The 72,089-nt window shown below is 47.3% G+C and overlaps 2 protein-coding genes across 2 annotated transcripts; both read left to right on the top strand.

The window, feature by feature from the left end:
* Positions 1–363: 363 nt before the first annotated feature.
* LOC139835786 (uncharacterized) lies at positions 364–2,215 on the top strand. The gene is made up of 3 exons (XM_071825651.1): positions 364–1,420; positions 1,865–2,102; positions 2,191–2,215. Exons 1-3 carry the CDS (start codon positions 364–366, stop codon positions 2,213–2,215), a joined length of 1,320 nt encoding a protein of 439 aa, XP_071681752.1.
* A 45,356-nt stretch (positions 2,216–47,571) lies between these two features.
* Positions 47,572–48,819, top strand: LOC127335603 (uncharacterized). Its single transcript, XM_051362311.1, has 2 exons — positions 47,572–48,065; positions 48,142–48,819. The coding sequence occupies exons 1-2, from the start codon at positions 47,727–47,729 to the stop codon at positions 48,574–48,576; spliced, it is 774 nt and encodes a 257-aa protein (XP_051218271.1). The 5' UTR covers positions 47,572–47,726; the 3' UTR covers positions 48,577–48,819.
* The last annotated feature ends 23,270 nt before the right edge of the window (positions 48,820–72,089 follow it).

Raw genomic sequence — 72,089 nt, 5'->3', positions numbered from 1 at the left:
TACGTATGTTAGGGGATTTTGCTTGAGTATTGACTACATCTGTTTGGTTATTTCATGTAGTCATACTAAACCATGTTTTACAAAGTAATTTGATTGAAGTTTATTTGGATATTCCATGTTTGGTTACAGATTTGGTTATGGGTTAGTTTCTTTTTCCCTCTTATCTATCCTAACTTGGGACAACGACACAGGATGAATGCAAATCGGGGTCGTGGTCGCGGAGGACGCGGACGCGGACGTGGTCGCGCACCAGCGTTTCAGGAGGACTTCGTTGAGGGTGAAGTTCACGACACGGACACTGACACCGAGAATGAGGGACCAGAGCAGCCGCCACCGCCGCCACCGGTTAACATTGCGCAAGTGATGCTGATGCAGACACAGCTACTGCAGCAGATGGCTGCCACTCTGGCGAACCAGAATCAGAACCAAAACCAAAACCAGAATCAGAATCCTCCTCCACCGCAGTCCAAACTCGCAGATTTCATGAGGACGAAGCCACCCACCTTTGCGGGATCAGCGGATCCTATTGAGGCGGATGATTGGCTGAAGGATATTCGACGGAAACTCAACCTGGTGAGTGTTAACGCTCAAGACCGTGTGAAGTATGCTGCGCACCAACTCCAGGGTGTGGCCGCGGATTGGTGGGAGAACTATTGTGAGGCACATGATGATGGCGAGGGGATCACGTGGAATGAGTTTGCTGAATCATTTCGCACTGCACACATTCCAGCTGGTCTCATGGAGCTGAAGAGGGATGAATTTCGAGCTCTGGTTCAGGGGAAGATGTCAGTCTCTGAGTACTGGGACCGTTTCACCCAGTTATCTCGCTATGGAAGGGCGGATATTCCCACTGAGGCTGATAAGATTTCTAAGTTTCTGAGGGGCGTCAACCTAGGTCTGAAGGATAGGTTGGTGTCTCATGATTTTGCCAACTTCCAGAGTTTGGTCAACAAGGCTATTCTTCAGGAGAATTCAAAGAACGAACTTGAGGAACACCGCAAGCGCAAGGCACCGCAAGGTCAGTATGGGACAGGGAGTTCACGCCATAAGAACAATAACAACCCAGGATACCGTGGATCAGGTGCAAAGCCGGCGAAGCCTAATCACAATGCTTCGTATGGTGCCTATCGTACTCCGAGAGCTGAAGTCAGAGGGAATCATGCCAACACCGCTGGGAGGACATGCTACAACTGTGGCGAAGAGGGCCACTTTGTTGCTGCATGCCCGGGAAAGAATAACACCGGGGCGACACCAGTGAAGTTCAACTTGGGGTCCGCCGCCAAGACGCCAGCAGCGGGACGTGGAAGAGGCATACTGCCTACCCCGGGAGGCGCACCTCATGCCTCAGGGCAGCAAGGACGTGGCCAAGTCAACCATGTCACGGCGGAACAGGCGCATGAAGCTTCAGATGTTGTCCTTGGTATGTTTCCAATCAACTCATGTTATGGTTCAGTACTTTTCGATTCTGGAGCGTCCCATTCGTTTGTTTCCAAGCAATTTGTTGAAAAACACCATTTGAAAACCGAGGGTATGAGTCGGGAGATGGCAGTACAATCACCTGGGGGAATACTTACTACGGGTTTAAAATGTCCTAAGGTGATCATAACGATCGAAGGAGTAGAGTTTCTAGCAGATCTCATAGTGTTAGACTCTAAAGGGTTAGATGTTATTCTGGGCATGAACTGGTTAGTAAAACAAAAAGCTATGATAGACTGTAGCCTTGGAGCAGTATCGCTGACTAGTAAGAATGGAACTGTGGTGGATTACAAACCCAAGTCAGCACCTCATACCGCAGTGGACAGTATTCTGAACAGCTTGAAGGAGATGGTTGTATCAGACGTTAGAGTAGTTAAGTAATACCCAGATGTTTTCCCGGATGAGTTACCTGGTCTGCCACCAGACCGTGAGATAGAGTTTGCCATCGAGTTAGTCCCAGGCACTGCTCCTATTGCAAAGAGACCATATAGGATGCCGGCAGATGAACTAGCTGAAATGAAGAAGCAAATTGAGGAGCTCTTAGAGAAGGGATATGTTAGACCGAGCACCTCACCTTGGGGAGCACCGGTGTTGTTTGTTAAGAAGAAAGATGGTACCATGCGAATGTGCGTGGATTACCGTGCCTTGAATGAAGTGACCATCAAGAATAAATACCCTTTGCCTAGGATTGATGATCTGTTTGATCAATTGAAGGGAGCTTCTGTCTTCTCTAAGATAGACCTCAGGTCGGGATACCATCATTTGAAGATCCGACCCGAAGACATACCTAAGACAGCCTTTGTCACTCGGTATGGTCTCTACGAATTTCTGGTGATGTACTTTGGACTCACGGATGCACCGGCCTACTTCGTGAATCTCATGAATAAAGTGTTCATGGATTGCTTGGATAAGTTTGTCGTAGTGTTCATTGATGATGTGTTGATTTACTCTCGTAATGAGGAGGATCATGAAAAGCACCTTAGGATTGTTCTGGAAAGGCTTAGAGAACATCAACTTTATGCCAAGTTCAGCAAGTGTGAGTGTTGTGGGTATACTTCATGGGTGTACCATCGACAGTGCCTGGATCCGGCAAGCCCGGGTGGCCCATAGACGGTGATGTGGCATGTGGCCCATCGGGCGGCCCAGTTGCTGTTGATCATGAAGGATGAAGTCCAGCCCAGGATCAGTAAGCCGGATCCTAACCGACCTTCGGAGGAACCCGGATCCGTGGAGGCCCATGAGGAACCCGGATCCAGTACGACGTAGATGGAAGGCAGATCCTTGACGTACACGGCAAGACATTGTACCGTAGTTAGGCAATCTGTAATCCGGCTAGGACTCTCCATGTAAACCCTAGATCCGTGCGCCTATATAAGCCGGATCCCGGGAGCCCTAGAGGCACAACCACAACTCATTGTAACAACGCGAAAGCGCCCAGATAATTCCAGACAAGCAGCAGTAGGCCCTGTCCTCGTGCAGGTGTTCCGAAGCTAGGTAAATCGCGTACCACCGTCCCGAGTGCACTCCGCCCTATGGCCCCTACTTCTTCTCCCCCTCGTGAGGATCCCTCCTCCGAGGTACCGTCGAATAGGCAACAACAGTTGGCGCCCACCGTGGGGCCTGCGGCGTCTGGAGGCCGGAATCGGGAGGGTTCTACCTTCGGAGGCATCGGCGACACCATCGCCGTGGGGCGCGTCAAGTACGCCGGAAATTTCCCGATCGTCCCTGAGGATGAGTGCTGGATTCCGGCTAAGACAAACCCCGTCAAGCTCTCCATCATCCCGATCGGCGGGATACACATCTTCATCGGCGAGACCGTCGATTCCGACGGGAACGCACTGGTAAGTAACGCTGAGGCGACCGCCGCTGAGCAGGACGCAGTCGCGAAGATCCGATCTGAGTCGCAGGAACTTCCTAAGGAAGATTCCGCCTTAGATCTGAAAAAATCAAAGCTCACCCAATCCGCCCCTGAGCAGGAAATAACGGTGGAAGACCAATGCAGATCCGCCTGGGTCTCCCAGGTGTTAGAGAAGCAAAGGTGTCACTTCGTGCACTTCATAGCCCATACCGCAGCGGCCGCCCCTCAAGAAGTCGGAGCAGGCCCCATGCAGGTAGAGGCACCGGAAAACGGCGACGCTCCGGATCAGCAGGAGGCTGTCAGAGAAAGCGACGCTCCGGGTGAAGAATTGATCCTGGGCAACCTCAGCCCAACCTCCGACGACACCTCCTCCATGGATACTGAAGAGTACGATCGCAAGTTGAAGGAACTCGGAGGTGGTGAGCAAATCGAGGTAGATTCCGCCCAGCCTAAGCAGGTTCTCGCAACCTTAGCAGCGCTGGATCAGCAGGAATCGGCAGATGAGCACACCACTTCCGACCCACAGCCATCCTATGCAGGTACTCCGCTATCGCGGGAACGACCGTGTCAGGAAATCCTGTCCCCAGAAGAACTGGTTGAGCAGGCAGGCATGGACGCAATAGCATACTCGGCGATCCTCAACAAACCAATAACTCCTAAGGAAGCTGCAGACCCGGAGGCTCTAGAGGCCAAGAGGCAGGAGATGTTGGCAACGGCTCAGAAATTCGCCAGAACCACAGCCGCAATGCTGGATGAAAGGAAAGAAGCCGCGCAATTCGTGGAAGGTTTCCAACAGCGAGAACTCGAGGTTGACCAACAACTCGTAAAAGTCAAGGAGCTCCAACAGCACTGGAGAGACAAGGTGACCGAGCTTCAGCAGGAGGTCGATCAAATCAGGCGGGAGGCTATACCCCCTCGCAAGATCACTTTCGCGACCCCCACTGAGCAAGAGCCACTTGCAACCCTAAAGGACAACATGAAAAAGGTTGCGGAGATCTTGAAAAAGAAGGACGAGGAGATTGACATCGACTATGTTCGTACGCTCGTTGCCTCAGCAATGAAGCAGCAGAGTAAGGCAGATACTTCGCGCAGGTTGGAATCCAATCCGGATCACTGTGTCTCTACCGCGCAGAAGGACGCCCGCGTCAATCGCCATCCCGATGATGAATCGCGCACTGGATCCACGGAGCGCAGAAGAAAAACAAGGGAGCACCCGAATCCAATCCCCGTACCGTCAAAGACGCCTCCGTCAGATCCGAAGAAGGGAAAGGATGCAATGTACGCTGGTAGGAACAAGTACCGGAACCCATCACCTCCGCCTAACGGGTACCCGCGTCCCCCGCCTCCTCGCCGCCGCAGTCCAGTCGGAAACACCAGGCCCCATGGGGCCGGTGGAATCAACATCCGCGACATGCCGCCGCCGAGAACCAGGGAGCGTACGCCGGAACCACGTCGGAGCCAGAACAACGATCGTGAACCCGAGCCCAGAAGGAGACGGAACAATGATCGCGAGTCTGAGCCCAGGAGGGGACGGAATGCTGAGCGTGAGCCGGAACCCCGTCGAAGCCGGAACGACGGAGGAGACTATCACCAAGGTGAAGGTAGCCACCGGAGCCGGAGCGAACCACGGGAAGACCGCCGGGAATCTGAAGGCGGAAGCAAAAAATCCCACAGGCCCCCTCGCAGGTCCCCTTCACCACGACCAAGTGGCGGAGGCGGAGGCGGAGGCGGTGGCCGGAGATCTCGTTCCCGCTCAAAAAGCCCGGATGGCAGCCCACGCGATGCACGAGAACGCCTCAATGAGTACAGATCTGATTACATTGGCCCAAAGTGCTTTGGCAGGATGATTCGAGAGGAACCAAAGCCAAGGATGAACCTCAAGCTACCCGGAAACCTGAAGAATTATGATGGCACGGAACGGCCGGATACCTGGATTGAGGATTACTATAATGCAGTAACCTTTGCCGGAGGAACCCCTAATATTGCCTGTCGCATGCTTCAGTTGTAGCTTGTAGGTCTAGCCCGGATCTGGCTCAGTGACCTCGAGAAGAACTCCATCTTTTGCTGGTTTGACCTGAAGAACGCCTTCGAAAAACACTTCAGGGGCACCTACAAGAGACCTGCCACTACAAGCGACCTTCAGGCATGTATCCAAAAGAAGGGTGAAACATCAAGGAGCTTCCTCACCCGATGGTTGCAAACCAGGAACGAGTGCGAGAACGTTGATAACCGCACAACAATGCACGCCTTTATTGGTGGCTTGCAGAGAGGAGGATTGCTGCGGCACAAGCTGACCTGTTTGGTCAATGCAAACAAACTGACTTTGGATGACATGATCACCATTGCCAGCGATCATACTGCCGCCGATGACGACGCAGGCGGAGATCTAGCAGCTACAGCAATTCCCATGCATCAGCAAAAGAAGAACCGTGATAACGGTAGCAGCAGCGGCACCAAGCGGAAAAATCCCCCTGATGACCAAAGAAGTGGCGGATCCGACTTGATCGCCATGGCCTTCCAGCGCGGAGGCCAAGGAGGCGGAAGAGGCCGCGGCCGCGGAGGCGGAGCCGGAAGGGGCCAGCAGCGTGGTGACGAGGTCACTGCTGCCGGAACCCGCGCCCCCCAAACTTATGAAGAGTACAGAGACATGCCCTGCTTGGCCCATCTGGATCCGGCTACAGGAAAGTCCACTCACACAAACCGCAACTGCAAGTGGGTCAACGATCTCAAATATGACCCGGAAGCAGGATACAAGCGAGCCCGGAAGCACCGCCCACGCGGCAAAGGAGGCAAGGGCAAGAACAAGGACAAGGAGGAAGACAGTTCCGAGGCGATGGACGAGGATGACGCTTCGCCGGATCCCAAAGCCGGATCCGCAGCTAAACCCAACCCCTTCGATAAAAAGAGTGCGGGCGCATACCACACCTTCCTTGGAACTCCAACAGTCCGTGCAAGAAAATCTGCTCTCCGGATCCTGAACGCCACAGTTCCCGCTGTGCCGCAGTATGTCAGGTGGTCGGAAACTCCGTGTACGTTTGATAGGAAGGATCATCCTACTGTCATTCCGAAAGAGTGCTACGCCTTGGTCATAAGTCCCCGCATAGACGGGTATGACTTCTCCAAGTGCCTCATGGACGGCGGCGCCAGCCTGAACATCATGTACCTGGAAACTCTGGAGCGGATGAACCTTACCAAGGAACAGCTAAAACACAGCACCACTGAATTTCATGGTGTGGTTCCGGGTAAAAAGGCAAATTCCTTGGGCAGCATCAGACTTCCCGTGGCCTTCGGCGATGCAAATAACTTCCGCCAAGAGATGATCACGTTTGAGGTCGTGCCCTTCAAGAGCTCCTACCACGTCATTTTCGGCAGGCCCACCTACCACAAGTTTCACGCAAGAGCGTGCTACATCTACAACAAGCTCAAAATTCTGGGTCCAAAAGGTATGATTACCGTATCCGGAGACTACAAGAAGGCTCATGAATGCGAGTTAGGCGAAGCCGCCTTCGCAGAGTCTGTGATATCTGGAGAGGAGCTGCAAGGCTACATAGCCGCGGTGGATCCGACTGAGATGCAGACCACCAAGAAGCAGATCTCCGGACAGAAGACCTCCTTCAAGGCCGCGATAGAAACCAAGAAGCACGACCTCATCGTAGGAGACGGCTCCAAGCAGGTTTCAGTCGGAGCCAACATGGACCCCAAATAGGAAGACGCGCTCGTCGAGTTCCTCCGCGCTAACATGGATATCTTCGCATGGCAACCTTCTGACATGTCCGGAGTACCTAGGAAACTCGTCGAGCACTACCTCAACATAAATCCGGGGGCTAAACCGGTGAAGCAAGCTATGCGACGCTTTGGAGATAAGAAGCGCCGCGCCATAGGAATGGAACTAGCTAAGTTACTAGAGGCAGGTTTTGTAGTAGAAGTTATCCATACTGATTGGGTCACAAATCCCGTCCTTGTACCCAAAAAGAACACTGAAATACTAAGAATGTGCATCGATTACTCCGGCTTGAACAAGCATTGTCCGAAGGATCCGTTCCCCTTGCCGCGCATTGACCAAGTCATTGATTCGACGGCAGGGGCGGAACTTCTGTGTTTTCTTGACACATATTCCGGGTATCATCAGATCCGGATGAAGGAGTCCGACCAAAAGGCGACTTCGTTCATCACCCCTTTCGGCACTTACTGCTATGTCACCATGCCCTTTGGTTTGAAAAATGCAGCGGTGCCTGAAGGACCAAATTGGCTGGAACGTGCACGCTTACGTCGACGACATCGCGGTCATGACCCGGAAAGGATCCGACTTGATCAGCGACCTCACAGAAACCTTCGAGAATCTCCGTCGGTACAAGATGATGTTGAATCCGCTGAAGTGCGTCTTTGGCATTCCAGCCGGAAAACTCCTTGGCTTCATCGTCTCTCACAGAGGCATTGAGGTTAACCCAGAAAAAATCAAGGCAATGATGTGTATCAAAAGGCCAACTTGTCTCAAAGATGTGCAACGACTAACTGGTTGTGTCGCAGCAATCAGTAGGTTTGTTAACCGTCTTGGCGAGAAGGCGCTACCTTTGTACAAGCTGCTGAAGAAAACAGAAAAATTCGTCTGGGACGATGCAGCAGACACAACACTTCAGGGGTTGAAGGAAATACTCACCTCCCCACCCATCTTGGCGGCGCCTGTAGAGTCAGAGCCCATGCTCCTTTATCTGGCAGCTACCAACAGAGTCATCAGTCTCGTCATCGTGGTGGAGCGAAAGGAAGAAGGTCACGAATATGATGTCCAAAGACCAGTCTATTACATTAGCGAGGTACTGACGGAATCAAAGCAACGATACCCTCACTTTCAGAAGCTAGCCTATGGTGTGTTCCTAGGCAGCCGAAAGCTGAGACACTACTTCCAAGAGCACCCAGTAACAGTCGTGAGCAAGGCTCCGCTGTCGACGATTCTCAGCAACGCTGACGCAACAGGACGCACAGCAAAATGGGGCATCGAGTTATCCGCCTTCGACATCGCTTACAAGCTCAGGACTGCGGTCAAATCCCAAGTCTTGGCAGATTTCGTCGCAGATTGGACAGAGGCTCCGGATGCAAATCTGGAGCCGGAACCAGAAACATGGGTCATGCACTTCGATGGATCCAAGCAGCATCAAGGCTCAGGAGCCGGAGTCACCCTGAAGTCCCCTACCGGAGAAGAACTGCAGTACGTTTTGCAGATTCACTTTGAAGCTACAAACAACATGGCGGAATACGAGGCTCTACTACACGGTCTGCGCATCGCTAAGGAAATTGGGATCAAGCACATCATATGCTGCGGAGATTCCGACCTGGTGGCACAACAAGTAGCCGGAACCTGGAACGCCAGAAACTCCGTCATGGCGGCTTACAGAGATGAAGTTGAAGAGATTGCCAAATGCTTCCTCGGATATGAAGTCAAGTACGTCAGGAGAGACGATAACGCAGCGGCAGACATGCTATCCAAGCTTGGATCCGGCAGGAAACCAATTCCGCCTGGTATTTTCCTGGAGCATCTACGGATACCCTCGGTGAAGGGCGCTAACCCGGAAAATCCAGAAGTGGCAGTATCTCCGGTAAAGGAAGTGATGGTCATCATTTCGGCCTGGACGCAGCCTTTCCTGGACTACCTCATTGATCAGAAGTTGCCAAAGGACGAGGTCCTCACACGACAGATCATCAGACAAGCAAGGTCCTATACAATCATTGACGGACAGCTCTACAAACGAAGTGCAACTGGAGTATTTCTCAAATGCGTCTCCAATCAAGATGGCATTAAAATCCTCAGAGAGATCCACGCAGGGGATTGCGGGCATCACGCCGCTCCCAGGTCCCTCGTTGCCAAAGCTTTCCGGCTTGGATTTTACTGGCTCACAGCTAAAGAAGATGCTGACAAGTTGGTAAAAACCTGCCGAGGTTGCCAGTACTACGCTACCCAACCAAATGCTCCAGCCCAAGAGCTGAAGACCATCCCTATCACCTGGCCGTTTGCGGTCTGGGGGCTTGATATGGTTGGTAAGTTAAAGAAATCATCTCCTGGCGGTTTTGAGTACCTCCTGGTCGCTATTGATAAATTCAGTAAATGGATCGAGGCAAAGCCAGTGAGAAAAGCCGATGGTGCTACGGCACTTAAATTTGTCTGCAGCCTCGTGATGAGATTCGGCATCTCGCACAGCATAATCACAGATAATGGCACAAACTTCACCCAAGGAGAATTGAAGGATTATTGCCGTGACGTTGGGATCCGACTAGACCTGGCATCAGTGGCTCATCCACAGTCCAATGGTCAGATCGAAAGAGCCAACAGACTCCTCTTATCCAGAATAAAACCACGCCTTGAAGAACCGCTGCGACGCGCAGCCGGAGCTTGGGCTGAGGAGTTAGACTCCGTCCCGTGGAGTTTACGAACTACCCCTAACAGGTCAACAGGATTCACTCAGTTCTTCCTGGTATACGGATCCGAAGCTGTGCTCCCCTCCGACATCATCCACGATTCACCTCGAGTCTCCGCCTATAATAAAGAAACTGCTGACGAGGCCAGACAGCTATCTGTGGACCTGATCGAAGAAGCTCGGAACTTAGCATACCAACGTTCCACCATTTACCAGCAGAAGCTCCGACGCTACCATAGTCGTCGAGTTCGGAATCGCTTGTTCATGGCCGGGGACTTGGTCCTCCGCCTTCGCCAGGTGAAAGATCACAAGTTGCAATCTCCATGGGAAGGACCCTTCGTCGTTAGCAAAGTGCTTCACAACGGATCGTACTACCTTGTCGATTTCCGAGAGCTAAATGATAGACCTGCTAATTGGCACCAGAAACGCAAGAGGGAGGATCCGGATGACATCTACGATGAAACAGAACGTCCTTGGAACATTGCACAGCTACGTCCTTTCCACACTTAGCATAGAATTACATACTTTGTAACAGTTATACATGATCAATGAAATAAAGCTTTTGGTTCACTCTTTGAGTCTTTTACCTCCTTTACTTGTTCATTTTTAGATCATGTATGTTTTCCGACTAAAACCGCAGAGCTGGATATTTCCGCCTAGGCGTGTATGAAAGTTGTCATTTTTAAAATCGTCCTTTAGGACGTAAGCTTAAGTTTTCTGGTGGAAGTATCTTCTGTTGCAAACTCATGGATTCCTGGTAGCGACTTCCGGCACTTGGGCTGGGGGCTTGTTTCCGCGGTTATTGACGGATTGCCATTGGGCTTCATCGCCGCTGGCGAGCGTTTCCGGCTACAGGTTTTCCGGCTCACGGAAGGTCAAGTGGGCAAGCCGAAACATATAACATCAGCACTTGCTTTCAATAAACGAAACATGCAAATAATATTAACGGATAGCAGGATAAGTTTCTTCCGCCCATGCATAACTGTTTCGTCCCTAGCTACTTAAAAATTTAAGTTATATTACAAACCCACTCCGGGGCCAAAATGATGCATCAGTTTGACTGTTTCACAGGTTCTACTCGGAGGATTGATTCTAGGCGGAACCATCGCCAGAGTCATCGCCGGAGCCCTCCTCCTCATGATCCGCGCTTGACCCGGAGCCCCCCTCAACAAAATCTTCAGAGCAGTCCTCTTCATCTTCATCCTCCGCGTCAGTGAATCCCGCGGGAAGATCATGCTTGTTGTACCAGAACGAGTGGTTAACTCGTCCGACAAACAGCCGGTCATACCCTCGGGTCTCTACGAGAAGGATCCTCATGTTGGTACCCTTGGGGGCTCCGCGTGCGACATCAGCAAAGTTCATGGTTAGGAAGTGCGCCTTGCACGTTGCCAACACAAGGGAAGCGACTCCGCGGGCGGAAGACTCCTGCCAGTCCTTGATGAGTTCCGGCACCTGCTTGATCAGCTTGGTCATGGTGTCAATCACCGCGGTTCCGGCTCTCTTCAGGGACAGCGATTTGGCGACCCCACGACATGCCTCGAAGAGGTTATCAATGGAGCTCTGCGCTTCTTCATACGCTTCAGTCCTCTTGAGGGTGGCTGATACGTCTCAAACGTATCTATAATTTCTTATGTTCCATGCTTGTTTTATGAAAATACCTACATGTTTTGTTCACACTTTATATCGTTTTGATGCGTTTTCCAAAACTAACCTATTGACGAGATGTCGAAGTGCCAGTTCCTGTTTTCTGCTGTTTTTGGTTTCAGAAATCCTAGTAAGGAAATATTCTCGGAATTGGACGAAATCAACGCCCAGCTTCTTAGAACTCCACGAAGCTTCCAGAACACCGGAGAGGGACCAGAGGGGAGACCTGGGGGGCCCACACGCCAGGGCGGCGCGGCCCAAGGGGGGGGGCGCCCCCTATTGTTTGGCGGCTCCGTAACCCCTCTGACTCCGCCTCTTCGCCTATTTAAAGGTCCCTGACCTAAATCTTCGATACGGAAAAACCACGGTACGAGAAACCTTCCAGAGCCGCCGCCATCGCGAAGCCAAGATCTGGGGGACAGGAGTCTCTGTTCCGGCACGCCGCCGGGACGGGGAAGTGCCCCCGGAATGCATCTCCATCGACACCACCGCCATCTTCATCACCACTGCTGTCTCCCATGAGGAGGGAGTAGTTCTCCATCGAGGCTAAGGGCTGTACCGGTAGCTATGTGGTTAATCTCTCTCCTATGTACTTCAATACAATGATCTCATGAGCTGCCTTACATGATTGAGATTCATATGAGCTTTGTATCACTATTAGTCTATGTGCTACTCTTGTGATGTTATTAAAGTAGTCTATTCCGCCTTCACGGTGTAATGGTGACAGTGTGTGCATCGTGTAGTTCTTGGCGTAGGTTATGATCATAATCTCTTGTAGGTTATGGAGTTAATTATTACTATGATAGTATTGATGTGATTTATTCCCCCTTCATAGTGTAAAGGTGACAGTGTGTATGCTATGTTAGTACTCGGTTTAAATTACAAAGATCTATTATGCTCTAAAGGTTACTTAAATATGAATGCCGAATGTTGTGGAGCTTGTTAACTCCGGCATTGAGGTGCTCTTGTAGCCCTACACAACGAATGGTTTTCATTATCAAACAAGAGTATATGTAGCACAAAGGAACATAACTTATTTATTTATGTGATCAATGTTGAGAGTGTCCACTAGTGAAAGTATGATCCCTAGGCCTTGTTTCCAAGCATTGAAACTCCGCTTATTTACTGTTCTGTTGCATGATTACTCACTGCCATATTTTATTCAGATTTCTATTACCACTCATATACATCCATATTACTTGTATTTCACTATCTCTTCGCCGAACTAGTGCACCTATACATCTGAAAAGTGTATTAGGTGTGTTGGGGACACAAGAGACTTCTTGTATCGTGATTGCAGGGTCGCTTGAGAGGGATATCTTTGACCTCTTCCTCCCTGAGTTCGATAAACCTTGGGTGATCCACTTAAGGGAAACTTGCTGCTGTTCTACAAACCTCTGCTCTTGGAGGCCCAACACTGTCTACAAGAATAGAAGCACCCGTAGACATCAAGCACTTTTCTGGCGCCGTTGCCGGGGAGGAAAGGTAAAAGGCACTCATACTCCGGTCCCAGGTAACTAAGTACTTATCTGGCGCCATTGTGTGAGTGTTCGAAGCTATTTCCTTTAGATCCTGCAATTGCATCTTTTTGTTTCTTGTTAAACACTAGTAAGGCATAATGGAAAACATCTGTGAGCTTTTTAAACTATTTCCCGAGTCAAGACATGAATGGTTTAATGCGAAAATTAAAAAACCTATGGAACCTTATTTGCATGCTAGTAGTAATATTAGTATGAACGCTTTGAACACCATTGTTGATAATGATATAGAAAATTCTAAGCTTGGGGAGGTCGGTTTTGATGAAAATGATCTCTTTAGCCCTCTAGTATTGAGGAGAAAGTTTATGTTGATTATGATATGCCTCCCATATATGATGATTATAATGATAGTGGTCTTTTGGTGCCGCCTACTATGGAGGATAAGTTTAATTATGATTACAATATGCCTCCTACACTTGATGAGAATAATAATGATAGCTACTTTGTTGAATTTGCTCCCACTACAACTAATAAAATTGATTATGCTTATGTGGAGAGTAATGATACTTTTATGCATGTGAATAAGAATGCTTTATGTGATACTTATATTGTTGAGTTTGTTCATGATGCTACTGAAAGTTATTATGAGAGAGGGAAACATGGTTATATGCATCTTAATAATATTAAGTTTCCCCTCTTTATGTTGAAAATCTTGAAGTTGCGCTTGTCTAGTTTTCCTATGCTTGTTGCATTATGCTTCATGAATTTGTTTATTTACAAGATTCCTTTTCATAGAAAGTGGGTTAGACTTAAATGTGTTTTGAATTTGCTTCTTGATGCTCTCTTTTACTTCAACTCTTATTTCTTGCGCGAGCATCATTAAAACTGCTGAGCCCATCTTAATGGCTATAAAGAAAGAACTTCTTGGGAGATAACCCATGTGTTTATTTTACTACAGCACTTTTGTTTTATATTTGAGTCTTGGAAGTTGTTTACTACTGTAGCAACCTCTCCTTATCTTATTTTATTGCATTGTTGTGCCAAGTAAAGTCTTTGATAGTAGGGTTGATACTAGATTTGGATTACTGCGCAGAAACAGATTTCTTGCTGTCACGAATTTGGGCAGGGTTCTCTGTAGGTAACTCGGAAAAATCTGCCAATTTACGTGCGTGATCCTCAGATATGTACGCAACTTTCATTCAATTTGAGCATTTTCATCTGAGCAAGTCCAGTGCCTCTAAAAAAATTGTCTTTACGAACTGTTCTGTTTTGACAGATTCTGCCTTTTATTTCGCATTGCCTCTTTTGCTGTGTTGGATGGATTTCTTTGTTCCATTGACTTCCAGCAACTTTGGGAAATGTCCAGAAGTGTTAAGAATGATTGTGTCACCTCTGAACATGTGAATTTTTGATTATGCACTAACCCTCTAATGAGTTTGTTTTAAGTTTGGTGTGGAGGAAGTTTTCAAGGGTCAAGAGAGGAAGATGATATACTATGATCAAGAAGAGTGAAAAGTCTAAGCTTGGGGATGCCCCCGTGGTTCATCCCTACATATTTCAAGAAGACCCAAGCGTCTAAGCTTGGGGATGCCCAAGGCATCCCCTTCTTCATCAACAATTTATCAGGTTTCTTCTCTTGAAACTATATTTTTATTCGGTCACATCTTATGTACTTTACTTGGAGCGTCTGTGTGCTTTTATTTTCATTTTGTTATTTTCATTCTCTGAATAAATGCTTGTGTGGGAGAGAGACACGCTCCGCTGGTTCATATGAACACATGTGTTCTTAGCTTTTAATGTTCATGGCGAAGGTTGAAACTTCTTCGTTCATTGTTATATGGTTGTAAACAGAAAATGCTGCATGTGGTAATTGGTATAATGTCTTGAATAATTTGATACTTGGCAATTGTTGTGCTCATATAGATCATGTTTAAGCTCTTGCATCATGTACTTTGCACCTATTAATGAAGAACTACATAGAGCTTGTTAAAATTTGGTTTGCATGATTGGTCTCTCTAAGTCTAGATATTTTCTGGTTAAGGTGTTTGAACAACAAGGAGACGATGTAAAGTCTTATAATGCTTACAATATGTTCATATATGAGTCTTGCTGCACCGTTTTATACTTGAGTTTGCTTCAAACAACCTTGCTAGCCTAGCCTTGTATTGAGAGGAATTCTTCTCGTGCATCCAAATCCTTGAGCCAAAAACTATGCCATTTGTGTCCACCATACCTACCTACCACATGGTATTTCTCTGCCATTCCAAGCAAATACTTCATGTGCTACCTTTAAACAATTCAAAATCTATTATCTCTTATTTGTGTCAATGTTTTATAGCTCATGAGGAAGTATGTGGTGTTTATCTTTTGATCTTGTCATTTACTTCTGACAGACTTTCACCAATGGACTAGTGGCTTCATCCGCTTATCCAATAACTTTGCAAAAAGAGCTGGCAATGGGGTTCCCAGCCCCGATTAATTAACTTGCATTAATAATTCTCTTCACATGTTTTGCTCTGATTTATCAGTAAGCAACTTAATTTTGCAAATAGACACTCCTCCATGGTATGTGATTGTTGGAAGGCACCCGAGGATTCGGTTAGCCATGGTTTGAGAAAGCAAAGGTTGGGAGGAGTGTCATCTTAAAAAAATAAAAAAAGTGTGTAAACAAAGAGAAGAGGGATGATTGATACGTCTAAACGTATCTATAATTTCTTATGTTCCATGCTAGTTTTATGACAATACCTACATGTTTTGTTCACACTTTATATCGTTTTGACGCGTTTTCCGGAACTAACCTATTGACGAGATGCCGAAGTGTCAGTTCCTGTTTTCTGCTGTTTTTGGTTTCAGAAATCCTAGTAAGGAAATATTCTCGGAATCGGACGAAATCAATGCCCAGCATCCTATTTTTCCACGAAGCTTCCAGAACACCCGAGAGCCAGCAGAGGGGGGCCACAGGGCCACCAGATGACAAGGTGGCGCGGCCAGGGCCTGGGCCGCGCCCCCCTATTGTGTCACCGCCTCGTCAGCCTTCCGACTCCGCCTCTTCGCCTATATAAAGGTCCCTGACCTAAATCTTCGATACGGAAAAGCCACGGTACGAGAAACCTTCCAGAGCCGCCGCCATCGCGAAGCCAAGATCTGGGGGACAGGAGTCTCTGTTCTGGCACGCCGCCGGACGGGGAAGTGCCCCCGGAAGGCTTCTCCATCGACACCACCGCCATCTTCATCAACGCTGCTGTCTCCCATGAGGAGGGAGTAGTTCTCCCTCGAGGCTAAGGGCTGTACCGGTAGCTATGTGGTTCATCTCTCTCTCCCATGTGATCTTTATGTGATCATGAGCTTTGTGATCTAGTTGAATATCATCTATGTGCTACTCTAGTGATGTTATTAAAGTAGTCTATTCCTCCTTCACGGTGTAATGGTGACAGTGTGTGCATCGTGTAGTTCTTGGCGTAGGCTATGATCATAATCTCTTGTAGGTTATGGAGTTAATTATTACTATGATAGTATTTATGTGATTTATTCCCCCTTCATAGTGTAAAGGTGACAGTGTGTATGCTATGTTAGTACTCGGTTTAAATTGCAAAGATCTATTATGCTCTAAAGCTTACTTAAATATGAATGCCGAATGTTGTGGAGCTTGTTAACTCCGGCATTGAGGTGCTCTTGTAGCCCTACACAACGAATGGTGTTCATTATCAAACAAGAGTATATGTAGCACAAAGGAAGAGAACTTATTTATTATGTGATCAATGTTGAGAGTGTCCACTAGTGAAAGTATGATCCCTAGGCCTTGTTTCCAAACATCGAATCATCGCTTGTTTACTGTTTTACTGCATCTTTACTTCCTGCAATATTACTACCATCAACTGCACGCCAGCAAGCACTTTTTTGGCGCCGTTACTACTGCTCATATTCATTCATACTACTTGTATTTCACTATCTCTTCGCCGAACTAGTGCACCTATACATCTGACAAGTGTATTAGGTGTGTTGGGGATACAAGAGACTTCTTGTATTGTGATTGCAGGGTTGCTTGAGAGGGATATCTTTGACCTCTTCCTCCCTGAGTTCGATAAACCTTGGGTGATCCACTTAAGGGAAACTTGCTGCTGTTCTACAAACCTCTGCTCTTGGAGGCCCAACACTGTCTACAAGAATAGAAGCACCCGTAGACATCAAGCACTATTCTGGCGCCGTTGCCGGGGAGGAAAGGTAAAAGGCACTCATACTCCGGTCCCTGGTAACTAAGTACTTTTCTGTTGCCATTGTGTGTGTGCTCGAAGCTATTTCCTTTAGATCCTGCAATTGCATCTTTTTGTTTCTTGTTAAACACTAGTAAGGCATAATGGAAAACATTTGTGAGCTTTTTAAATTATTCCTGAGTCAAGACATGAATGGTTTAATGCAAAAATTAAAAAACCTATGGAATCTTATTTGCATGCTAGTAGCAATGATATTAGTATGAACGCTTTGAACACCTTTGTTGCTAATGATATCGAAAATTCTAAGCTTGGGGAAGTCGGTTTTGATGAAAATGATCTCTTTAGCCCTCCTGGTATTGAGGAGAAAGTTTATGTTGATTATGATATGCCTCCCATATATGATGATTATAATGATAGTGGTCTTCTGGTGCCGCCTACTATGGAGGATAAGTTTAATTATGATTACAATATGCCTCCTATATATGATGATGAGAATAATAATGATAGCTACTTTGTTGAATTTGCTCCCACTACAACTAATAAAACTGATTATGCTTATGTGGAGAGTAATGATACTTTTATGCATGTGAATAAGAATGCTTCATGTGATAGTTATATTGTTGAGTTTGTTCATGATGCCTCTGAAAGTTATTATGAGAGAGGAAAATATGGTTGTAGAAATTTTCATGTTACTAAAACACCTCTCTATATGCTGAAATTTTTGAAGTTACACTGGTTTTATCTTCCTATGCTTGTTACTTTGCTCTTCATGAACTTGTTTATTTACAAGATTCCTATGCATAGGAAGCATGTTAGACTTAAATGTGTTTTGAATTTGCTTTTTGATGCTCTCTTTTGCTTCAACTCTTATTTCTTGGGAGTGCATCATTGAAATTACTGAGCCCGTCTTAATGGCTATAAAGAAAGCACTTCTTGGGAGATAACCCATGTGTTTATTTTACTACAGCACTTTTGTTTTATATTTGAGTCTTGGAAGTTGTTTACTACTGTAGCAACCTCTCCTTATCTTTATTTTATTGCATTGTTGTGCCAAGTAAAGTCTTTGATAGTAGGGTTGATACTAGATTTGGATTACTGCGCAGAAACAGATTTCTGTCTGTCACGAATTTGGGCAGGGTTCTCTGTAGGTAACTCAGAAAAATCTGCCAATTTACGTGCGTGATCCTCAGATATGTACGCAACTTTCATTCAATTTGAGCATTTTCATCTGAGCAAGTCCAGTGCCCCTAAAAAATTTGTCTTTACGGACTGTTCTGTTTTGACAGATTCTGCCTTTTATTTCGCATTGCCTCTTTTGCTGTGTTGGATGGATTTCTTTGTTCCATTGACCTCCAGTAGCTTTGGGCAATGTCCAGAAGTGTTAAGAATGATTGTGTCACCTCTGAACATGTGAAATTTTGATTATGCACTAACCCTCTAATGAGTTTGTTTCGAGTTTGGTGTGAAGGAAGTTTTCAAGGGTCAAGAGAGGAGGATGATATATGATTAAGAAGAGTGAAAAAGTCTAAGCTTGGGGATGCCCCCATGGTTCATCCCTACATATTTCAAGAGGACTCAAGCGTCTAAGCTTGGGGATGCCCAAGGCATCCCCTTCTTCATCAACTTATCAGGTTTCTTCTATTGAAACTATATTTTTATGGGTTTTCTATTTTCGTGCCCCTGGTTCGTTAGTTGTACTCAGTTTTCCCCAGTCCCTTAGTTTTTCCTCAGTTTTCCCCTCCTCTAGTTTGAAACACGCACAAGTGCTGGAACGGCCGGTAGCCGTCAGGTCAGAGGCCTTGACCGTTAGTCTGACCGGGTGGGGCCGCACAGGGGCAGCTCCTCCCTGACCGTCTCGTGCTGACGGGTAGGGTCAGGAGACACGTCGGAGCAGCCATCCATCTATCGCTGACGTGTGGGCCGTTTTATTTCATGATTTTATACGCGGCGCTGCCAATGACAAATGGGGCCGCTCTATAGGGCTGCCGCAGCCAATGACCAGTGGGGTCGTATATTTTTCAGGAAAAGACATATATTGCCGCTCTGTGGGGCTGCCGCAGCCAATGACCAGTGGGGTCGCCTATTTATTTAGAGAAACTCATATATTGCCGCTCTGTGGGGCCTCCACAGCCAATGACCAGTGGGGTCGTCTATTTTTCAGGAAAAGACATATATTGCCGCTCTGTGGGGCTGCCGCAGCCAATGACCAGTGGGGTCGTCTATTTATTTAGAGAAAATCATATATTGCCGCTCTGTGGGGCCTCCGCAGCCAATGACCAGTGGGGTTGTCTATTTTGCAGGAAAAGACACATATTGTCGCTCTGTGTGGCTGCCGCAGCCAATGACCAGTGGGATCGTCTACTTATTTAGAGAGAAAAAATCATATATTGCCGCTCTGTGGGGCCTGCGCAGCCAATGACCAGTGGGTCGTCTATTTTTCAGGAAAACTCACATATTGCCGCTCTGGTATATATCTTTAGAGAATATCATAGAGAGAAGCAACAAGTTCGCTAATTAATTATTCTTAAGCTAGACCGGAGAACCGCTGGCAGCTCGTTCCCCACCGTCGGACGGAGCAGCCATCGCCGGTGCCTCGTCGCGCCGCCGGCTCTGTCCCCCGGCGGCGTCGGACGAACTGCGGCACTGCACGTCAACCACGGCTCCAGCACTTGTTTCGTCCGCACGCATTGTACCCACCGCAGGAAAGTCCGCCGCAAGCAGATCCGCCGCCCACGACGACCGGGATTTGTTCCGCGCACCAATTGGTATAGCTTGGTAAGACCTCCGCTTCTGCCTCCCCCGCCCCCTAATCGATTCGGTTCCCGTAATTTATTGGAGTTTGCAGGTACAAAATAGTCCTCAATGTCTGGTCGTAGCGGGTACACCGGCGAGGGTGGGGATTCGATCATGTCGTGGCCACGTTCTACTTCTCCTACCTCGTCGGAAGTGCAGGTATCTAGCTTCAGCTCTCTGTACTACCGTTGAATTTGAAGTTCCGCCATGGCCTGTTGGGGTGATTTCAGTTGTTCTTTTTTCCAGTATTGTTACAGTTAGCCAGGCAAGCCGATGATCCATGGTACATTGCATTCCAAGATGAATCAACCCAGTGGTGTAGCCAGAGGATGGATTTGGAGGAGAAGGTGGCCAATTTAGGTGATGAATTGGCCCGTAAAAACCTGATGATATTCGAGCTGAAGCGTATTGTGGAGGAAGAAAAGAAGAATTCAGAGCTTATTCGCAAGGAGAAGTTGAGAGTTGAGACAGATCTTGCCGTATTTGATCAAGTGGTAGAAAATCTAGAACATGAACTTAAAGTGATGGGAGAGGAGAAAAGTAGATTCATCTGTGCAGTTTTATTAGGTGTCATCCCTGTCCTAGCAGTTATGTGGTTCTGGTAGACGATTTAGTATAGAATTGTTATTCAGTAGATGGCTCTAACCACTGTATTTTGTTGTGGCTCTAAGCACTGTATTTTGGTGTACAATTTCCTACTTGTGCTAAGTAATGCGCACGATAATTTTAGCATGCATGAACATTTTATAAAAGTGAAGGGATCCCAAAAGTGAAAGCATGTACCAGCCTCCGGATCAAATACATATCAATATCTTCCCAATCAAGTTGGGATAGAATTCAAATCATACATACGGATGTACATGGACACATCAAGAACGTGGAGAAGCTTTTTTTGAGACGGAGGTAGTAGTTCGAACAATTTTATCCCATTTGGAAATTGAAAAATACAAATTTATCATAATTTATCCCAATTTGCGGCGTCGAACACGGCCGCGTAGCGATGGGCAAGAAAGGCCGGGACGACGGGCGGCTGAGGGGTGGTCATCTGCGCCATCAAACGTTGAAGCGATGTTATCGGCGATGGCTTCAATGTTCGTGGCATCGATGACCAGTGTCGGAACCGCCGCTGTCTTGGTGTACTTCATCAGCGACGGATCTGCGGAGGGCTGGATCGGCGGCTTTGCAGCGCGGTTGTAGACGATGGCTTCAATCGTCTTGGCATCGATTCGCACTCTCGGCACCGGAAGTGAGACATCAACAGGCTCCGACATTGAAGGCTGGGTCTGCGCCGTCGAAGCGATGTTGTAGGCGATGGCTTCAATGTTCGTGGCATCGATGACCACTGTCGGCACGGCCGCCGTCTTGGTGTTCTTCATCATTCAACAGATCTGAGAATAGAATCGAAAGTGAGACAGAGAGAGACATTTCAACTATTTCTGACGGTTAGATCCTCACCGGCACTCTTAGATCCATGGCGCACGCACGGTTAGATCCGCGCCACCGCACGCCGTCGCACGCACGGTTAGATCCGCGCCACCGCACGCCGCCGCACGCACGGTTAGATCCGCGCCTCCGCACGCCGCCGCACGCACGGTTAGATCCGCGCTGCCGCACGCACGGTTGGATCCGCGCCGCCGCACGCACGGTTAGATCCGCGCCGCCGCGACCGCCGTAGTAAGAGAGGAAATACAAGAGAGGAGGATGCGACTGGAATATGCGACTGCCAGGGTTGGTAGGTATGTGCTCTGCTCTTGTCTCCGTATGCATCCATCGTGGTAGAGAGAGATACAGGCCGTCCGATCATAAATGATCGAACGGTGCAAGCGTTCGTTGAGCTTTCAACCAACCAAGATCCGTGTGACATACATCTCGACCAATCAGAGATCAGCCAGTGAGTGCAAGTTAGGAAAACTGAGTAGAACTAAGAGGGGGAAAAGTGAGGAAATGTTTATCGGAAGGGCAAAACTGAGTATGACTGAGTAAAACAAGTGGGCCCGGAGGGGGAAAACTGAGTAACACTAAGTAAAACAGGGGCACCCAAATAATAAACGGACTAAGGGAAATTGAAGCTTTTGGCATAAAAATTGTAAAATTGTGTTATTTGAACAATATATTACATTTTGGCCGACTAGATATTGTTTGCAACTCAAAGATACACAAGTGTGACGAATTTGGACTCATTTGGACAAAGTTTGTAAGCATAGTGGGTATTTGGGAGGTGTATTGAGCAGAAAGCCCTGCATCTTCATATCTAGTAGCTCATGGACTAGGAAGTGGTTTTGAAGCTTTTGGCATAAAAACTTCATATCTCTATATTTCCTTTTCCATTATTATTTCTCTAGGTTGTAGGTAACATAACAAGGCTCCATGGAAGGTTCCACCATGTTTTGAATTATTTTGAATTGAACCCTAAAACCCTAAAACCCTAAAATGATAAATGTGGCTTAAATGTGGCATACAAATTGTTCATACAAATTCAAATTGTTCAACACAAAGGGATCCCCAATACAAAGGGAACCACAATACAAATTGTTCATACAAATTCAAATTGTTCAACACAAAGGCATCCCCAATACAAAGGGAACCCCAATACAAATTGTTCATACAAATTCAAATTGTTCAACACAAAGGCATCCCCAATACAAAGGGAACCCCAATACAAATTGTTCAACACAAAGGGATCCCCAATACAAAGGGAACCACAATACAAATTGTTCATACAAATTCAAATTAGTTGTTCAGAATAAAATCTTTCTCTTGCTCCTGGTGTGACTCGCCGGGGCCACCACCTTACTCCGGTAACCCTACCAGGGATATTACCGGTGTCTACCTTCCTTTTGCCCTCTTTCTTGTTCTTCTTCTTCTGCAAAGCTTGTGCTTTTTCTTCTGCCATGTACTCTTCGAAGTTAGCTTCTATCATGGCCTTACTACTTTCGAGGCATTCTCGACTATATTGTTCCCTCTCCTCTAGACTCATCGGTTGAAAACATTCTACATCCATTTGTTCCCTCTGCTCTCGATCCATCGGTTCAAGCAGATCTACATCCATCTGTTCCCTCCGCTCTCGATCCATCGGTTCAATCTCCTCATGTTGAATTGCTGCTTCAATCTCCTCTGCATTTGCTGCTTCAATCTCCTCATGTTGAACTGCTGCTTCAATCTCCTCTGCATTTGCTGCTTCAATCACCTCATGTTGAACTGCTTCAATCTCAAGTTGAATTGCTGCTTCATTCTCCTCTGCATTTTCTGCTCCCGCCTGATCTTCCATTCCAAAAGCTGGGTCAACTCCATTTTTACAAAGCCTAGCAATGTGTCCAGGGATTCCACAACGTTTGCACTTACGTTTTCGAATCGGTGCACCACCCTCTGCACTAGCTCTGATCCTATTCTTCCTCGGCCTACCTGCCGGTCTAGTCAATACTGGAGAGTACAGTTTGAAGCCTGGATCGACTTTCATCCATTGGTCTTTTCCCAACAAGGTAGGAACATTCATAGCATATGCAGCCCTAAATTTGGCAATAGAGAAATACTCTGACACATACTGATCAACTTCACCATCTTCACCCCCTATAACACTCATGAAAAACAATGCGTGTATGCAGGGTATCCCACGGATCTGCCATCCCCTACAATGGCATGTCCTATCAACCAAACTCACTGGATACCTCCACTGCCTGTTTTTACTGTCAGTGTAGGTTACCTCAGCCTCCATTCCTTTTCTGACGCATTGCATCCTCAATTGTTTTGCCCTCTCATGCAAAGACTTAATCAAAGATGGGAGCATGAGATGGCCAACATAATTTGTGGATGCAATTCTTTGATGCAGATCGATCTTTATCATGATCATCTGCCTAATCTTATCAAATATTTGCCACAGCATAAGCCCTTTCAATGACTTGACCTTTGAATTGAAACTCTCCGCAAGGTTACTTGTTACATAGTCTACCTTGCAAATTTCATTGAATTGGCTTCTTGACCACACCCTACCATGATGTTCATCCAAGTACTCCTTCACCCCAGGTTTTTGTTTATACAACACATCCAAATGAAACAGATGCTTCCTAGAGCTGCATGTGTATGAAGCTGGCCATAGGTTGTCAGTAAAAACTTTACCCTTGAATTTCTTTGTAAAATTCTGTACCAAGTGTCGCATACATTCCCTATGCTCCACTCCAGGGAATACTGCTTCTACCGCAGTCTCCAAACCTTTGCAAGCGTCTGTGTGGATAACAAGTCCTGGTGGATGACCTATAAGATCGCGCAAATTCTGTAGAAACCAAGTCCAACTTTCCTGTGACTCAACCTCCAAAACCCCATAAGCAACAGGGAACATCCAATTATGTCCATCAACTGCAGTAGCAGCAACTAGTTGTCCTTTAAACCTGCCATGAAGAGCTGATGCATCCACGGCCAAATAAGGCCTGCAACCGTCCAAAAAGCCTTTCCAGCAAGCTTTGAAACAAACAAAAGCCCTTCTGAAACATTCCTTGTGCATTACCTTCCCGCTTTTCAATTTGTAGGGAACTGTATGCTTGTCTATCGCTACAACACTGTCTGGACTAGCCATCTCCACTTCAGCTTTGAAAGTGTAAAGCAACTGAAAGCTTTCATTCCATGGACCATTGATCTTGTCAAGAGCCATTTCCTTTGCATAGAACATCCTCATATAAGGTACTTTCATTTTATACTTCTCAACCACCTTTTTTACGAGTGTTGTTGGACCAAGTGAAGGATCTTCTCTCAGCCAATCTAGGATTATATCTGCCAACCACCTAGTCTGCGCTAGCTTTGTTTTCAGCACCGGCTCGCCCCCTCGAGGAGGACACCTATGGATCACCTAATTCGTCTTTCTCTGAAACATAAAGATAAGGGATGTCAGTAATTGATAACAATTTTTACACCGTGATCTAAATACACAACCGGTTGGCGTAGTACACGAACCAAGCTGCTTCGCGCATTGTGGATGCATGCAGCCTAAACCTACACCTTGGGTATGGGCATTTAATTGTGAACCTACCCGGCTCACTTTTAACAACCTGAAAATTATTCTTAGTGAGAATGTGATATGTAGTAATTGCATTACGGCAGTCCATCATCGTTTGAAACACGGTGCCTTCTACAAGTCGGGATCCTCCCTGTTCCACTCAATTGTTGGCAAGTCTTCACCTTCGTAATCGGCTAAAACGAGGCTGTCATCATTCTCATTCTTCTCTTCATCATCAGTGTCATCAAATCTGGCACCAAAAGCAATATCTTCCATGTATTGATCCTCCATTGCCTCGCTTACCGCATCGATCTACCAATTCAGAAACATCAACTCATCCTCATCATCTTGAGGAGACTGATCCTCAATGTCCGCATCGTCCTCCACATCGACCGTACGAACGATCGGCTACCGCAGCACCGGGACAGATGGTGCTTCTGTGGACCTACAAGGAGCGCCATGCGCACACCGTTAGAAGAGGCAGCAGCGGTAGAGAGACATGATGCCCGACCACCCGATGATGCCCCAGCACCGAGAGAGATGATGCCCGGCCCCTGTCCACATGGATACGAATTTTACCGAACCGGCAAGAAGCATTCAAAGCAAAAAGAATTCCCGGATCGTCGTCGAAATTAGTGGAACAAATCTTCCCTCCTTGTTGTGCAAATATTCGAAATGAATCTGCGTCGTCGAGCTCCAAAGCCGAGCGCAGATGTTAGCTTTCAAATTCCTCAACGAGATGGTGGTTGCAACCACCGCAGGGAAGAAAAACCCATTCTTATAGCGTTTAGAATCACGCGTAAAGCTAGAATCCAGCCTAACCACCAGCCGAAAAGCCAGCGCTGGATCAATCCTATTCGAAAAGCAACGCAGTTAGTTGAGCAACAACGATTGGCGCTCAAAAACTGCCTACTGTTAATTCACATAGGCAGACGATGCTTACCCAGATGGAATCCATGCGTTAGATCCCTCCGATTCCCAATCTTCTCCGCGGCTGACGCGAACATTTGGCACACCAGATGGACATACAAACTCCGCGAAAGGGGTAGATCTAGATCTGGTGGAGGCGGAGCCCTCTCCGCCTCCCGGTGGTGGTGGTGGGGGCGGGGGCGGCTCGGCGGCGGACGATGCCATAAGGTAGGAGGGCAGGACGGCGTGGCGGCGGAGGGGCGGTGTGTGAGCTCCTCCAGTATCGGGCGGAGTGGAAAGCTTTGGGTGAGCTCCTCCAGTCAACAGTCAACACAGTTCAAAAGAAACGGTCAATTCAACACCAACGCGGCTCCCTAGCCGTCACCGGTAACGGTGAAGGCCTCTGACCAGACGGCAACCCTCCCGTCTGAGCGTCTGCGACGGGTTTCAAACTAGAGGGAGGGGAAAACTGAGGAAAAACTAAGGGGCTGGGGAAAACTGAGTACAACTAACGAACCAGGGGCACGAAAATAGAAATCCCTATTTTTATTCGATCACATCTTATGTACTTTACTTGGAGCGTCTATTTGTTTTTGTTTATGTTTGAATAAGTTCATCCTTGTGTGGGAGAGAGACACGCTCCACTGGTTCGCATGAACACATGTGTTCTTAGCTTTACTTTTAATGTTCATGGCGAAGGTTGAAACTGCTTCGTTGATTGTTATATGGTTGGAAACAGGAAATGCTTCATGTGGTAATTGGTATAATGTCTTGAATAATTTGATACTTGGCAATTGTTGTGCTCATATAGATCATGTTTAAGCTCTTGCATCATGTTCTTTGCACCCATTAATGAAGAACTACATAGAGCTTGTTAAAATTTGGTCTGCATGATTGGTCTCTCTAAGTCTAGATATTTTCTGGTTAAGGTGTTTGAACAACAAGGAGACGATGTAAAGTCTTATAATGCTTACAATATGTTCATATGTGAGTCTTGCTGCACTGTTTATACTTGAGTTTGCTTCAAACAACCTTGCTAGCCTAGCCTTGTATTGAGAGGAATTCTTCTCGTGCATCCAAATCCTTGAGCCAAAAACTATGCCATTTGTGTCCACCATACCTACCTACTATGTGGTATTTCTCTGCCATTCCAAAGTACATTACTTGAGTGCTACCTTTAAAACTTCTATTCTTTGCCTTTACAATACATAGCTCATGGTAAAATAGCCTTAAAAACTATTGTGGTGAAGAATATGTACTTATGTATCTTATTTCCTAATAAGTTGCTTGTTGAGCGGTAACCATGTTTCTGGGGACGCCATCAACTTTTACCTTTGTTGAATATCATGTGAGTTGCTATGCATGTTTGTCTTGTCTGAAGTAAGAGCGATTTTCATGATCAAATGGTTTGAGTATGCATATTGTTAGAGAAGAACATTGGGCCGCTAACTAAAGCCATGAATCATGGTGGAAGTTTCAGTTTGGACACAAAACCTCAATCTCTTATGAGAATATTAACTGTTGTTGAATGCTTATGCATTAAAGAGGAGTCCATTATCTGTTGTCTATGTTGTCCCGGTATGGATGTCTAAGTTGAGAATAATCAAAAGCGAGAAATCCAATGCGAACTTTCTCCTTAGACCTCTGTACAGGCGGCATAGAGGTACCCCTTTGTGACACTTGGTTGAAACATATGTTATGCAATGATAATCCGTGTTAATCCAAGCTAATTAGGACAAGGTGTGGGCACTATTAGTACACCATGCATGAGGCTTGCAACTTATAGGATATCTTATACATAACACATATGATTTATTACTACCGTTGACAAAATTGTTTCTATGTTTTCAAAATGAAAACCTCTAGCACATGATTTAATCCCTGCTTCCCTCTGCGAAGGGCCATTCTTTTACTTTATTGTTGAGTCAGTTTACCTATTCTTTCTATCTTAGGAGCAAACACTTGTGTAAACTGTGCATTGATTCTTACATGTTTACTTATTGCACTTGTTATATTACTTTGTGTTGACAACTATCCATGAGATATACATGTTACAAGTTGAAAGCAATTGCTGAAACTTAATCATCCTTGTGTTGCTTCAATGCCTTCTACTAAGAATTTATTGCTTATGAGTTAACTATTATGCAAGTCTTATTGATGCTTGTCTTGAAAGTACTATTCATGAAAAGTCTTTGCTATATGATTCAGTTGTTTACTCATTGTCTTCATCATTGCTTTGAATCGCTGCATTCATCTCATATGCTTTACAATAATGTTGATCAAGATTATGTTGGTAGCATGTCACTTAAGAAATTATCATTGTTATCATTTACCTACTTGAGGGCGAGTAGGAACTAAGCTTGGGGATGCTTGATACATCTCAAACGTATCTATAATTTCTTATGTTCCATGCTAGTTTTATGACAATACCTACATGTTTTGTTCACACTTTATATCGTTTTGATGCGTTTTTCGGAACTAACCTATTGACGAGATGCCGAAGTGCCAGTTCCTATTTTCTGCTGTTTTTGGTTTCAGAAATCCTAGTAAGGAAATATTCTCGGAATCGGACGAAATCAATGCCCAGCATCCTATTTTTCCACGAAGCTTCCAGAACACCCGAGAGCCAGCAGAGGGGGGCCACAGGCCCACCAGATGACAAGGTGGCGCGGCCAGTGCCTGGGCCGCGCCCCCCTATTGTGTCACCGCCTCGTCAGCCTTCCGACTATATAAAGGTCCCTGACCTAAATCTTCGATACGGAAAAGCCACGGTACGAGAAACCTTCCAGAGCCGCCGCCATCGCGAAGCGAAGATCTGGGGGACAGGAGTCTCTGTTCCGGCACGCCGCCGGGATGGAGAAATGCCCCCGGAAGGCTTCTCCATCGACACCACCGCCATCTTCATCAACGCTGCTGTATCCCATGAGGAGGGAGTAGTTCTCCCTCGAGGCTAAGGGCTGTACCGGTAGCTATGTGGTTCATCTCTCTCTCCCATGTGATCTTTATGTGATCATGAGCTTTGTGATCTGATGTCTACGCCCCCCCTCCTTTTCCTGTAGACAGTGTTGGGCCTCCAAGAGCAGAGGTTTGTAGGACAGCAGCAAGTTTTCCCTTAAGTGGATCACCCAAGGTTTATCGAACTCAGGGAGGAAGAGGTCAAAGATATCCCTCTCATGCAACCCTGCAACCACAAAGCAAGAAGTCTCTTGTGTCCCCAACACACCTAATAGGTGCACTAGTTCGGCGAAGAGATAGTGAAATACGGGTGGTATGAATATATATGAGCAGTGGCAACGGCACCAGAAAAGTGCTTTGCCCAGGACAGTAAACAAGCAGTAGTAACGCGGAAACAGTAAACAAGCAGCGATAGCAGTATTTAGGAACAAGGCCTAGGGATCAGACTTTCACTAGTGGACACTCTCAACATTGATCACATAACAGAATAGATAAATGCATACTCTACACTCTTGTTGGATGATGAACACATTGCGTAGGATTACACGAACCCTCAATGCCGGAGTTAACAAGCTCCACAATTCAATGTTCATATTTAAATAACCTTAGAGTGCATGAAAGATCAATTTGACTAAACCAAGTACTAACATAGTATGCACACTGTCACCTTCACACTATGTAGGAGGAATAGATCACATCAATACCATCATAGCAATAGTTAACTTCATAATCTACAAGAGATCATAATCATAGTCTACGCCAAGTACTAACACGGATGCACACACTGTCACCATTACACCGTGCAGGAGGAATAAAACTACTTTAATAACATCACTAGAGTAGCACATAGATAAATTGTGATACAAAACATATTGCAATCATAAAGGGATATAAATAAGCACTTCACTATGCCATTCATAACAGCGAATAAGTATTCTGTGAAATATAGCCTAAGAGACCCACACGGTGCACACACTGTCACCTTTACACACGTGGGATAAGGAGTCTCCGGAGATCACATAAGTAAAATTCACTTGACTAGCATAATGACATCTAGATTACAAGCATCATCATATGAATCTCAATCATGTAAGGCAGCTCATGAGATTATTGTATTGAAGTACATAGGAGAGAGATGAACCACATAGCTACCGGTACAGCCCCGAGCCTCGATGGAGAACTACTCCCTCCTCATGGGAGACAGCAGCGTTGATGGAGATGGCGGTGGTGTCGATGGAGGAGCCTTCCGGGGGCACTTCCCCGTCCTGGCGGCATGCCGGAACAGAGACTCCTGTCCCCCAGATCTTGGCTTCGCGATGGCGGCGGCTCTGGAAGGTTTCTCGTACCGTGGCTTTTCCGTCTCGAGGTTTTAGGTCGAGGGCCCTTAAATAGGCGAAGAGGCGGCGTCAGAAGGTCGAAGGGGCGACGACACTATAGGGCGGCGCGGCCAGGGCCTGGGCCGCGCCGGCCTATGGTCTGGGGGCCCAGTGCCCCCCCTCTGGTCCTTCTCGTGTGTTCTGGATGCTTCCGGGCAAAATAGGAACCTGGGCGTTGATTTCGTTCGATTCCGAGAATATTTCGTTACTAGGATTTCTGAAACCAAAAACAGCAGAAAACAGCAACTGGCTCTTCGGCATCTTGTTAATAGGTTAGCTCCAGAAAATGCACGAATATGACATAAAGTGTGCATAAAACATGTAGATATTATCAATAATGTGGCATGGAACACAAGAAATTATCGATACGTCGGAGACGTATCAGCATCCCCAAGCTTAGTTCTGCTCGTCCCGAGCAGGTAAAACGATAACAAAGATAATTTCTGGAGTGACATGCCATCATAACCTTGATCATATTGTAAACATATGTAATGAATGCAGCAATCCAAGACAATGGTAATGACATGAGTAAACAACTGAATCATATAGCAAAGACTTTTCATGAATAGCACTTCAAGACAAGCATCAATAAGTCTTGCATAAGAGTTAACTCATAAAGCAATAATTCAAAGTAAAGGTATTGAAGCAACACAATGGAAGATTAAGTTTCAGCGGTTGCTTTCAACTTGTAACATGTATATCTCATGGATAGTTGTCAATGCAAAGCAATATAACAAGTGCAATATGCAAGTATGTAGGAATCAATGCACAGTTCACACAAGTGTTTGCTTCTTAAGATGGAGAGAAATAGGTGAACTTACTCAACAATAAAAGTAAAAGAATGGTCCTCCATAGAGGAAAAAGCATCGATTGCTATATTTGTGCTAGAGCTTTGATTTTGAAAACAAGAAACAATTTTGTCAACGGTAGTAATAAAGCATATGTATCATGTAAATTATATCTTACAAGTTGCAAGCCTCATGCATAGTATACTAATAGTGCCCGCACCTTGTCCTAATTAGCTTGGACTACCGGATCATCACAATGCACATGTTTTAACCAAGTGTCACAAAGGGGTACCTCTATGCCGCCTGTACAAAGGTCTAAGGAGAAAGCTCGCATTGGATTTCTCGCTATTGATTATTCTCAACTTAGACATCCATACCGGGACAACATAGACAACAGATAATGGACTCCTCTTTTATGCATAAGCATGTAACAACAATTAATAATTTTCTCATATGAGATTGAGGATATATGTCCAAAACTGAAACTTCCACCATGGATCATGGCTTTAGTTAGCGGCCCAATGTTCTTCTCTAACAATATGCATGCTTAACCATAAGGTGGTAGATCTCTCTTACTTCAGACAAGATGAACATGCATAGCAACTCACATGAAATTCAACAAAGAGTAGTTGATGGCGTCCCCAGTGAACATGGTTATCGCACAACAAGCAACTTAATAAGAGATAAAGTGCATAAGTACATATTCAATACGACAATAGTTTTTAAGCTATTTGTCCCATGAGCTATATATTGCAAAGGTGAATGATGGAATTTTAAAGGTAGCACTCAAGCAATTTACTTTGGAATGGCGAAGAAATACCATATAGTAGGTAGGTATGGTGAACACAAATGGCATAGTGGTTGGCTCAAGTATTTTGGATGCATGAGAGGTATTCCCTCTCGATACAAGGTTTAGGCTAGCAAGGCTTATTTGAAACAAACACAAGGATGAACCGGTGCAGCAAAACTCACATAAAAGACACATTGTAAACATTATAAGACTCTACACATCGTCTTCCTTGTTGTTCAAACTCAATACTAGAAATTATCTAGACCTTAGAGAGACCAATTATGCAAACCAAATTTTAGCATGCTCTATGTATTTCTTCATTAATAAGTGAAAAGTATATGATGCAAGAGCTTAAACATGAGCACACCAATTGCCAAGTATCACATTATCCAAGACATTATAGCAAATTACTACATGTATCATTTTCCAATTCCAACCATATAACAATTTAACGAAGAAGAAACTTCGTCATGAATACTAAAAGCTAAGAACACATGTGTTCATACGAACCAGCGGAGCGTGTCTCTCTCCCACACAAGCATTTATTCAAACAAAAACAAAAACAAAAGCACACAGACGCTCCAAGTAAAGCACATAAGATGTGACCGAATAAAAATATAGTTTCAAGAGAAGGAACCTGATAATTTGTCGATGAAGAAGGGGATGCCTTGGGCATCCCCAAGCTTAGATGCTTGAGTCTTCTTGATATATGCAGGGGTGAACCACCGGGGCATCCCCAAGCTTAGAGCTTTCACTCTTCTTGATCATAGTATATCATCCTCCTCTCTTGACCCTTGAAAACTTCCTTCACACCAAACTTCTCATAAACTTCATTAGAGGGGTTAGTACATAATCAAAAACTCACATGTTCAGAGGTGACACAATCATTCTTAACACTTCTGGACATTGCTCAAAGCTACTGGAAGGTAATGGAACAAAGAAATCCACCCAACACAGCGAAAGAAGCAATGCTAAATAAAAGGCAGAATCTGTCAAAACAGAACAGTCCGTAAAGACGAATTTTTAATAAATACTTTCGTTGCTCAAATCAGAAAACGCAAAACTAATGAAAGTTGCGTACATATCTGAGGAAGACGCACGTAAATTGGCATATTTTTCTGATTTTTCTACAGAGAATACAGCCCAGATTCGTGACAGATAGAAATCTGTTTCTGCGCAGAAATCCAAATCTAGTATCAACCTTCGATTAGAGGCTTCACTTGGCACAACAAAACACAAAACTAAGATAAGGAGAGGTTGCTACAGTAGTAAACAACTTCCAAGACACAAAATAAAAACAAAGTACTGTAGCAAAATAACACATGGGTTATCTCCCAAGAAGTTCTTTCTTTATAGCCATTAAGATGGGCTCAGCAGTTTTAATGATGCACTCGCAAGAAATAGTATTTGAGGCAAAAGAGAGCATCAAGAGGCAAATTCAAAACACATTTAAGTCTAACATGCTTCCTATGCATAGGAATCTTGTAAATAAACAAGTTCATGAAGAGCAAAGTGACAAGATCAGGAAGATAAAACAAGTGTAGTTTCAAAAATTTCAGCACATAGAGAGGTGTTTTAGTAACATGAAAATTTCTACAACCATATTTTCCTCTCTCATAATAACTTTCAGTAGCAACATGAGCAAACTCAACAATATAACTATCACATAAAGCATTCTTATCATGAGTCTCATGCATAAAATTATTACTCTCCACATAAGCGTAATCAATTTTATTAGTAATAGTGGGAGCAAATTCAACAAAGTAGCTATCATTATTATTCTCATCATCATATATAGGAGGCATATTGTAATCATAATCAAATTTACTCTCCATAGTAGGTGGTACCAAAAGACCACTATCATTATAATCATCATAAATAGGAGGCAAAGTATCATCAAAGAAAATTTTCTCCTCAATGCCCGGGGGACTAAAAAGATCATGCTCATCAAAACCAGCTTCCCCAAGCTTAGAATTTTCCATATCATTAGCAACAATGGTATTCAATGTGTTCATGCTAATATGTTCCATGGGTTTTTTAATTTTCGGATCAAACCATCCATGTCTTAAATCAGGAAATAGAGTAAAAAGCTCATTGTTGTCCATTATGCCTTACTAGTGTAAACAAGAAACAAAAAGATGAAATTGCAGGATCTAAAGGAAATAGCTTCGAGTACTTACAATGCACCGGAAAATAGCTTAGTAGCCGAGATCCGGAGTGTGAGTACCTTTTACCTTTCCTCCCCGGCAACGGCGCCAGAAAATAGCTTGATGTCTACGCCCCCCCCCCTCCTTTTCCTGTAGACAGTGTTGGGCCTCCAAGAGCAGAGGTTTGTAGGACAGCAGCAAGTTTTCCCTTAAGTGGATCACCCAAGGTTTATCGAACTCAGGGAGGAAGAGGTCAAAGATATCCCTCTCATGCAACCCTGCAACCACAAAGCAAGAAGTCTCTTGTGTCCCCAACACACCTAATAGGTGCACTAGTTCGGCGAAGAGATAGTGAAATACGGGTGGTATGAATATATATGAGCAGTGGCAACGGCACCAGAAAAGTGCTTTGCCCAGGACAGTAAACAAGCAGTAGTAACGCAGCAGTAGTAACACAGTAAAACAGTAAACAAGCAGCGATAGCAGTATTTAGGAACAAGGCCTAGGGATCAGATTTTCACTAGTGGACACTCTCAACATTGATGACATAACAGAATAGATAAATGCATACTCTACACTCTTGTTGGATGATGAACACATTGCGTAGGATTACACGAACCCTCAATGCCGGAGTTAACAAGCTCCACAATTCAATGTTCATATTTAAATAACCTTAGAGTGCATGAAAGATCAATTCGACTAAACCAAGTGCTAACATAGTATGCACACTGTCACCTTCACACTATGTAGGAGGAATAGATCACATCAATACCATCATAGCAATAGTTAACTTCATAATCTACAAGAGATCATAATCATAGTCTACGCCAAGTACTAACACGGATGCACACACTGTCACCATTACACCGTGCAGGAGGAATAAAACTACTTTAATAACATCACTAGAGTAGCACATAGATAAATTGTGATACAAAACATATTGCAATCATAAAGGGATATAAATAAGCACTTCACTATGCCATTCATAACAGCGAATAAGTATTATGTGAAATATAGCCTAAGAGACCCGCACGGTGCACACACTGTCACCTTTACACACGTGGGACAAGGAGTCTCCGGAGATCACATAAGTAAAATTCACTTGACTAGCATAATGACATCTAGATTACAAGCATCATCATATGAATCTCAATCATGTAAGGCAGCTCATGAGATTATTGTATTGAAGTACATAGGAGAGAGATGAACCACATAGCTACCGGTACAGCCCCGAGCCTCGATGGAGAACTACTCCCTCCTCATGGGAGACAACAGCGTTGATGGAGATGGCGGTGGTGTCGATGGAGGAGCCTTCCGGGGGCACTTCCCCGTCCCGGCGGCGTGCCGGAACAGAGACTCCTGTCCGCCAGATCTTGGCTTCGCGATGGCGGCGGCTCTGGAAGGTTTCTCGTACCGTGGCTTTTCCGTCTCGAGGTTTTAGGTCGAGGGCCCTTAAATAGGCGAAGAGGCGGCGTTAGAAGGTCGAAGGGGCGACGACACTATAGGGCGGCGCGGCCAGGGCCTGGGCCGCGCCGGCCTATGGTCTGGGGGCCCAGTGCCCCCCCTCTGGTCCTTCTCGTGTGTTCTGGATGCTTCCGGGCAAAATAGGAACCTGGGCGTTGATTTCGTCCGATTCCGAGAATATTTCGTTACTAGGATTTCTGAAACCAAAAACAACAGAAAACAGCAACTAGCTCTTCGGCATCTTGTTAATAGGTTAGCTCCAGAAAATGCACGAATATGACATAAAGTGTGCATAAAACATGTAGATATTATCAATAATGTGGCATGGAACACAAGAAATTATCGATACGTCTGAGACGTATCATGATCTAGTTGAATATCATATATGTGCTACTCTAGTGCTGTTATTAAAGTAGTCTATTCCTCCTTCAGGGTGTAATGGTGATAATGTGTGCATCGTGTAGTTCTTGGCGTAGGCTATGATCATAATCTCTTGTAGGTTATGGAGTTAATTATTACTATGATAGTATTGATGTGATTTATTCCCCCTTCATAGTGTAAAGGTGACAGTGTGTATGCTATGTTAGTACTCGGTTTAAATTGCAAAGATCTATTATGCTCTAAAGGTTACTTAAATATGAATGCCGAATGTTGTGGAGCTTGTTAACTCCGGCATTGAGGTGCTCTTGTAGCCCTACACAACGAATGGTGTTCATTATCAAACAAGAGTATACATAGCACAAAGGAAGAGAACTTATTTATTATGTGATCAATGTTGAGAGTGTCCACTAGTGAAAGTATGATCCCTAGGCCTTGTTTCCAAACATCGAATCATCGCTTGTTTACTGTTTTACTGCATCTTTACTTCCTGCAATATTACTACCATCAACTGCACGCTAGCAAGCACTTTTCTGGCGCCGTTACTACTGCTCATATTCATTCATACTACTTGTATTTCACTATCTCTTTGCCGAACTAGTGCACCTATACATCTGACAAGTGTATTAGGTGTGTTGGGGACACAAGAGACTTCTTGTATTGTGATTGCAGGGTTGCTTGAGAGGGATATCTTTGACCTCTTCCTCCCTGAGTTCGATAAACCTTGGGTGATCCACTTAAGGGAAACTTGCTGCTGTTCTACAAACCTCTGCTCTTGGAGGCCCAACACTGTCTACAAGAATAGAAGCACCCGTAGACATCAATGATCTACCTTGCTGGTAGAGATAACGTCCTTCATGGGAGCCGCTCTTGAAAGTCTGGTTGACGAGGTAGTTAGAGTACACGCTACCATTCGTTGACAACAACAAACACCTCTCAAAACTTTACTTTTATGCTCTCTATATGATTTCAAAACTTAAAAAGCTCTAGCACATGATTTAATCCCTGCTTCCCTCTGCGAAGGGCCTTTCTTTTGCTTTATTGTTGAGTCAGTTTACCTACTTCCTTCTATCTTAGAAGCAAACACTTGTGTCAACTGTGTGCATTGATTCTTACATGTTTACCTATTGCACTTGTTATATTGCTTTATGTTGACAACTATCCATGAGATATACATGTTACAAGTTGAAAGCAATTGATGAAACTTAATCATCCTTTGTGTTGTTTCAAAGCTTTTTACTTTGAATCTATTGCTTTATGAGTTAACTCTTATGCAAGACTTATTGATGCTTGTCTTGAAAGTACTATTCATGAAAAGTCTTTGCTATATGATTCAGTTGTTTACTCATTGTCTTTACCATTGCTTTGAATCGCTGCATTTATCTCATATGCTTTACAATAATGTTGATCAAGATTATGTTGGTAGCATGTCACTTAAGAAATTATTCTTGTTATCGTTTACCTACTCGAGGGCGAGTAGGAACTAAGCTTGGGGGTGCTTGATACGTCTCAAACGTATCTATAATTTCTTATGTTCCATGCTTGTTTTATGACAATACCTACATGTTTTGTTCACACTTTATATCGTTTTGATGTGTTTTCCGGAACTAACCTATTGACGAGATGCCGAAGTGCCAGTTCCTGTTTTCTGCTGTTTTTGGTTTCAGAAATCCTAGTAAGGAAATATTCTCGGAATTGGACGAAATCAACGCCCAGCATCTTAGAATTCCACGAAGCTTCCAGAACACCGGAGAGGGAACAGAGGGGAGACCTGGGGGGCCCACACGCCAGGGCGGCGCGGCCCAAGGGGGGGCGCACCCCCCTATTGTGTGGCGGCTCCGTAACCCCTCCGACTCCGCCTCTTCGCCTATTTAAAGGTCCCTGACCTAAATCTTCGATACGGAAAAACCACGGTACGAGAAACCTTCCAGAGCCGCCGCCATCGCGAAGCCAAGATCTGGGGGACAGGAGTCTCTGTTCCGGCACGCCGCCGGGACGGGGAAGTGCCCCCGGAAGGCATCTCCATCGACACCACCGCCATATTCATCACCGCTGCTGTCTCCCATGAGGAGGGAGTAGTTCTCCATCGAGGCTAAGGGCTGTACCGGTAGCTATGTGGTTAATCTCTCTCCTATGTACTTCAATACAATGATCTCATGAGCTGCCTTACATGATTGAGATTCATATGAGCTTTGTATCACTATTAGTCTATGTGCTACTCTTGTGATGTTATTAAAGTAGTCTATTCCTCCTTCACGGTGTAATGGTGACAGTGTGCGCATCGTGTAGTTCTTGGCGTAGGTTATGATCATAATCTCTTGTAGGTTATGGAGTTAATTATTACTATGATAGTATTGATGTGATTTATTCCCCCTTCATAGTGTAAAGGTGACAGTGTGTATGCTATGTTAGTACTCGGTTTAAATTGCAAAGATCTATTATGCTCTAAAGGTTACTTAAATATGAATGCCGAATGTTGTGGAGCTTGTTAACTCCGGCATTGAGGTGCTCTTGTAGCCCTACACAACGAATGGTGTTCATTATCAAACAAGAGTATATGTAGCACAAAGGAAGAGAACTTATTTATTTATGTGATCAATGTTGAGAGTGTCCACTAGTGAAAGTATGATCCCTAGGCCTTGTTTCCAAGCATTGAAACTCCGCTTATTTACTGTTCTGTTGCATGATTACTCGCTGCCATATTTTAGTCAGATTGCTATTACCACTCATATACATCCATATTACTTGTATTTCACTATCTCTTCGCCGAACTAGTGCACCTATACATCTGACAAGTGTATTAGGTGTGTTGGGGACACAAGAGACTTCTTGTATCGTGATTGCAGGGTTGCTTGAGAGGGATATCTTTGACCTCTTCCTCCCTGAGTTCGATAAACCTTGGGTGATCCACTTAAGGGAAACTTGCTGCTGTTCTACAAACCTCTGCTCTTGGAGGCCCAACACTGTCTACAAGAATAGAAGCACCCGTAGACATCAGTGGCATCCTTCGTCCACTCAAAACCAAGGCTCGCTGCGAAAAGTACGATCAGTTTTTTCCGCGAGCAGAAGCACAAGTCTGAAGAAGTCGGAGTCACAAAGAAAGAAAAAAAAGGGTCCTTACGGAAGATCATCTTGTCAATGGCCTCCGCCTCCGCCTCGTAGTTCTTGTTCTTGGTTGCCAAGGTCTGGATCCTTTGCTGGCTCTTCTTGAGTTTTTCAGCAAGATCCGACAACTCTTGAGTATGCTTCTCCAAGAGTTCTTTTTTCTTCTTGGTTTCCTCCTCGGAGGATTCCTTCAGGAACTTTTTGAGGGATTCATTTTCTGCCTCAAGAACTTCGACCTTGGCGGCAAGGGCGTCGATGGTGGGGCGCTTGGCAAATTCTTCTGCGACTCGGAAATACAACAACACAGTTAGTTCAGATAGTATAGTTACATTGACGATCCTGGGGGCTCACTCGGAGTTATTACCTTCATAACCCTTGAGACGGTTCTCCAGCTGCGCGATGGCTTTCTGACTATCCGCGTCCCTGGTTTGCAGCAGTTCTATCTCCTTTTTCTGCTCCTGCACATGGATGCGCAAGTCATCGTGCAGCTTCCGCGTGTTCTGTGAAAACAGTTTAAGGATTAGACGGAAATTCGAACTCTTGGGGGCTGGATAGAAGTTCGAATCTTTAGCATGTGAAAATTTTGATTTTCCGCTACAATCTACGGTTTAAGACATTGGCTCATACATGTTACTCGGAAAAATGCATTAACCAATGCCTGGGGGCTGGTGTTACCTGACGCACATTCTTGTGCTTGGCGAAGAAAGCCTTGATACCGCTCTCCAGCTCGGTCAACTCCTGCTCCTCAGTGTTCGCAGGCCCCCACACTTGCTCCATCATGGCGGAGATATCCGCGTGGCGCTGTGAAAGGGGAACCTTTTGCAGAATTGGGAAGAAATGAGGATGAGTCTGGGGCGTTCCAGTGGCGCCGCTCAAGGTAAGTTTTCTCTCGACTTTGTCAGCCGGAGCGTCAGTTGAGGTAGCAGTGGGCTGCTCAGGCGGAGGTGAAGATGAGGATGCGCCCTTGCCGGAATCGCCCTTGTCAGATTCGACAGTTGGATCCTCCGGAAGGTCATCAATGTTGATGACGTCCTTGGGATCCGGCTTGGCGGTCGCAGAGGCCTTGGGCGGAACCTCCACTTCCGGTGTGACGGGCACAGAAGCCGGAGATGGCTTGACCCTCTTCTTGGTGATCTTGGGGGCTTGGCTTCCGGAGCTTTTGTTGCAATATAAGAAAAAGAGGCATAACAAGTAGGGATTTCTATTTTCGTGCCCTCGGTTCCTTAGTTGTACTCAGTTTTCCCCAGCCCCTTAGTTTTTCCTCACTTTTCCCCAAGTCCTTGTTTGAAACCCGCAGAAGGCAGCTCAGACGGCAGGATTCCCGTTAAGTTGACCGCTCCGTTCTGACGTGTGGGGCCGCGTCGTGTGGGCCCGCGTCGCGTGGGGCTGGTAGAAAGGGACCGCGTGGGACAGGACGAGATTGCGTTTGGTTGCACGTGAGCAGGAGCTGGGTTTTGTCTCTCTCGGCCATTGGCATTTCCCTTTTAAGAGTACCTTTTCTGCCTCCTTCTCTCTGCCTTTTTTCACATAATTAGTATCAAATCTAGAGAAGCTTGCATTTCTGTCTTTCTTCAATTATTATTTGTGCCTTTTGGCCCTGGTTGTTTTCCCAATATGGCAGCAAATCTAGTAGGGAGCCCAATCTAGTACTCCATCTGGTCCATATGTATGTAGTTAAATCTAGAAGCAAATCTACAGGGAATGTACGATAAATTCACAAGGTCATATAGTAGAATAGGGATAGATAATATAGATAATAAGCTGCATTCAGCAGCCAAACATAGTAGGGTTCGAGGTTCTTCACAGCAGACAAAGCACCATCATACTAACAACATAACAACGAGGGATCCCTAACTAACAACAAAGGGATCCCAACAACAAAATGGAGGAGGCAGCAGCAGCACACGTCCGGGGACTCCGCCTACCCCATCTGCCTCTGCCTCCACTTGTTGCTCCCCTTGGGAGCCTTGGGCTTGAGCGGAGGCATGCGCCCGCCGGAGATCTCCACCCGCTGGATGCTGCGGAGGTGCATGCCGAGCGCCAAGTGCTTGGCGCGGAAGGAGTTGGGGTTCACCGACGCGCCGACCTTGGGGTTGGTGTGGCCGATGTTCTCGGCATGCGTGAGGAGGCAATTGAAGTCAGTGCCGCCGAGCCTCCTAGTGCGAAGGGGCACCTGTAGACACCCTTGGCGACGTCGAGGTAGGAGACATACCGGCCGACCTGCAGCCTCCGCAGACTGGCGAGTCTTGACGTCATGGTGCTCGTCGTCGCTGCCGACGTCGCTGCCGGATACACTGATCCATATCAAACGGGAATTTATTAGTGAATGAGTTGCAAACGTGCATGATAACAAAGTTAGGAAAAACAGAGGCAGCCTCGGTTAGAGTGGACACGATTATATGTCTACAGGACGGTGTAAGCGAACCAAAGCTCATGCACAACAGATTTGTACACGAAATGGTTCGCTGAACCCTCCCTGTAAAAATCTGTGCCCACCGATTCATCATAGGCAAAGAAACAAGATTCCAGATCTGAACTTGAACACATTCCAGATTATTTGCAAAATTAAACGGTTGATATCTTTTGATTCGTGCATAAAATAACTGATTGAGATCCTATGATTACTTGCATAAATTAACTGATTGAGATCCCATTATTACTTGCATAAATTAACCGAACGGCCGAAACCCAAATCTTGAACGAAATCAAGGAGGGATCAAAGCAAAATGGAATAAAATCGGCGCAAATATTAGCCCAATACTCATCCATCCACAGATCCATCTACACCAGCACAAATAGGGTTCAAAAAGGAATGGGGAACAAAAAGGAAGCAAACCGTAGTTATTACCTCGTTCCATGGGTCCTCTATGGAGGTGTCGTAGCGGTTCGGGGGCGGGACGTACGGCACCGGCTCGTAGGGGTCCCATCCCGGTGGGATCTGACCGCGACCGGCGGCAGCAGCCTCCGATGCACCGGCGGAGGCGGCGGCGACGTCCGTTGAGGGGACGGCGGCGACGTCCGTTGAGGGACGGCGTCGAAGAGGGAGGCGTCGCGCTTGGAGCCGACGGCGCCGTGGACGATGGGATTGGCATTCTCCTTGTCCATCTCGCCGCGAGAGGAGAGGGAGAGGGAGAGGGTTTTTTTGCTTTGGAGAAGATGATGGGACGTGAGAGAGGCGGCGTTGCGTAGGCGAGTGAGAGTGACAGAGATAGTGGGAGGAGGCGTCTATAAAGGCTAGTGGTGGTTAATGCGACCCGCGTCCTACGCGTCCACCGCTGCACGTCTGCACGTCTTGGACTTCTGCAATGCGCCACGCGTCCACGATTGCACGTCTTCGACTTCGCACCGCGACCGGCGTCTACGCGTCAAATATTGCACGTCTTTCATTTCTGCACCGCAACACGCGTCCTCGAGTCTAACCCTGAAAATTTAGATATACTCGGTTATAACCTCGAGCATTATACTAGCATTTTTTGTGTGCTCAGTTTTCCCCTTGAGTGCTAGTACCGGCTAGTGCAATATGCTCAGTTTTACCCTCAAGTAGCTGGTCAACAGACAGTCAACAAATGGGATTAACTAGTTAAATGAGTCATTTAATGTGCAAAAAAATTCGAAAAATAGTGGCACATACTCATGGAGTCTTTACCACAAATTTCCAGTTCTCAAAACATAGATAAGTCATAGATAAATCAAGTTTTACCACAAATTGCCACTTCTCAAAGGCCTTCTCAAATCACCTAGTAGCTATGAAGGTGCATGGTTTTCCACAATAAGCCCTTCCCAAAACAGCTTTCCCCAAAACATACTTTGTCTAAATGAGGCCACAATTCTCACACTCATGTATATTTGTATTGCAAATAGTTTGAGATAGGCCAAGATGGGTTTTATTCTACAAAACACGCATTTTTCATTTTTTAAATCTCATATTTGAATCCCTTAGTCTGTTTATTACATAGGTGCCCTTGGTTTCTTGATACTACTCAGTTTTGCCCTCTCCCTCCACAAATTCTCTCACACGTGCAACATTGCCCTGATTGGTCTAGCCCATGTCACGCGGATCGTGCCCGCCGACCGTTGATCGTATGATCTAACGGGCAGGATAACCCCTCCCTCTCTCTCGGCGGTTACCTTCCACTCTCTAAGTTTGCTAAATGGCGGTTTTCTGTATTTATTTTCACGCGCTAAAAATTATAAACTCTTTTAGGCATTACTTTTCACGCAAAAAATGATAAACCATCACCGATTTGTTGTAGCCATAAATTTTCACGCAAAAAATGATAAACCGTCACCGATTTGTTGTAGCCATTAATTTTCACGAAAATCCCAAATGATAAACCATCACCGATTTGTTGTAGCCATTACTTTTCACGCAAAAAATGATAGACCATCACCGATTTCTTGTAGCCATTACTATTCACGGTAAAAATGATAAACGAACCAATCTATCTATCTCTCGTATTTGAAGTTTGGAAGGGTTCACCATCTAGTTATGTTAACTTTCGAGGTTTTGATCTGAAAACAAATGGGTATTATAAAGGGAAATAAAAGTTCAAAAAATGTAAAAACGAAACAATCTACCTATCTTTGTATAGAAGATCGTCTGTATGATTTTTGAGGTCATTTAGAGAAGGTAGAAAAAAATCCCTTTTGAGAAGGTCGAAAAACCTAACTTGTTACAAAAGCTGGTTTCAAAGTGAGACCTAACCAAATTTGGCATACATTATGCCATATCTATAACAACAAGGAATATCTAAAAGGGAAAGTTTCACAAAATTTGAAATTTATGGCGAAAATGATGCCATACATGATGCTGTTTTTCGAGGTTTTGACCTGAAAATCAATTGGATATTATAAAGGGAAATAAAAAGTTCAAAAAATATAAAAACGAAACAATCTATCTATCTATGTATAGAAGATCAGCTGTATGAAATTTGAGGTCATTTAGAGGAGGTAGAATAAATCACCTTGTTAGAAAAGCTGGTTTCGGTGAGACGAAACGGCATGCGTTTAAGCAAAGTGATTTTTTCGAACATCTCCAAATGATCCCAAATTTGCCATACATGATGCCATACGTGTAACAACAAGGAACCCTATCTAAAAAGTGTCAAAAAAGTTTGCCCAACCGTATAGCTCTATCAAAAAGAACCTCACCATGGCGCTAGTATAATTTTGGGCTTACTTACAAACTTTCGTTACCTAACCTTCAACACGAAACTTGTTTCAAATCACTTTTGGCGTACAAGAAACAAATCCCTCCTTGATTCGAGCACCACAGCCTCCAAACTTTGCCGATGCCGATATCGGCATGGTCAGAACGGCTATGCTCGACGCCACTGCTAGGTCACCGTCGGGATATGCACCCTCAATCCCGTCCCCTCATTCGATCACTGACACACCAGAGATACCACCGAGGCCAATGCCGAACGTACATGCTGATGCCAATGCCGAACATGCATCCACGCCGATGTGGGCACGGCCACGCCGCCCCGCTATGTTGGACGCCACAGACCACCGCGAGGTCTTTCCCTTCGCCACCACACTCTTCTAGCACCCATCTATACACGCCAGAAAGGAGAGACACTAGTTTTCTCTACATTGCTCGCGTTCGTGTCGGACACGGTCAGTCAAAGTTTTGAGGTAGTCGTCGATGTCGTTGACCATTTCTTCTCTTCTTTGCATGGTTAAACGCGTCTAGTTCATATCTATCTAATGCGTCTGGTCTCGCCTCATGCAGTTCTTTGTGGACGTCGATCTCATCTCGGCACTCCGCAGGCCACCTCCTCCGTGCCATCGCTGTAGAGCTCCGTTTAAAAATCTAATCCTACCCGTGTATTGCCCCTTGTATCAGCGCCATGGCCCCACTTGTCATTTGATATAGCGAAGCCCCACTCGTTCGCGTTTTGGTCAGGGATACAGCGATGCTTACGGTCAAACAAAGATGGATGGTCTAACGTGTCTTTGCAGGCTCTACGTGGCCCCACTAGTCAGAAGATAACGGTCAACCGTCGGGCAACCGGGCGTTACATCACGTGTGATGGTTTCAGACAAACGCTTGGGTAAAACTGAGGAAAAACTAAGGAGCTGGGGAAAACTGAGCACAACTAAGGACCCGAGGGCACGAAAATAGAAATCCCTAACAAGTAAGTGTATGTTGATTCACAGCAGCAACAAGATCTTTTGACGGAAACCTGACGCTTACCCAGTTGGTATAAAGAATCGCTGGATGTTGGGTTGAGCACGGTTGCTGGTATCGATAAGCTTGAGGCGTTTCTTTTCCGCCTCCGCCTTACGGGTAGCCGCGGTGCTAGGCACTTCGCGGGCACGTTTGGCTGCAGGGCTGGAGGGAGCAGCTCTCTTCCTCTTGGAGAGACGCGGAGCTTCGGGAGCTTCCGCCTCAGATGCGGCTTCTGGGTCAGTGTTCCCCGATTGAGGGACCCGGAGGAGAGTTCCGAGTTCGCCTTCCTCGAGGGCTTCGAGCTTTGTTATCAAGCCAAAACTTAGACAAAATTCAGAGTATAAAGGAATCGACAGGTGGGTCAAGGTAACGTACTGCGGTCCCGGAGCTGTTGGTGTGGATGTCCTTGTTACACACGTGAATATGAAGATCACGCTGAATCTTGATGAGGAGGCGGATCCGTTTGTCGATGGCGTCCGCGGAGAGGTTGTCCTTAGAAGCGCGCATACGATCGTCGTGCCCCGTGTATTGGAACATCAAGCGGTCCCGATGTTGAAGTGGTTGGATCCGCTTGGTGAACCAGGACATGGTGAGGTCCTTCCCCGTCAGACCTTCCTCCGTCAGCTTGCAGATCCGCCTAACTGCGCGAGTCAGCTGAGGCGACTCAGAAAGATGAGGACATTGCGTCCAGGCCGGATTCTCGCTGGCGGGGCTATTTTTGAAGGGCCGCAGCACCCTCTCGCTCGCCGGGTCGGAAACGTCCTTCAAATAGAAGAAACCCCCCGACCAATATCGTGCGGATTCGTGGCGGTCGGTTGGAGGGTAGACGCGGCCAGGGCGGAGCATAAAGGTTATTGACCCGCAGGTGGCCAACTCGGAGGCTTTAGGAAATTTCTCCTTCTTGACGGAGAAATAGTACTGAAACAAAGGAAGCTTTGGAGGTATCCGGAGATGGCCCTCGCAAAGGGTGACATGATTGCTGATCGCCAAAACGCTGTTTGGGGATATGTTGTGGGGCTGGAGCCCATACTCCTTCAAGATTTCTGAGAAGAAATCACTCGGAGGAAATGAGAAGCCGCACTCCACGAGTGCCTTCGTCACCACCATTTCTCCGGCTTCGGGAGCTGGAGCCAGAGAACCCGGAACTGTCCGCCAGGATCCGGGCTTTAGGAATCCCTCCGCTTCGAGGTTGTTGAGCTCTACTTTGGTGGTGGTGCAGGGCCACCATTTCCCCTTGGCTTCGCTGTCTCGCTGACGAGCTTTGGATTTTTTGGCGGCCGCTTCTTCCGCCTTCTGCTCCATTTGATCTGCTCCGGAGGTTTCTCCGGGTTAGTAGAAGTTCCCTCGATGTTCTTGCTGGAATCCTTGGTAGGTTCCAGATGAACTGGGACAAAGTGGGGAGGAGCGGAGGAGATGGGTGTTGCCATGACTGGCTCGGATGTGGGAGGCGGAGTCGAAGAAGACATCTGAAGAAGAAACAATGGCGGAAACATATCTTAGTCGGATCCAACGTCAGCATCCTAAAGCTCATCCCTATCAACTACGGCGCGAGGACGAAGCTCGAGAACTCACCGTAATGGTTTCCGCGGTGGTCGGAGTCACCGGCGACGAGGTTTTTGCGCGGTGGCTCGCTGAAGTTAAGAACAGAATGAACTCTGTGCGGTGGCGAAGCAGCTCCGGCGAGACTCCGGCGGGATTCCGGCAGACTCCGGCACGGTGGAGAGAGAGCTCGAGGGCGGCGCTTCGCAGAGAGGTGAAGGGGGGTGAATGAGGAGTTTAGCGGTCGACGGTGGATATTTATAGGCTGTGGGAGGAGATTCGTGCTCCACATCCTGTGGTCGGAACGCAAGCGTCGCACCGTTGGATGCGTGACACGTGTAAAAACCCTAAACGGTAAAAATGGCTAACGTAGTGTTTGGATGCAGTGAATTGGACCCAGAATTAGGGAATTGGAATTAGGGCCTCTAACTCCATTGTTTGGATGTGTGTGAAATTGAAGCCCGGAAACTCATCCAAATTCCAGCCCAGCCCGCGCCCAAGCGTTTTTCTGAAGGGACCAATACGGAGGGTCGACCCTCCGTATTGGCGTGGAATCGCTCCCCCGCTCTCGTACCTTTTTGCAGCCGCCCTTCGCCAAACTTCACGCGAGCCTTCCTGTCCGCGATCGTGGCTGCGGATCGGACTCCGACGAAGGTATGGCCTCCATGCCCTTCTCTGTCCTCTTCCTATTGCATCGGGCCAGTCTCTTCCTATCCGGCCAGCCGTCCTCATCCTATCCTGCCGATCGTGTTGTTTCTTTTCCATAGAGGACCAGGTAACACATGTTAACATGTTGTACTAATAATCCATACTAAACAACCAATGCTGACTATGAAAATATTTGCAGATTCGTATTATTAATGCGTGTTGTGTGTTACACAACTTTGCAAGGGATAGGCAACACGTGAGGGATAATTTGTTGCTACAGGAAGTCGACGCTGAACTAGCAAACATGGCTCCTGAACATGTAGATGAAGCTACTTTAATTAGAAGTGTCCAACTAACTGCTGCATGGACCGCTTTTAGGGAGCAATTTGCCGAGGATATGTATGCTGAGTACCTCGTGGCGCATGCACAAGCAGAGATAGAGTAGTGATTCATGCTCGTTGTGTAATACATGATATTGTGGACATTTTTTTAATACATGCATCATGTATGAACGACTATATATATGCACATCTATGTCTGAATGAACATATAACTTGTGTTCTTACTTGTATGCACATCTATTTTGATTTATACATGCAGCATGGCCGACCCAAAACCAAAGAAAGGTGGTACTAGAACTTATCTTCAATGGACTCCTGAGATGGACACGGCATTGTTGGATACCCTTGTTGAGCATCACAATAATGCTGACCGTGCTCAAAATGGTTGGAAGCCACATGTGTACAATGCGTGCATTAAGCATGTGAAGGAGACGTGTGGGGTTGATATCACAAAGGACAAAATCCAAGCAAGAATTAAAACATTTGACAAGCATTATGAGATCATTAGCAAGATGCTTACTCAGAGTGGATTTGGATGGGATTCAGAAAAAAACATGGTGGAGGTTGATAGTGATGAAGTGTGGTCTCGTTATGTTGAGGTGCTTAACACTATTTTTGTCTATGCGTTTTTATGCAAGTTGATTATCATTTGTAACATGTTTGCATATTGTGTAGGCCAACAAGGAAGCAGGTTGCTACAGGAACAAGGTCGTGATGAATTGGCAAGCTATCCAGACTATATATTCAAGAGACCATGCAACTGGAGTAGGTGCTGCGACTCCTGCTGAGTCTGTTCAAGAACAAGTCACACCCGCTCCTGAAGAATCTCCAGAAGTGCCTCAGAAAAGGCAACGTACCGGGGAAGCTATCTTGTGCATGATGGGAGAAATGAGGACATCATTTGATGAAGCTTTGAAAGCAACCGAGCCACTTCCTATGCCAAAGGTGACTCCTCCAACTGAAATCTATGATGCACTCAAGAAGTTAAATTTCGAAGAATCGGATCTGCTCAAAGCTTATGGGAAGTTGATCATCAATGAACGCTTGTTTGAAGCACTGAAGGCGCTACCCGAGGAAATTAAGAAGCCATGGCTCCTGAGCTTGCCTTGATTGTTGCAAAGAAGAGTGGTGACTGTTATAAACTAGTTTCTACATTTTTTGTCTACGAACTACCCGGTTTATGCTACGTTTGTGCTATTTGTGTGCTATTTGTGTGCTACGTGTGAGAGACATGAAGTACCAGCTTTGTGGTACTTGTTAGAGAAACAACTATTTTATCCACTTTTAATTTTTTCGGTACTACACGCCAATTTTGTGTCATGTCTTTTTTTATATCCACCTTATTCCATTTAATTTACTATGTTAATATATGTGCAAAATAATATATATCGTAATATACACAGGATAGTATTTTACATATACATCAAGTTTATATTGTCCAAACTCAAAAAACATCAAATTCCATGGGTTGTACATCCAAACAAGAATTGGAATTGGGTACACCCTTTGATTCCAACAAAGAATTCCAAACGCACCCAAACGACAGAATTCAAATCGGAAGCCAATTCATTTCCATCCTGGATTTAGAATTTCCAGTCTAATTCAATTCCAGATTCAATTCACTGCATCCAAACAAAGCGTAAGGATAATTTACCGCTCAAATCGCGCGAAAATGGCGCCAAGATTGGCGGAACCGTTTGAACCTTTTAAGGTTCCGGGTTGCAGCGTGAAGATAAGCAGATCCTTGTCCGCAGTAGGGGAGTAACCCGGAGACATATTAAATGTTGTCGATGGATGAAGTCCCGCAGGATGGGGGAGATTTCCGACTGAAAGTTGGAAAAGAGAAAAATGTGAAGTTGGAGTTCTTCAAGTTTCCCCATGTTACCAAGATTGACGGAAGCTTTAAAGTTTTAGCAAGGCGAAAACAAGAGGTGAATCTCGGAGAACTCTGGGGGCTACTGTTGTGGGTATACTTCATGGGTGTACCATCGACAGTGCCTGGATCCGGCAAGCCCGGGTGGCCCATAGACGGTGATGTGGCATGTGGCCCATCGGGCGGCCCAGTTTCTGTTGATCATGAAGGATGAAGTCCAGCCCAGGATCAGTAAGCCGGATCCTAACCGACCTTCGGAGGAACCCGGATCCGTGGAGGCCCATGAGGAACCCGGATCCAGTACGACGTAGATGGAAGGCGGATCCTTGACGTACACGGCAAGACATTATACCGTAGTTAGGCAATCTGTAATCCGGCTAGGACTCTCCATGTAAACCCTAGATCCGTGCGCCTATATAAGCCGGATCCCGGGAGCCCTAGAGGCACAACCACATCTCATTGTAACAACGCGAAAGCGCCCAGATAATTCCAGACAAGCAGCAGTAGGCCCTGTCCTCGTGCAGGTGTTCCGAAGCTGGGTAAATCGCGTACCACCGTCCCGAGTGCACTCCGCCCTATGGCCGCTAATTCTTCTCCCCCTCGTGGGGATCCCTCCTCCGAGGTACCGTCGAATAGGCAACGACAGTGAGTTTTGGCTGAAGCAAGTGGATTTCCTTGGTCATGACATCTCGGCGGAAGGAGTAGAAGTGGATCCAGGTAAAGTGGAGTCGGTACTTAGTTGGAAACAACCGAATAATGTGTCAGAGATACGTAGTTTCCTTGGTCTGGCAGGATATTACCGTCGATTCATAGAGGATTTCTCGCGGATTGCAAGACCGATGACACAATTGATCAAGAAGGATAAAAAATTTGAGTGGACATCAGCGTGTGAAACGAGTTTTCAAGAACTCAAGAGGAGATTGACATCGGCTCCGGTGCTAATACTGCCGGATATTCGGAAGGATTTTGAAGTTTATTGTGACGCTTCTAAACAAGGATTGGGTTGTGTGCTCATGCAACAAGGCAAGGTTGTGGCCTATGCATCAAGACAATTACGCCCTCATGAAGTGAACTATCCTACCCATGACTTAGAGTTGGCTGCCGTGGTTCATGCCTTGAAGATATGGAGGCACTACCTTATTGGCAACCGATGTGAAATATATACGGATCATAAGAGTTTGAAGTATATTTTCACTCAACCGGACTTGAACCTAAGGCAAAGGAGATGGCTGGAGTTGATCAAGGACTATAATATTGGCGTAAATTACCACCCTGGTAAAGCCAATGTCGTAGCTGATGCGTTGAGCAGAAAGGTTTATTGCAATAACCTCATGATTCAAGAAGCTCAACCAGAATTGCATGAAGAATTTAGGAAGCTGAACTTGAATGTGAGTCTTGCTGAAAACGAGGAGGTATTAGAAGTCAAGTTCACTCTAGAGGATCAAGTTAGAGAAGCCCAGAAAAATGACGGGGGGATCGAAGAGATTCGAGCAAAAATCAATTCAGGAGAAGCGCTTGAATACAAGGAGGATGAAAGTGGAAGCATTTGGTTTCGAGATCGCTTGTTGGTACCAGACCAAAAGGAACTCAAGGATACAATCATGAAAGAGGCACATGACACATCATACTCCATACACCCGGAAAGCACAAAGATGTATCATGATCTCCGGGATAGTTTCTGGTGGTCTAGCATGAAGCGAGAGATTGCAGAGTATGTATCCCGGTGTGATGTATGTCGCAGAGTCAAGGCGGAGCATCAGAAGCCTGCGGGACTGCTGCAACCACTCAAGGTCCCTGAGTGGAAATGGGAAGAAATCGGGATGGACTTCATTACAGGACTCCCGAGGACGACAGCGGGATATGATTCCATCTGGGTCATCGTGGATCGATTAACCAAGTCAGCTCACTTTATCCCGGTGAAGACCACTTTTAAGGGAGAGAAATTGGCTAAATTATACATGGCCAGAATTGTTTGCCTACATGGAGTCCCCAAAAAGATTGTGTCTGATCGAGGTACTCAATTTACCTCAAGGTTTTGGAAGAAGATACATGAAGTTTTGGGCACACAGTTGTTGGGGGGATGACCCCCGGTATGCCAAAGGCATGCCAAACTGGATGGTTTAGGCCATCAGGATACCGGTTAAATGTTCGTACCGGAGCGTAAGATAAGAGATTGGCTAGGTAAGCTATGCCGGTATCCCCAAGAGGGGTATACCGGAACCGGGTAAAGAAGACACCGGGATGCCGGAAAGAAGAGCATGTCGGCAGTCTGGTCAAAGATTCTCTCCAGAGCTAGAGGACAAGGATGAGCTAAGCAAAGAAGCTTTATACAGAGGCGTGACGATAAAGAGGAGGATGACGATGAAAGAAGCCGGAAGACGTCAGCCTCTCTGTTTAAAGAAGACCCCGGCATCATCTATGATTAAAGTAGCTTTATAAAGTATCTTTGTAAAGTAGTTTGTCTAGTCAAAGATGCCATTAGGGTTTCTTCCCCTGTAAGCCACCCTCTCCCCTATATAAGGAGAGGGGGCAGCCTCCTAACGGGCGCGGAAGAGAGAGAGAAGGGTCCTGTAAGCACAAACCTGTAGCCTGTGGAAACCAATGAAGAAAGTGATCTAGAACGAGTTCTTCCTTGTGTCTTTCTTCTTCAACCTCTAGCCTTGGCTAAGTCCTTGAGGAAACCATCCGGAAGTTCATCCCATCTAATCACAAACCCTCCCCTGAATCCTCTAGCGTCCATTCGGCCCCAACTTAAGCCATCCTATGGAATCTGTCTGTTCACCACGAAGACAGTTGGCGCCCACCGTGGGGCATGAAGTGGCGCTTGCAGGAGTTCATATTCGGACGGGCATCCTCGAGGTAGCCGGCGAGCGTACGGTGTCCACGCTCGTGCAACGCATCTACGACATGGACTTCATCAACGACAACGCGGGCTGCTTCGCCAACGGCGGCATCTTCCCCAAGAACGGCCGCACCATCGAGTTCGGCAGCTACCGCGTCTACTTCGGCACCGTCCCTGTGCGCCAGCGCCTCTCGCCGGTGCTGGTGGCACCGGACCCGCCAAGGTGGCTCTGTGCTGGCCGTGCCGCCGGCAGCGCCGAGGTAATGATGACTGGCGTGGTTGGTGCAGGAAAAAAGCTGTGGATGAAGGTGCTGGTCGGACGGCTTCGACCCGTGCGGCCAAGCCACCGCTGGAGCGTGATGCTGGCGCTGCGGGAACGTCATCAGCACCACCGGCAACACCACTCCAAGCGACGATGAACATGCTGGCAATGCCCATCGCACAGAACATCGACCCGGCAGCGGCTCAGGCGGAGCTGGAGGCACAGCGCCAGAAGCTGCTCGCGAACGGCGTCGACATCGTCCGGGCGCAGCGCGAGCTTAACCTAACCCTACGTGAGTACAACGCTGCCCATGGCTTTGCTTCAGTTAGCGCTCAGGCTGCTAGGATGCCGGAAAACCGGCTTAAGGCTCGCAATCTAGATCAGGATTTGCGCAAGGAAGTTCTTGCCGGCAAAAGTACCTCTGCGTCTGTTAGCATCGTGGAAAAACCTAAGTACAGTAGCCCGGATAAAACTATAAAAGCTGCTAAAGCTGCAGTAGAGCTATGTGAATCGCTTTCCGGAGATGCTTTGGCAAAACAACAGGAGCGTGTTAGAGAGCTGCTGGAAACTATTGAGGAGCAGAATGCTGAACAGCTGGCTAAGCTGAACAAGGCTGCGGCCTCAAAATCCGCGCGTTCAACAAAGAATGCCGGAAGCAAGTCCCATGGGCAGGCATCGTCCCCCCATCCGGACAGAAGAAGAGAAAAAGAGATGAACGCACACCAGATGACTGTGTACGATCCGGTTCTTGCCGGAAAACAACAAGCCGGGCAACACGATGCCGGTAGAAAAAGCCAAGGGGCAGGTCGAGGCTACGCCAGAGGAGGCTATGCCGGAAACAATCATGCCGGTAGATATGAAACCGGGCAAAATTATCGAGCTGCAAGGGCAGCGTATGAGGAAATGCCACCACCAAAGTACCGGCAAGCAAGAGCCGCAGAACCGGAAAGATACGGAGAGGGAGATTCCGAAGTAGAACGAACAAGAGTCTACCGGAACCCTTTAGGGGAACGCCTGGGGGAAAGATGTTTGCCAGACCAGGATGCGAGGCACAGGTTGGACAGGGTACATCTTTCCGAAATGATCGAGTCTGAGGGTCCTCCTGGCCCGAGATGCTTTGGCCCACGGATCATGGGAGAAGAACCACCGGTACGCAATTTCCAGCTGCCCCGGGACACAAAAACGTATGATGGCACGACCAAGCCGGAAGATTGGCTGGCGGACTATGTCACGGCTGTTTATGTAGCTGGTGGTGGAGTAAACCGGCGTTGGGCGGTGAGAATCATACCGTCCTACCTGGTAGGCCCTGCACGGATTTGGCTTAACAACTTGCCGGCATGAAGCATTAACGGATGGCTAGACTTTGAGGAAGCCTTCGTGAACAACTTCAGTAGCACTTACAAGAGGCCAAACCGGCCCCAGCAGCTCGCTTTATGCCAGCAACGTGCCGGTGAAACAGACAGGGATTATCTTACCCGATGGAACTCAACAAGAAACACGTGCGAAGGAGTGATTGAAGCACAAGCGATTGCTTGGTTCAGTCAAGGATGCCGGAGAGGATCACCGCTGTGGCAAAAGCTGCAGAGAAGCATGCCAGCAACCTTGGCGGAGATGATACGTGTGGCGGATAGCTATGCATTGGGAGACCCATTGCAACCGGCAGTACAAGCTGAGCCGGAGCAGTCAAACCCACCTCAACAGCGACAGGAACAATACCGGGACAACCGGAACAACAAGAGAAGGGAAGATTTCCCGGATCGAAGGTACGCTCCGCAGCACGTTGCCGCTGTGCAAGAAAATTATGATGTTGGCGGCAGCCAGAGGCAAAAAACCGGATCGCAGCCATGGGCGGGTCCTAAAAAGCAGTGGGTCGAAAAGAAGCCCTGGGGCCAGAAAAAGAACTGGCAGGAACCCGTAAAATACACCATGGAAGCCGCCATGGATCAACCTTGCCGGTGGCACACGCCGAACCCGGATCACCCGTCAAACCACCTGACGAAGGATTGTTCTTGGACCAAGTACTTGATGCAAAAGGGAGCAGTAAAGGATGCGCAGGCACAAGGGTGCTCAACAGTGTTGCCACCATCGCAAGATGTGCTGCGCCAGCAGCAGCTACCACCACCACCACCACTTACTGGGGCAAATGCTTTACCGGTCCAGCCTCTGCCAAACAGACAACAATACCAGCAGGTTAACCGGGTGGAGCAAAATAATGATCAACCACCTCCACCGGCACCTTTAGGCCGGAATGTTTACGAGGACCCGCATCTGTGCTGTGTTGTCTTTGTCACTGAGCCAACAGACAGGCAAAGTGTGCATCGCCGCTCCATGGAGGTAAACGCCGTGATGCCGGCAGTTCCCAGATACATGCTGTGGTCAGATCAGGAAATTACCTGGTCATTCAAGGATCACCCCAAAATCATGCCGAATCCGGGTGGATATGCTCTTGTCGTGGACGCAATCATGAAAGGGCCGCAAACTAGAGTAAGATTCAGCAAGGTGCTGGTAGACAACGGCAGCAGCGTAAACATCATGTACAAGCATACCATGCATACGCTAGGCATAACAGAAAACATGCTTCAGCCAACGCGTACAACGTTCCACGGAATCGTTCCGGGCTTGTCTTGCGCTCCGGTAGGAAAAGTTCGGGTGGACGTATCGTTTGGAGGATGTGACAATTGCCGGGTTGAAAATGTTGAGTTTGAGGTGGTGGACCTAGACAGTCCTTACCATGCGTTGCTGGGAAGACCAACATTGGCAGCTTTCATGGCTACGACTCATACGGCTTACCTCAAGATGAAGATGCCGGCACCTCGTGGACCCTTAACTGTGGTGGGGAACTATAAGGTCTCACTGGAAACAGCATCTGCCGGATCGAACCTAGCGGAATCGCTGGTGATCGCGGAGGAAAAAAGAAGGATGCAAACCGCGGTTGCGCTGGCTCAGTCCTCACAGTTGAGCTTAGCGGCAATGAGTGGAAGCTTGGGCTCACCGACATTCAAGCCGACGAATGAAACAAAGGACATTGTGCTGGATCCAGCTTACCCAGAGCGCACCGTTCGTATCGGTGCCGGACTCGATCAAGCATAGGAAAGCGCGCTCGTCAGCTTCCTCCGTGAGAATCGGAATATCTTCGCCTGGTCAACTGATGACTTAGTGGGTGTTCCGAGGGAGCTGGCTGAGCACTCTCTAAATGTCCGGAAAGACGCCAAGCCGGTGCGGCAACCCTTGCGCCGGTTCGCTGAAGATAGGAGGAAGATTATTGGAGAAGAAGTGACAAAACTACTCGTTGCCGGATTCATCGTAGAGGTCACGCACACAGAGTGGCTGGCCAATCCGGTAATGGTCGAAAAGAAAAAAGATGAGAACCTGGAGGCAAAAGCTCCAAAGGTATGGCGCATGTGCATCGACTACACCAACCTCAACAAGGCTTGCCCAAGAGATCCTTTCCCTTTGCCACGGATCGATCAAGTGATTGATTCAACTGCTGGGTGTGAGTTGTTGTCCTTTCTGGATGCGTATTCCGGTTTCCACCAAATTCCCTTGAAAAAGGAAGATCAAATAAAAACTGCGTTCATTACCCCGCACGGGGCTTATTGCTATGTCACTATGCCTTTTGGTTTGCGCAACGCTGGTGCAACGTACCAGCGCTGTATGCAAAACTGCTTGTTTGATCAAATCGGAAAGAATGTGCAAGTCTATGTGGACGATATTGTGATAAAAACTAAGGTAAAAAACACCTTAATCGATGACATCCGGCAAACATTCGATAACCTAAGACGGTTCTGGATGAAGCTTAATCCGGCAAAATGCACTTTCGGTGTCCCCGCCGGCAAGCTGCTTGGTTTTCTTGTGTCAAGCCACGGCATTGAAGTCAATCCGGTAAAGATCCGGGCAATAGAAAGAATGACTGTCCCACGAGAACTAAAAGATGTGCAAAAATTTACCGGAAGCTTGGCGTCGCTAAGCCGGTTCATGAGTAGGCTAGGAGAAAAGGCTTTGCCACTATATGCTCTGATGAAAAAATCCAATACGTTCGTCTGGACCCCTCAGGCAGACGCGGCATTCAAAGAGCTAAAAACCATGCTCGCAACAGCCCCAATCTTGGCGTCACCTTTAGAAAGAGAACCCATGTTGCTTTACATAGCAGCAACGAACCAGGTGGTTAGTGTTGTGGTTGTGGTAGAACGAGAAGAGGAAGGGAAAACCGTGCAAAGGCCGGTGTACTACCTGAGCGAAGTGCTCTCCTCCTCGAAGCAAAACTACCCGCACTTCCAAAAGATGACTTATGGCGTGTTCATGGCCGCCACGAAGCTTAAGCACTACTTTGAGGAGCACCCCATGAAGGTGGTGAGTGAGGCACCCATCTACGATATCATGTGCAACAAAGACGCTAGCGGTAGGATCGCGAAATGGGCAATTCAGTTATCACCATATGTACCGGTGTATGAAAGAAGGGATGCCATAAAATCACAAGCTTTAGCTGATTTCTTGGTTGATTGGGCGGAAATGCAATACAAGCCCCCAGACCAGAGGGTAGAGTACTGGAAGATGCACTTTGACGGATCCAAACTCAAAGAAGGTCTAGGTGCCGGTGTGGTACTCACCTCACCAAAGGGAGATCATCTCCGGTATGTTTTGCAAGTGCATTTCAGGGCATCAAACAATGTTGCTGAGTACGAAGCCTTGATCCATGGGCTTAAGGTTGCAAAAGAAATCTGTGCACTCCGGATCATTTGCTACGGTGATTCAGATTTGGTAGTACAGCAGTGTTCCGGAGATTGGGATGCAAAAGATGCCAACATGGCCTCGTACCGGTTTCACGTGCAAAAAATTGCCGGATTCTTCGAAGGGTGTGAGTTTCATCATGTGCCGCGCGCAGAAAATGAAGCCGCGGATGCTTTGTCCAAGCTGGGCTCATCTAGGCAAGAAATTCCTCCCGGAATAGCCCTAGCTCACTTAAGAGTACCATCGATCAGACCGAGTCCAGAATCGGAATCAATTTTCGTAACAGAATCACATGTTGTACCAATGGATATCGACGAAGGAAACCCGGGGACTGCTCCGGTAAACTCGGGGACTGCTGTGCCCATACCGGAAGAAGCAATGCTGGTGGATAGCATGGACGTAGACGTACCGGTATTCCTAGTCCGGGAGGCACCATTATGGGTTAAACCTATTAAGGAATTCCTGATCAACGGCACCTTGCCGGTTGACGAAAATGAGTCTAGAAGGATCCAGAGGAGGTCCAAAGCTTACACCATTATCAATGGCGAGGTGTACAAGAGAAGTGTTACCGGTGTCCTCCAAAGGTGTGTGGAACCGGAAGAGGTAAAAGAAATGCTCAAGGAAATTCACCGAGGAGAATGTGGGCATCACGCGTCGTCAAGGGCGCTGGTGGCAAAAGTATTCCGGCATGGGTTTTATTGGCCAATGGCTTTGCCAAATGCGGAGGATATGGTAAGAAAATGCAATGGGTGCCAGAGGTACGCCAAGCAAAATCATACCCCAGCTTCCGGCTTGAAAACCATACCGTTAACATGGCCATTTGCTGTTTGGTGCCTAGACATGGTTGGCCCATTCAAAACCGCAAGGGGAAACATGACCCACATCTTGGTTATGGTGGACAAATTCACCAAGTGGCTGGAGGTGAAACCCATTGCAAAGTGTGATGGGCGCACAGCGGTGAAGTTCTTGAAAGATGTTATCTTGCGGTATGGCTACCCGCATAGCATTATCACTGACAATGGCACAAATTTTGCTCAAGGTGAGTTCAAAAGATTTTGTGAAGACAACAACATCCGGTTGGATTTGTGCTCAGTCGCACACCCACAAGGCAATGGCCAAGTTGGAAGAACAAATGCTTTGGTACTTTCCGGTATCAAACCAAGACTCATCGATGTGGTGGAAAAATCGCCGGGATGTTGGCTCGATGAGCTACCATCAGTGCTGTGGAGCATAAGAACAACTCCAAACCGGTCTACCGGATACACTCCATTCTTCATGGTTTATGGAGCAGAAGCGGTCATACCAACCGACATTCTACATGATTCACCGAAGGTGCAACTCTATACCGAAGAAGAGGTAAAAGAGGCCCGAGAAAACGATGTGGACTTGCTAGAAGAAGCAAGAGAATTAGCATTGGCAAGAACAGCCATTTACCAGCAAAACCTTAGACGCTATCACAGCCGGAAGGTTAACCCGAGAGTATTCCGGGAAGGAGACCTAGTGCTACGCCTAGTGCAGCGCACTGAAGGCCGGCACAAGCTGTCCCCCCCATGGGAAGGACCTTTCATTGTGAGCAAGGCTCTCCACAATGATGCATATTACCTAATTGATGCGCAGGAATGGAAGAAAGGAAAGGCGGACAAGTCCGGAGAAGAGACCAAACGCCCGTGGAATGTAGCTCTGTTGCGTCCTTTCTACTCTTGAAGTTGTGGTGTAAGGAGTTCCTTTTTGTACCTTAATTGCTATGAATAAAAGATGTCGGAACCTCGAATGAGTCTCGGGGACTACCCTTACTAAGTTACATGTAACATGTTTATTTTTTCGGTTTACCGGTTGCTTATTGAACGTCATTTCTTTCCGGTTTAGTAGTGTGCTAGACCCTACCGGAGTCTTCGACTCTGCTATTGTCCACATCTTGGCTTCATGGCAAGCAAGATAAACCGGTAGGGGATGAGCACATGAACTGCGAAGAGGGAGAGCGGGAAAGAACAATCCGGAAAAATTTAACTAACCCCGGTTATACCGGTTTTTTGCAAAAATTTTGAGTTATTTCTAAGTTCAAGAAAATGCTTGCTTGGTAAAACAACTTTGTGCTCATACGCCAAAAACGCCCAGAGAAGGTAGGCAGACCCAAAGCAAAAGAGCCAAGTGTGCATCGAATTGGATGCGGAAACAGTTTCGGAATAGTTGCAGTGCAAGACAAAGTTGAAACAATAAGCAAAGTGCTAAGTAGCAAACCAACATAACTTAATAGGTTACCGGTGTGCAAAACACCGGCATAGATTGTTGTACCAACAAACCAAAAGGATGAGTTTTAGCTTACATCATAAACCCCGGCATACCGGGGTAGAATTTAACGAAGTTCTGTTATGAAGCAAGCAGGAGCAGGTAAACTTCTTATCACAACAAGCATTCAAAAAGCAGGGGCTTCAGGGGGAGCAGCGCTGGCCTCAGGAGCTTCCGGTGGCACATCCTCGGCACCTTCATCTTCATCGCCTTCCTCCTCGTCGCTCAGATAATCTTTGACGTCTTCAGGAGGAGGGATGAAGGTGCGCATTTTAGCGTACTCCGCGATGTGGTACGCGCGATCCTGCCGCGGTGAGGACCGGGTCCAAGTCGGTGGGAGCTCCTTCGCGCACGCCGATAAGGGCGTCCAGGTCCAGCTCCGGGTACCAGGAGCAGGCAATGCGAAGCGCTGAGTCTGCTCCGGCACGGGCAGCAGAGCACTGCCACTCCCGGATCCTTCGGCCGGCACCTTTCAGGCGGTCGCTGATAAGGGAGAAGCTGTCTGGCACCACTTCTCCAGGCCAGAGAGTCCTGTAGAGCTGGGCAGCCACATCCGGAATGTCGGAGACGTTCCGGTCTATGCAGCGCATGTGAGAGACCCGCGCGTTCAGCGCAACAAGGTGGTCATAGGGGTCCCAGGGCGCAGCCAAGTTCTTGCACGCCTGGGCAACCCGGTGCTCTTCAACCTTCTTCGCAGCATGCGTCTGGGAATCCGGAAAGAGCCCTGCAAGACAAAGAAAAGAAGCTAAGCACATGCTACCGCAACGGATAAGCTTATAAGCAGGAACCGGAAGAGAAAAAGAGAAACGTACGGAGGGCAAGCGCGTCAGTTCGCGTAACCAGAAGGTCGTACTCCTTCTGTTCCGCCTCCAGCCGCACCACCTTGTCCTCGGCTGCTTTCTGCGCCTTGATGGCCTTGCCATCGACTGCTTTCTGCGCTTTGGCGGCCTCTTCCAGCTCAGCCTGCAACACCACATTGGCATTGCCGGCATCCTCCAGCGCCTCATTCAGCCTAGCCTCCGCAGCAGATTCCGCAGCCTTCAGCGCCTGAGCATGGTCAAGGCCAAGCTGGATAAGCTGGTACTTGAGCTCCTTGTAGCTGGCCTTCTGGGCGCTCAGCTCCTCCTGATGCTTCAGGACAAGTCTGTCTTTCTCATCTGAGAGCCGGAAAGAAAGTGTTAGCAAGTTTGTACTGATACAACATAGAGAAAGCAAGTTAACCGGAAAACAGGAAGATGAACCTTGGGCGGCGGCAAGCTGTGTCTTGAGGGCCTCGATGGTAGCTTCCGGAACAGCTGTTGGACAAAAGATGCATAAGTATTAGAGAGGAAAGCCTCCCGGTGAAAAGAGGCTGGAGCAGAAGAAGGAAGACAAACCTTGGCAGTGGCTGTGAGCCTCGGCAAGGTCCCGATGCTCCCAGAGGAGCTCCTCGAAGAGCTGCTTCCGGGCATCAGCGGTGCTCTGTTCAAAGAAAACAACGTGAGGAAGAAAGAAACCATGCTCTTAACCCGAGACTCGGGGACTGGCTGTGCCGGTTTCGCGCGTTTCTAGTTAAGTTTCGCGCTAAGACCTACGCTCTCAACACGAAACTCGGGGACTGGGAGAATAGACAAGATCCGGAAAGAAAGAAACCGGCATCAACAAAAATTACAAGAAGGTTGGCGAAACTTACCACCACATTGCTGGTGGCGTCGTACCACGCACTGTCAAACTCCTTCACGGCACGCTTGAGCCGCATGAAGTGTTCTTCAGTGGACCGGGGCCCAGCAGGATCTGGCGCTGGAAGGCGGTCCTCCCCCAAGCCGCGGGTGGATGCAGAAATGTCCGCATCGTTCCATTTTTGGGCATAGGGGAGAAGATGCCCCAGGTCCCTGCCCTCGCGCTTCAGCTCAACAATCCGGCCCAGGAGGCCGGAAGGGTTTTCAGGGACCGCAGCAGCGGCAGGCCCGACATGCAGCACTAGAGACTGCGAGCCGCTTGATGCGCTGCCGTCCACGGCCTTTCCGCGGGACGCCCCCGGCTTGAGGAACTGGGTGATCTTGGGGGCCGCCGGCGGCGGTGTTGGAGTAGTCCCCGTAGGCTCAAGGATAAGAGCTTCCGGGTGCGGTGTAGAAGAGGCCGACGCTGGAGCGTCCGGCGCGGTCTTGCTGGGGGAAGAGCTTGGCTGCTTCTTCTTCTTCTTCTTCGGGCCAGGAGGAACCAGAGGTTCCGCCTGCCCGGCAGTTGTGTCGTTGGCGCCGGTGTTGCTGGCGCCGGTGTCTTGGGTTTCAGGAGGGGAGGTGAGATCCTCCTCCGCGCGGTGATCAGGAGATGTAGGTGCCGCGCGCCCCGAACTTGTAGTGCCTCCCGGAGGGGAGGCAGAGGTGTTGCCGGCACCAGATGGTGTCAGGCTTGAGTGAGGAGGAGGAGTTAAGGTCCTCGCGGAGCCGGTAGAGCCCTCAGGCCTGGGGCCAAGCTTGAGCGCGGGGCTGAAAGAAAGAAAAAGAAAGAGTTGGAAAAAGGCAACCGGAAAAGAACTTGGCGAAAAACGAGACAAGCCAAAGAACTGAGCTTTACCCAGAAGAGGTTGGCATCTGCTTGCTCTTGTAGCGCCTCGTGCCTACTTGTTTCCCCGCAAAGGGTTCAGTCCGGAAGCGTTTGGCAGGAGAGGCTTGGCTCGAACCGGCATCTGTTGACGGAACCTTGTTCTTCTTGCCCCCAGCGGTGAGTTTGTCCAGGAACTCCTGGCCAACCTCGGCCTGCAGCGGGGTGGCGTGCTCATGGACCTGTGGGTTGATGTTGGCTGAAGGAACGTCTACAGAAGAACAATAACAAAAGAATATGAGGGGTCAAACAGAAGAACTACCTCAAGCAAGGTCAGGTCGTCGGACAAACCGGCTGGTTCCGGCTGAGACTTGCCGAGGCGCGAAGCTGGAGTCCGGCCCATCTTCAGGTCCTGCCAACGGATGACGGGGTCCGGGTCGAATTTGTCGAGACCACGCTTCCGGCAAGGGCCCCGCCGCTCAGATTCGATTCCGGGGAAGCGGTCCTTGGCCTAAAAAACAAGAGAGAAAGAAAGGGTTAGTCACAGTGCAAACGTTACCGGTATACCGACCCGAGTTGCGTAATCTCTTACTTCTTGGGTCGGGGGGTTAGTGGAACTAACAGGCCGAAGGCCCCATTCCCAGTCTTCCGGCATGGCAGTCTGGCAGATCTGCCTAGCCTTGAGGACGATGTCCTTCTTGCTGAGAGGGATTCCAGTGATCTTGGTAGGATCACCGGGACCGTACATCTCGCTCATCTTATGCATGCGGCGCTTGAGAGGAAGCACCCGGCGCGAGATAAAGGCGCGGATAATATCGTCTGAGCAGAGGTCGGTGTCCTTCATCAGCTGTTTCATGAAGCGTATAATCCGGTTGGTCTCTATGTGAGACTCCTTTGGATTGTAGCTCCAGTTGGCCCTCGTGGGCGGCGCCGGATTAAAAGGCGGCAGGTCGATGAGATCCGCGGCGCCATTGTTCTTCACATAGAAGAAGGTCCCTTGCCATAGCCGGCATGACTCAAGACCGGAAAACTTGAAAAAAGGGCTCCCCTGGCGGGAGCCGATGATGCAAGACCCGCATTGTACGGGAGGTTTGGGTTTAGGAATTTCCTTGCCCTGAACGGAGTTGATCCGAAGAGCAAAGAAACGGGCAAACGTCTCGCGAGTGGGATGAATGCCGATATAAGCCTCCATAAAGGTGGCATAGCAGGAGAGGTAGAAAATGGCGTTGCCGGGAAGATGGTGAGGTTGGAGTTGATAGAAATCGAGGAACCTCCGGAAGAAATCGGAGACGGGAAGGCCGAAGCCGCGCTCGAAGTGAGCAAGAAAAACGACGCGTTCAGGCACCGGTTCGATCTCGCCGCGAGGAAGCCGGCAAGTTACTCCTTCCGGAATCCTCCTGGACCGGTAAAGCCAGTCGATTTCGTACTGGCTGACGTTGGAGCCCATCCAGGCCCCGCGTGTGATACCGGAGGAATCTGTGCCGGAAGCTTCGCTAGAACTACCGGATTCATGGTTGCTACCGGAGTCAGTGTCCATCTGGACAAGATCGGCGGATAATCCGTCGGAGGATCTGCTACGCCGGCTAGCGGAGGAGGAGGCAGAAGAAGAGGTAGAGGAAGATTCCCCGCTAGACATGAAATCCGACGCAGAGAAACAAGAATCCCCCGATATACCCCCGCGCGAAGATCTACGAAAGAGAGAAAAAGCAAGAAAAAGAAGAAGTAAATACACTACCAAGTTGAGATCTGGAGAGCAAGCAAAAGAGGGGTAAACCCAGATTAAGCCTAACCTGAGGCGGCGGAGTCGCAGAGGAAGAGGTTCACCGGTGGGTTGGCGAGCTTGCCGCTGACGAGGAAGTCCGTCGACGGCGAGGTGGAAAAATGCTTGAGGAAGCGCCAATGCCGCAGCCACGAAAGGAGCACCGCAGAGGAACTTCGCGCGACAAAGTTCGGCGACCTTCGGTGGAGCAGTAGCGGGAGTTCGCCGGACGGCGGAGCTCGAGCGGCGAGCGAAGCGGCGGAGGCGCAGAGAGCAACGGCACTGTGCGCGAAGAAGTGGGGAATGCGAGAAGAGGAAGAAGAAGGAGCGGTTTCCCTTATAAAGGAAGAGAGAGAAGTGGGCCGAAAACCACTGGGCCGCGACGGTTCGCTCCGCGGGCCGCCGCGTGGCGCGACGATACACGCGCGACAACGAAAAGCCACAGGGAGGAACACACGGATCCAGAGAAGTGATTGGGATCCGCTGTGAAGCAATTAATACGCGCGCGGAAGCCGAAGGGAAGTGACCCCTGACACTGACGCGTCAGTCACAGTGCGCATGTCCCTGACAGGCGCGGGGCCCGAAATATTCTCGACTTCGCCGAGGATGTATTTAATGACTAAGATGCCGGAGGACAAGATACCGGAGCATGCCTTGCAAGAGAGAACGTGAGTCCGGGCAAAGAGGCCGGATCTAAGCTAAGCGTCGAATAGATTTAAACCGGTATCCGAAATGTAAGAATCTGGCATGGTCTGTTGGATAGAATCCGCCAGACTATACCAGCTTCGGGGACTAATGTTGGGGGGATGACCCCCGGTATGCCAAAGGCATGCCAAACTGGATGGTTTAGGCCATCAGGATACCGGTTAAATGTTCGTACCAGAGCGTAAGATAAGAGATTGGCTAGGTAAGCTATGCCGGTATCCCCAAGAGGGGTATACCGGAACCGGGTAAAGAAGACACCGAGATGCCGGAAAGAAGAGCATGTCGGCAGTCTGGTCAAAGATTCTCTCCAGAGCTAGAGGACAAGGATGAGCTAAGCAAAGAAGCTTTATACAGAGGCGTGACGATAAAGAGGAGGATGACGATGAAAGAAGCCGGAAGACGTCAGCCTCTCTGTTTAAAGAAGACCCCGGCATCATCTATGATTAAAGTAGCTTTATAAAGTATCTTTGTAAAGTAGTTTGTCTAGTCAAAGATGCCATTAGGGTTTCTTCCCCTGTAAGCCACCCTCTCCCCTATATAAGGAGAGGGGGCAGCCTCCTAACGGGCGCGGAAGAGAGAGAGAAGGGTCCTGTAAGCACAAACCTGTAGCCTGTGGAAACCAATGAAGAAAGTGATCTAGAACGAGTTCTTCCTTGTGTCTTTCTTCTTCAACCTCTAGCCTTGGCTAAGTCCTTGAGGAAACCATCCGGAAGTTCATCCCATCTAATCACAAACCCTCCCCCGAATCCTCTAGCGTCCATTCGGCCCCAACTTAAGCCATCCTATGGCATCTGTCTGTTCACCACGACGACAACAGTTGAATTTTAGTACCGCCTACCATCCACAGACTGATGGACAAACTGAGCGAGTGAATCAGATTTTGGAAGACATGCTTCGAGCATGTGCTCTAACCTGTCAGCGCACATGGGACAAGAGTTTGCCGTATAGAATTCTCTTACAATAATAGCTTTCAAGCAAGCCTACAAATGTCTCCATTTGAAGCTTTGTATGGACGGAAGTGCCGCACCCACTTAACTAGCATGAGGTCGGAGAGAACCAAGTGTTTGGACCCGATACTCTAGAGGAAGCAGATAAGCAAGTAAAAATGATTCAGGAAAGGCTACGGGCTGCCCAATCTAGGCAGAAGGACTATGCGGATAGACGTCGTCATGAGTTATCGTTTGAGAAGGGTGACGATGTGTACCTGAAAGTATCTCCACTTCGCGGGATGCGACGTTTTGGACTAAAGGGAAAGTTGGCACCTCGATACATTGGACCGTTTACGATCACTGCCCGGCGTGGCGAGGTTGCTTATGAGTTAGCAGTACCCGAGAAGCTGTCGAAAGTGCATAATGTGTTTCACGTGTCCCAGCTGAAGAAATGTTTCGATAAGCTGGAAGAAGAGGCTCGGAAAACCTCATTGGATGCCACAGAAGTTCAAGATGACTTGACTTATGAAGAGTACCCCGTTAAAATTCTCGATGAACAGTTGAGAACAACTAGAAGGAATGTGATCAAGTTCTGCAAAGTTCAATGGCGCAACCATAGTGAGGAAGAAGGCGACATGGGAACGGGAAGATGCCCTCCAGGAGGAGTTTCCAAATCTTTTCTCTTAGGTCGAATCTCGGGGTCGAGATTCCTTATAAGGGGGTAGAATTGTAACATCCGGATTTTTATGAGCTGATTTTTTTTCTTTTAGTAACGGATGTTTCAGCAAAATAAAATAAACAAATATTTTATTTGAAGTCTTGAAATTAATTCTTTGGATTTAATTTATTAATGAAGGAATTGATTAAGCTCCTAGTTTTTATATCTAGATCTGAGCTTCATTTGCCAATTTGCTCCCTCATTGGTTTTTCACATGCACGTGCATGCATGGCTACATAGTGTGTCGTGCTCTGTTCTATTTATTTTCCCTGTACGTGCATATGTACTCTGTTCTCTCATCCTTGCTCTTCTGGTCTACCGATGGATCACCGAAGCTAGCAGGCCAAGCCTTCGTTTATTTTCTTCTTCATAGCAGAAACGCTAAGGCCCAGCCGATCCGGCACACATATGCCGCCTGACATAACCCATGCAGCGAGGAGTTCGTGCAGCGCACGATACCGTCCGACGCGTACGATTCCGGTTCTGATTCTTAGGCAGCGCAAACCGCCTCGCCCAGCTGACTATAAAGCCTCAGGTAGGCCTCCCTGCGTCTCCTTTCCACCCCAAAAACCCTAGAGGCTTAGATCGATCCAATCTCGCGGAGCTCCGCGAGGCCGCCGCCGAACGCCGCTCGTGTTCCCGACGACTCGGGGCACGAGGGATGGAGCTGCTGCGCCAGGAGGATTACCAGGAGTAGGGAAGTACATCCACGGAACTAGAAGGACGAACGGTTGCTCACCTACGATACCCACGGCAACGCCGTCAACCTCGGCCACCGACTTCTATCACAAACTGCGCCGTGCTCGGTGAGCTTCTTGGCAAACCCTTGCACACAGACGTTCCACATCTATATGTCTACATCCTAGACATGGTCGCTGCCAATAATGCTGTAGTTGACGATGTCGCCGGTGAACCGAATGCTGTCGGATGGCATCGTCAGTTAGGCCCGCCTAGAGCACGTTTTCTGTTTTTGTTTCCAACTCATGTTATGTTATGTACCAGTTAACTATAGGAAGCCAGTAGTGTTGTTGGTAAGACATACGTTCGATGTTTTATCAAATGGCAATGGTAAATATAAGCATGTCATTGTAGTTGCATCTCCGCATCTGCTAGCTTTGTTGTTTTCATGTATCCATATTGTCTAGTCTGGACTTGGGTGCCTCGCCAGGAACCGAATACCATCTGCTAGTTTGCATATGCCAACTTTGTAGTAGGTTTTGCAAATCGATTACACATGCTTAGATATAGAAGCATTCAGTAGAATTAGATAGTACCTTCTCTGTATAAATTTTGCACTTCTTTACGCATGCTTAGCTATACATGTAATTTTTGGCGAAAATGCTGAACGGAACCCGTCTCCGCGCGAGGATGAAAACCGACCAATCAAAAAACACCACGTAGCTGACAACATTTGTATTTTCGGCGCGTATATAGTTGTATTTTCACCGTATCTGACAACAGGCAGTCGACAATAAATCCGCTATTAACTCCCGTCGCGTGTCCTCCCCCTAGACAGTTCCCCAACCTCGGTGCCCACTCCCACCACGAACCGCTCCCACCGTCTCGCTCCACCGCTCCACATCTATCCCGCCCACGATGGCCGCCGCCGCCGGAGACCAAGACCCCGAAACCGTCGCCGCGCGCCATTTCAAATCTGGGCAACCCCAGATCGACCGCCGCACCGCTCCCAACCGCGCCGAGCGGATGAGCCAGACGACCACCGTCACCGCCATCTAGGTCCGGGCCCGCCGCCCCGGCCGCATCCGTACGCCTGCGACCCGTCCTCTGCCCCCTGAGCCGAGTTGGACGGGCGCCAGAGCGACATTCGAGGTCATGCGAGGCGGTGGGCTCAGGGAGCTCTCTCTGTTCCCTCTCCCGCTTGTGCTCTTCCCGGACGCGTTGCAGATCTTCGAGTTCCGCTGCCGCATCATGATGCACAGCGTGCTCAAGACTGATCTCCGCTTTGGCGTCATCTTCGTGGGCGCCGGCGGCGCTTCCGACGTTGGCTGCGTCAGGGAGGTCGCCGAGCACGAGCGCCTTGCCGAAGACCGCTTCATCCTCATCTCAGGAGCGGTTTCGTGTCGTCCGCAGAAAGTCCTGCCTCATTGCCACCGTGGTGTGGCTCAAAGACCGCGGAGATTGTCTGCAACCTTGTGAGTTGTTTAGTCTGTTCTCCCTTTCAGTTAGGATATGTCCGGCTTTTCTCTCCAATACCTTTTCTTTCTGATGATGTTGGCGTGTAATGTTCTCGTATTTGGATTAGTGGGCTTGTGGCTTACTTCTTACATCTGATTAGCTAGCAGCAGCTTAGCAGGCACTTTATAAACTCTGAGAAATCAATGAATCCTATTTGGTATGGACCGAATTTCAGAAACGACTGGAATATATGTCATGTTTTCCTGAACTGAGATGTTATTTTGATTTGGTTTCCTTTAGTCCCGCGTGTTGGTTTTGTACACATATTCCATCACCTCATTCTGATTTGGTACTTATTTTTATTTATTTATCAGATGGACTAGATTCAAATTAAGGATTAGTGAGTATTATGCTCTAATTGTTGGATTCTACCACAATGTTTTTAGTTCATTTTCTGATAGACTAGTAATGGTTTTAGAACCAATTATTTTGTCATCTCCATGTCTCGTGCATGTTCTTGATTTTCTTTATTTCTCTGTAAAATTAGATTCTCTTCTGTTCTCTTTGATTTGGGTTACTACAAATGACAAGTAAAAAAATGTATTTTTCTATCTTCTAAAGCCATGGATCTATTTTGTGAATGCACTTTCAAGACACTGGTGCTTACGGCATTTGATTTCAGATTATGTATGCAATTTTGAAGTTATACCTGTACAAAAATCGTGCATTTCCTACTTGATGAAAAAATGTTCCTTAGTTAATCTGTAAATTAGCAGAAAACAAATCAGACTTCTTCCATTTTCAGTAGGTCATAGCTTGACAGGTCAGAGTTATAATTAGTCAGGATAAAATATTAATGACCGATGGAGAAAGCGGGTCAGAAACATGCATGCACATTAACACCGTACAGAATACGCGTAACTATCCTGCACCGTGGCAGTAAATGTTGTTAACTGCTCGTTCAGTATCGTACGAGTCAGCCTTGTATACAGCTGCGTATGCGCTGTGCTGAAATGAAATTCCATTGCGTATTGAGCAGACACTATATTAGCTACTAATCTCGCGGCACCAACAGACGACCCAGATTTTGGCCTCGCGCGTTGCCAGGTCCCAATCGGCCGGGTCGTATAACTATTGCCTTTTGGCCTCGCGCGTTGCCAGGTCCCAATCGGCCGGGTCGTATAACTATTGCCTTATCGTGCATCTATTCTGCTGTTAATTAGCTAGCTCAGTTTTTAGCAGTACAACATGTCAAGTTATTTGGAAATTCTTGTTAGTGTTATAGGCTTGTCCTGCCTGTAGAATAGAGTAACATAGGATTTATTTTATGGCAGATTACTCATCATGCTAGATATTAAACTGGCTTGTTGCTGTAACACCATACTACCATCGTTGTTACTTTGCTGCATGCATGCTGAATATTAGATGCTTGTCACATGTGTAAATGGTTTTAATTTAGATGTTTTACTTGTAAGCATATATGTCTAACTAGCATGTATTTTATTTAGGCATAGCATATTAAAATTGTACCATCTATATGCGTTGGTTAAATATGTTTCTAAAATATTTCGTTACCTAATATAGAGCGATCACCATGTGTTATACCCTAGTTAACCCGAATCCTGTTGAGTCATTCCAGTCTCTTGGTTGTACTTCTTGTATGCCGAACATTGGACACACACTTTTTATTTGGATCTTTCTATTGGATTTTATTGGTGTTTATTCGTAGTTGTATTTATTTTTCGTTCATCGTTATAACGAGTAGGGAGTGACGGGAACGGGCCGAACCAGGACTACGAAGGAGGGTTTTTCGACGACAACGAAGGCATGCCCTCTCATCATATTTATCCCAGTTTTACAACTTGCATATTATTTTATGTTTTACAAATATATGCTATTTTATTCCAGTAGCTAGCGTGTCGATTGACACACCAACTTGATCTGCTTGTCGCCTTTTACTTGATACCCTGAGTAGTGATTATATATAATCCTGATAGAGTAGAATGCTTACCCATGCTAAATAATCATTAGGAAATTTCCTGTTGCCTCTCCGGAGGAATTGATCGACCTGCGGGTCAAAACACCCCTTTGAAAGTTGTTGAGCTCGTTGAGCTGGGCTAGTTAGCCATTGATGTTTCCTCTACTCTATGCTACTCTGGGTGAAATTTACCATCTAAACATGGCGCGGGCGACAGCTGGATCAGTTGTTGAAGGAGCGATTGGTTGCCCTTCATTTGTTGGAGGGGGCAATCCGTCGTTCGTGCCGCATAAGGATCCTAACAAGTCTTGGATTTGAAGATTGTGACAACCGTACAACCACATGCTATATGGGCACTGGCTTGGTTGAGTATGTTAGTCAGCCTTAGGTGTCGATGTCATCGTACCGCTGATGAGGTGTCTGCCTACGGGGGAACCTTCGGCACAGATGGGGGGACCGGTTTGGGGACGTACTCCCAGTTCCGTGCGCCAGACCCGGTGGGCATGTCACATCTTTGGGGGATCTAGCTAAAAGACCTCGTCACAAACTCCCTATTGCTATGCTAGCGACGGCTGGTTGCAACAAGGCGAGATTGTGACATGTGGTGAAAGTGTATCACCTCTGCAGAGTTAAAACTATTCGAATAGCCGCGTCCACGGTCATGGACGACACATGAATCCTTCTTGACATACAGGAACCTGTTTTGCTATTTCCCTCTTGCCTCTGTTCTTTCCTCGGAGTCTAAATCCCATGATATATGTGAGTTGTCGTGGACAGTCACATTGATGAGAAATATTACACTGAATATAAAACATGTTTTCGTCTAAAACTGCTTTTATCGAATCTAGTGTAGTATTGCAAATAAAACTGGCTTTTCTGCAAAAGAACCATATAGCCTTTCTTTGAAGCCTCATGTAGATTTAGTAGGTTTGCACGAGGGGGCATGTTGAGTACGAAATGTACTCATGGCAAAACTTTTGTTAATATTCAGAGTACAATGAAGATGCTGAAGACTATGGCGACTACGACGACGCTGAGGAGTGAGGCCTCGTGGACTACATCGACTGCCTGTGGCTGAGATGGAGTTACTTCGCATTTTATGATCCGCTGTGCTTTTTGGTTGTAATAAATGTTACAAGACATTTCACTTTGTGGCTCAAACTTTGTAATAATTACTTTTTGCACGTTCTGCAATGATATTTATTTCGCTGTGTCACCAAGTTAATCCTGGATTGACGAGTAACACGGGGGGGGGGGTCGGAATGTTAAGTTCCGGTTCTCACAGCCTACACAGAATCAAGTCCCCGGGCATGATCCTGGAGTGCAAAAACTTTTGTCAGGCTACGACTAGCAGCACCGGCACCAAAGCTTCATCAAGCACACCGAAGAAAGGTGCATCGGATGCCCCTCCTCCAGAGCCTGCTCCACCCGCGCCGGAGAGCTCCACAGCTGGACCCGCGCCCGGCGATTGTGATGGGATTCGTAGCATAGAAAACAAAAAATTTCCTACCGCAAGAACGAAAACCAAGCCAAGATGCAATCTAGAAGATGGTAGCAACGAGGATATCACGAGAATAACCCTTGAAGATTTCCAAAGCCTACGAGATTAGATCTCGTTGTTGCAGAAGATGATCACTTGCCGCTTTCAAAAGCGCGTAGAAGATCTTGACGGTGCCACAGTCGGGCAGCACCTCCGTACTCGGTCACACGTTCGGTGTTGATGAAGACGTCCTTCTCCCCGTTCCAGCGGGCAGCGGAAGTAGTAGATCCTCCTCGGAATCCCGGCAGCACGACGGCGTGGTGGCGGTGGTGGTGGTGGAGATCTCCGGCAGGGCTTCGCCAAAGCGTATGCGGGAGAGGTGGTGGAGAAGGGCGGCTAGGGTT

Source organism: Lolium perenne, chromosome 2 (genome assembly GCF_019359855.2).
Source record: "Lolium perenne isolate Kyuss_39 chromosome 2, Kyuss_2.0, whole genome shotgun sequence".
Classification (NCBI taxonomy): Eukaryota; Viridiplantae; Streptophyta; class Magnoliopsida; order Poales; family Poaceae; genus Lolium; species Lolium perenne.
Note: the sequence above shows the minus strand (reverse complement) of the source record. Positions and strands in the feature narration are given on the sequence as shown.

What these genes read in the sequence shown, in the direction of transcription:
- LOC127335603 (XM_051362311.1), top strand. Translation starts at nt 47,727, where the DNA reads ATGGCCGACCCAAAACCAAAGAAAGGTGGTACTAGAACTTATCTTCAA. An exon ending in TGTGGTCTCGTTATGTTGAG is followed by an intron (nt 48,066 to 48,141) that starts GTGCTTAACACT and finishes CATATTGTGTAG; the next exon opens with GCCAACAAGGAAGCAGGTTG.
- LOC139835786 (XM_071825651.1), top strand. Translation starts at nt 364, where the DNA reads ATGCTGATGCAGACACAGCTACTGCAGCAGATGGCTGCCACTCTGGCG. An exon ending in AGCTTCAGATGTTGTCCTTG is followed by an intron (nt 1,421 to 1,864) that starts GTATGTTTCCAA and finishes AGTAATACCCAG; the next exon opens with ATGTTTTCCCGGATGAGTTA. An exon ending in AAAGATGGTACCATGCGAAT is followed by an intron (nt 2,103 to 2,190) that starts GTGCGTGGATTA and finishes GATCAATTGAAG; the next exon opens with GGAGCTTCTGTCTTCTCTAA.